The sequence below is a fragment of the Miscanthus floridulus genome, chromosome 6, assembly GCF_019320115.1.
Source record: "Miscanthus floridulus cultivar M001 chromosome 6, ASM1932011v1, whole genome shotgun sequence".
Classification (NCBI taxonomy): domain Eukaryota; kingdom Viridiplantae; phylum Streptophyta; class Magnoliopsida; order Poales; family Poaceae; genus Miscanthus; species Miscanthus floridulus.
In genome coordinates, this window is record NC_089585.1 from 140586691 (window position 1) to 140658779 (window position 72089).

Genomic DNA, 72089 nt, shown 5'->3' on the forward strand with positions numbered 1-72089 from the left:
AACAAGGGGGAGCACAGGAAGGTGCCTAGCTAGATGAAGCGTGCAACGTCACCCTCCTTCGCTTGGCCAAGTATGAGCAAGCAATGCACCGGTACCACAGCCATCGTGTGCGGGGTCGGACCTTCAACGTCGGGGACCTAGTGCTCCGCTTTGTTCAGAGCAACAAGAACCGCCACAAGCTCTCTCCACCATGGGAGGGACCATATGTTGTCGTGGAGGTGCTCCAACTAGGTGCCTACAAGCTCAAGGCCATCGATGGTGGAGTCTTCATTAATGCCTAGAATAACGAGCATCTACATCGCTTTTACCCTTAATATACGTACACTTTATTTTATCAGTTTCACTATCTAACTCCCTGATCTTTAGTGACACCCGACCCCAACAACGGCGGGGGGTCGGGCCTCACTCGGGGGCTAATAAGAGCATATCTATCTGGTAGACAGTCTCTATATCTGACCATTTCTCATGATTAAGACCCAAAAGCAAAGTTTGTGGAAACAAACGCTAAGTAAAATTGGTCAGACTACGAGAAACCTATGCCTCGGTGGCTACAACGTCTTTGCTCACCAGCGTAATGAGAGTTTTTTCACACCTTGGGCTTTTTGGCCTTAGCCACAGAAAGAGTCGGTATGTATTTAAAAGTTTATCCGTCTAGCAAACATTCTCTGTGCCCGACCCCCTATCACGTTAAGACCTAGGAGCTAGGGTTGTGGGAACAAGCTCTGAGTATAACTGGTCGGACTATGAGAAACCTATGCCCTAGAGGTTATGGCGCCTTTGCTCACCAGCATGATCAGAATTTGCTCACCCACACCCCAAGCTTTATGACCTTAACGACGGAAAGGGTCAGAATGCACTAGTCTTTTTATACAAAAAGGGGAGAAGGGCTAAAAAGCTATTTTGCTATAACAAAATTTAAGATCTTGTCCATTTATTACAAGTTCGTTGCCTGGCTTATCTGCCTAACTAAGTTTTTAGGCAGGATGTTCTCATCCCATATCTCCGTAGGTAAGTCTTGTCCTAGTGGGAAACACAAGTCGATTGGGCAGCTTGGCCGCTACCGAGAAACAGGTAGGGAGCAGCAGGATACCCCATGCAGGTGATGCTGACCCCATCACAAACGATGAACCTAGATTCCACTCGATCATATTCGGTAAGAGCTCCTAGAACACGTCACTCGTACCATCGAGGTAAATCCTGTGCCCAAGTCGATTGAACGGCTCAAAGACGCTGCCGAGAGATGGGTCATCCTTACTTTTTGCACATTAATTTCACTACCAAGCCCCCAACCCCAGCAATGGCAAGGGGTCAGGTCTCGCTAGGGGGCTAGCAGAGTGTCTATTTGGTATATATTCTTGATGCCAGACCCTTTTATCGCGCTGGAACCTAGAGGCAAGGTGTGCAGAACCAAACTCTAAGTAAAACTAGTTGGATCGCTAGAAACCTATGCCCCAGCGGCTACGGCGTTTCTGCTCACCGGCATGATTGGAGTTTTTGTCCGTACACCCTGAGCTTTAGCCTCCGCCATCCCTGGAAGGATTTGGAGGGACCCCCGCTGGAAAGTCCATCGAGGAGAGGCCGGCAGGTCACCCAGGTCGGTCGGATGGCTCAGGCCGATGCCAAGGGATGGGTATGGAGAAGTAGGATGCCCCATGTAGGTTACGCTAGCTCCATCACAAATGTTGGACCCAAACCCCGCATGGACATATCCGGTAAGAGCTCCCCGAACCCGTCACTCGAGCCATCGAGGTAACTTTACTGACCCCCACTTTTCTTTTCCATTGCATGATCATTCATTCATCCATTCTCATGCATGCATTCATACATTCATTCATTCATCCATCCATCCATATATTCAAGCATTGTATATGCAATTACTGCATCAGAACGCTTTGTGTCGCATCACGAAGCGGTAGTTGTCTCATTCGATATGAGCGACGATCGACCGAGGTTCGAAGGCTAAACCATGAAGGGCTCGAGGCCGCCTCGCGTCAAATAGAGCCAGGGGAGAAAAAACGTAGATGAGACCCAGTAGCCTTGCCTGACCCTGCTCAGAAGCAGACATGGACATCTAGACCTTTCTCATTTGATCCTAACCTCGAGCCAAGCCCACAGAATCTCCATCGAGGAGAGGCCAGCGGGCCACCTGAGTCGCTCTCCCGAGTGACACGGGCATCTACTGGGAGGCAGGTTAAGGAGCAGTGGAAGGCCACATGAGGGCTATGTCAACCCCATCAGCGGATGACGGACCCGGATTCCACTCGGAGATGCCCATTAGCGAGCTCGCCGAGTGCGACACTCGAGCCATCGAGGCAAGTGTCATTAGCTTAGCTCCTCCAGTTGCAAAAAATTGAGAATGGGGTGACGCATGAAACACAGCCGACCCCGACCGAGCCCCATGGGGCTCGGGGGCTTGAGCCACCCGACTCGAACTCAGGAATCCACCTAACTAGGGTTTGAAGGCCGGCCCACGAAGGGCCCGAGGCCGCCTCGCGTCGAACAGAGCCAGGGGAGAAAACATAGATGATCCCCAGCGGCCTTTGCTCGACCCACTTAGAAGTGGATAGGGTCATCTCATCCATCTCATTCGATCCTAACCTCGAGTCGATCCCATAGAATCCCCATCGGGGGGAGGCCAACGGGCCACCTGAGTTGCTCTCCAGAGCGACTTGGGCATCTACCGAGAGGCTGATTCTGGAGTAGTGGAATGCCACATGGGGGCTATGCCGACCCCATCTTGAACAACGGACTCGAATTCCACTCGAACATGCCCGTTAGCGAGCTCCCCGAGTGCATCACTCGAGCCACTGAGGCAAGTGACGTTAGCTCAACCCCCTTGGTTGCAAAAACCATGGATGGGGCAACGATTACAAAGATGAGCCGACCCTCGACCACACCCCTGCTATGCGTAGGGGCTTGAGGAAAGTTGGACTTGCAAGGAGACATAATGTGCAGTCGTAGAATGATGGCTTAGATCCTAGGGAGGGGGTACGTGGAAAACAAGAGACGTTTTCTCCTACTGGTTTAGCTATCCTCTCCTCGATCTTCAATGAAACCCGACCCCAGCAACAGCAAGGGATCGGGTCTCACTCAGGAGCTGATAAGGGCATATATACACCCTTTCTAAAATGGTTGCTGCACCCGACCCCTTCCTCACGCTAAAAAACCTAGTGGCAAGGTCTGTGGAAATAAACGACTGAGTAAGGTAGGTTAGACCATGAGAAACCTACGCCCCAGCGGCTATGACACTCTTGCTTACCAGCATGATTAGAGTTTCCCTCCTACACCTCGAGCCCTATGGTCTTAACAAATGGAAGGGTCAGATCACATGAGCCCCTTTTCACACATAAAAAGAGAGGAAAAACAAATTCGATCAAACGAAACAAAATGATAAGTTTGTTCGGAAAGTACAGAGGGGTCGGAGCTTGTCCACTTGTTACATGAATGATTACACAACCTATCTGGCTAACTAACACCTTCAGGGGAGAACTATGCTCTCTATTCTATCTGCTAGGTCCTGTGAAAGGGGAGCCACTGCCGTCTCCATCTCCTCTAGCTCATGGGCTTCATAGTGAGGCCTGAAGCCATGGCTCATTATCTCCAGGTCGATGCTCTCCCCGTAATGAGAATGAGCAATCATGAAGGATCGATTAACCCCAGCATGAAGGGCATTGCTCTCGAGCTAGCGCACCCGAGCTGTGATCTTAACGGCACGGGCCGTGAGCAAACTGGCCCCCTCCGATCGCACCACCTCAAGGTCATCGTAGACCACTCCGAGGGCAGCGCTCAGGATATCGAGCTCGTCGCTCTCTACCTAAAGATTCCTCCTCGCCTCGACAAGGTCCACGACTATCCCGACAAAAATGCTCTCAGCCTCTAGCTTCTAGGCTGTCGTGTTTTAGAGCTTGGCCTAGAGGGAGTCGACCTTCTGCTATGCATCATCGTGCTCTTTCCAGGCCTGGTCATGCTCATAGAGGGCCTAGTCGTGCTCCTCACAAGCCGCACCATGCTCCGAGTGGAGCCTCTTCATGGTTTAGAGCAGCTCATCGCACTCCTTGCGCAGTCGTGCGACCGTCGTGGCATCTAGACTTGCCGTCTTCTCTAGGGCTGTGAGCTTCTCCTCGGCCCCTAGCTTCAGCTCCCATTCCTTCTCAACCTTGGCTAGAAGGTCAAGGATCTACTGGTGGGTCTCAACGTCCTTCTGGAGCAGCTCGACCTACTGCTTCTTGGCCTTGGTGGCCTCCTCGTTGTCCCTCTGCAATCTCATCGACAGGGCCTCGAATGCCCTCTCAGCCTCCTCAGCATGATGACGGGCCTCAGCCACTGGCGATCGAAGACTATCTGCCTCCTCAGCAAGGGGAGTCAGCTTAGCCCCCTCTACTGGGCGACAACAAGCAGATCGGTCACCTTCCCACGTAGGTGTGTCTCCTCAACGAGGCGGTCCCAGGTTTCCTTTTCCTCACGAAGGGACCGAGACTTCCCCCGGCTATGAGCGATAAGGGACAAAAAGGAGATGATGGTTAGAATACAAAAAATATCTAGAGAAAGAAAAGGGCAAGAAGCAGGATCAAGCGAATACCCGGCCAGAAGGAACGACAACGTCACGCAAGGCACCTCGGCGTGGTCTAGGTCTTCAAGCACGGACATGATCCACACGTCGAGGCTCTACCGCTCCATGCTCTCTGTGGCGTTATCGAGAGTGAAGAGCATCGATGTCGGATCCTCTGGACTCACCCACCAGAGAAAGGGCTCACCCCGCATAGGCGAGTCACCACCCACCGATGTTAGGGCTAGGGATGGCTCCTCGCCAGCACCGATCACCACCGACCCTCCTCGCCGTGATGTCCCTGCTGAGACACTACCTCTAGGGCTAGAAGGAGTTAGTGGTACGGACGCTGACTCCTCTCCTAGCACCACGACCACAAAGGACCCCTCGGCCGCATCCCCCTCTGTCTAGCCCTAGCCAGACATCATCAACTGGGCTTCCGATGGCGCGGGTCGCACCGGTTGTGACCCACCTATCACAGCCACCGCCGCCTCCACCTACGTCGGCGGGGTCCTAATCGGTTGTGTTGCGCCCGCCATAGTCGACATCGTGAGCACGGTCGGCAGCCCCGTCCGCCCCATCATCGACAGCGGTATCACCGCCATCGCCGGCTGTTCCACGACCTCCAAAGGCGTCCCTTGAGCCCCCACATCTACTGGTCTCGCTGAGGGCATGGGCACCACCATGGGCGGCACCTGACCAACTGGTGACGCAATCACACTAATGCCGCTCCCTCCCGAAATGGGCATGATGCCAGCCGATGGCTGTCGCCTCGCTTGAGGGGCGATGCTCTTCTTTGGCACCAGCACCAAAGGATAATGCTGCCTCCCGACGCTGCAAGAGACAAAAAGCATAAGTCATGATGAAATCTGACAAAAATCAGGAAAAACAAAGGAGCTGATGACTCACCTCAGCGCCATCGGGCGACAGATACGTTTGGGGGCCAAACCCCTTGACCTCTGCTCTGCCTCATTGGGGTGAGGCCGTTTTGAGCCTGCCCTCTACTCCTAGGTAGAGGGGCATGCTCCCCTTGGATCTTGGGGCACGACGGCGGAGCCACCCACCTCCGGTGGCACCTTGGGAGCGGTGGTTGAGCCGCCCGCCCCTATTGGCTCCTGGTGCAGGCTGATGGTATGGCCCATCTCTGCTGACTCCTCGGACGTGCCCATCCCCTCCATGGAATGGGAAGGGTCCTGACTCCTACAAGGATGAACCAATACCTGTTAGCACATCCTCGTTCTCTAGGTCATCCCACTCGATGTCATCGACTATCTCGTCGTCATCTCCATCATCATCATCGTCGCTGTCGATGTCCTCCCCATGCTCCTACGCCTATAGCTTCTGCTTCTTCTTCTTCCTCTTGTCCTCCTTCGCCTTCCTCAGCCGCTTACCCTCGGCGTGATTCATCACCCTCACGGACGAATCCCTCAGCAACGACGACGGGTGATCCATGAAGATGAGGTCCCTCGGCTGGTCTCATCCCTCTCAAAGTTAGTATCTAGAGGTTGGGAAATCAATTGAAGAGGAGGTATGAGGAGGGGAAACTTACGAAGATGACATGACCAGGTTCCAGATGCATCGGAGGATGTCCTGGCACCGGGTAGATGAAATCAAGGTGGGCGCCCATGTCATCCCATGAAGGCTCCATCGCCTCCTTAATGCGTTGTGTGACCTCGGAGTGGGGAGCACTCCCTCGGCAAGCGTCGTCCCATCGAATGACGCCTCGGGTGCCATCGCATACAGCAGGAGCGTGCGCATCATCCACGACACCACCCTCCTTGTGTGGTAGGCCCCGATGACTCCCGACCCCTTCAGGTCGCTCTCCTTTAGGATGTGGATGGCGGCGATGTGGTCCTGGATCTTCTTCTTGTCCTTCTTCGGGACACCCCACTTCCTCCATGACTCTAGGCCTCTTCGATCAGGCGCCCGGCGAACTCTAGTAGAGGGGCAGCGGCATCATTCTTGAGGTAGAACCACTACGAATGCCACCCCTTGTTGGACGTTGATAGCCGCATAGACGGGTACTCGCCGACCCAATTGTTCCAGAGTTGGATGTCGGCGCACCCCATCAGCATGTGCAGCTCTAGCCTACCGCTCTTCTCCCTCTTCTTCTGGAGGGTGACGGCGAAGAAGTACCTCCACAGATCGAAGTGGGGTCTGATCCCTAGGAATCCCTCGCACAGGGTGACGAATGCCGCCATATGCTAGATCCCATTGGGATTGAGGTGCTGCAGCTCGATCTTGTAGTAGTGCAGCAGCCCCCGAAGAAATCTATGGGCGGGGGTCGTGAACCCATGCTCATGGAAGTTGGCAAACGACACCACATAGCCGTTGGGCGGCGATGGTAGATCCTCCTCATCAGGCAGCATCCACTCCTCAGCCGAGGTCCACGCATGGAGAAGACCGCGATGGATGAGACCTTCCATGCGCTGGAAGGTGATGTCGGAGCAGCACCATGGATCCATTACAGGTGGTGCTGCGGAGGTCATGGCTGCGGAGGCAAGGATGCAAGGTATAGAACCCGAGGGGAGAACCCTTTGGTTTTATAGGGGTGATGGGTGCGAGGAAACCAACCGCCCGCCTAGATCTTTCGCGCCTACCACGATCAGCCACAACGTCTCACCATGGGAAGTGTGCACACAATCTCTGCCCGTCCCTTTAGAAAACTCACCGGACGTTTTGCCTCACCGGACATGCCATGACTCATCGCAAGTATGAGGAATATGGATCAAAGAACACATCCACGGCCCGCCTGGGCCCAGGAGTTTGAAGGTTGGCGCATCAATGGGTTTGGCAACTGCTCTGGGCACCCTTAGAATAAGGGATGGAAAGGGATGGGCAAGCAAGTGGCCAGTACCAATGCACACGAGAGCCTTAGGCTTCCTAGCCCATGATCGAGTCTTAGGCGGGTACGGTCCATGGTTTTTTCCTAAAGAAAGGTAGAGAGCCCTCGGGACCGATCGAACGGACTCAAGAACTATATGGATCGACCGCTGAGAATCTAATGTCGGTCATCGAGCAGGCCCTAGCTGGATCCCCACGAATGGGATGCCGGGACCGCACTCGAACTAGCCAGCTAACAACTCGCCGAGCACCACGGCTACGAAAACCATAGGCGGGTGACAATCACAAAGGTGAGCCAACCTTTGACCGGACCCCTCTACGTGCAGGGGCTCGAGGAAAGTTGGACTCGCAAGGTGACCAAACACATGGTCATAGAACGACGAACCCCCACGGGGGTTGAAAATTAGGAAAGACCTTTTCCGACCCACCAAATCTCATGGCCATACCCGCGAGGGGTCTGACCTCAATGAGAGGGAATCACGAGTGTGGGAAAAGAAGGAGTATTCTACTCCTCCGTTGGCTTAGGGGCTACTATCAGGGACCAATACTAGGATACCCAAAGAGGAGGAGCTAATAACCATCAACGTTGATTCATCCGAGCGGTCAAGAGCACGACTATAACTCTTGCCGACCCCTAGGTATGCAAGCTTCACCTCACCCAGCCTCTAAGGGCTGGCTCCATCTTGCCCAACCTCTAAGAGTAGGGCTCCGCCTTGCCTGACCTCCAAGGGATGGCTTTGCCTCGCCCGGCCTCTAAGGTTCCCGCTCCGCCTCACCTGACCCTTGGGTCCACGCTCCGCCTCGCTTGGCCCTTGGGTCCGTGCTCTGCCTTGCTCGACCCTCGGATCTACGCTCCACCTCGCTCGACCCTCGGGTCCACGCTCTACCTCGCCTGACCCTCGGGTCTATGCTCTGCCTCGTCCGCCCCTTAGGTCTGTGCTTCTCCTCGCCTGACCCCTAAGGGCAGACTCTGCCTCGCCCAACCTCTAGAAGCGGGCTCCACCTCACCCGACACTAAGGTCATGGGCTCTACCTCGCCCAACCTCTAAGGGCTGGCTCCGCCTCACCCAAGCCTGGGGTCTGGGCTCTGACATGCTCGAGCCTTGGGTTTGCGCTCCACCTCTCCTAGCCTCTAGGGAGGAACTCCACCTTGCCCGACCCTAAGGCCGTAGGCTTCGTCTCACCCCCCAAAGACCTATACCACCGCCAACCACTTCAGGTCCAAGTGTATGGGCCTAGGTCAAAGCTCTGGCGTCAGGGAAGAGACTGACATGCCTCGATGTAGCCCGTGACCCATGATAGGCCATACCTAGGGGTTCATGTCAGGAACAGTGGTGTTGCTCTGCCTAACCCCCATATGAACACTGACAGACGCGTCAGTTCATCATGATGTCCGCTAAGATGGAGTGGAGGGCCATGACTGGCACACAACGCCTACACATGGCACCAGTGATAGGCAGTACTGCGACGAGAAGCTATCCCTGTTGACGTCTACAGGGTCGGTGGGACCTTTATAGAGGAGAAGAATGGCCCGGTGATCCTAAAGTATTTCTTCATCTTGTTCTCTTCTCTTCCTCCATGGTAACACATGCTTTCCCTTGGCCTATAAAAGGGAAAGCAGGGCATCCCACAAGAGACATCGGAATTCATCACAACACACCACAAGAGACTTGGGACCTGTCCCTCTCTCGACTGTTTGTAACCTGTCGGGTTCATAAACTCAGGGACCCTCGCGGAACGGCTTCCTAACAAAGGCTTAGCCCAAGCAGACAATGCGCAACTCATGAGCCAGCCCAAGTATCTAAACAAATAGGCCAGAAGAGCGATCCAATCACCAATCGAAAGGTCTGGCCGAGGAGGAGCGATGCCCATTTTCTGACTCTGGCCCGCCTCTCCGACTGGAGGGCTCACTTCGGTCTCTAGCCCACCTCCGAATGGCCTCTTCGACAGGAAGGCCTAGCCAAAACACTACTTCTAACTCCAACCCCACGTCTCCGACTGGGGTGCGCAAAAACGCTGCTCACTGCTCATCTCCAACTGGCGCGATTAGAACCAACTAGGATCAACCGACCGGGGATGCCAGTTTGGAAGGATCCAAGGAACAAATGGGGAAAGCAAGGCAGGGCGCACAAGTCAAACCACGGTACCAGGGACCGTACCCTATACACCTGCAGAAATGGTATTCTGCAACCTCCATGACATAAACAGTATTGTAGGCGCTGACATTTTCCTCTACAGTATTATGGGCGCCTACAACTCCCATACAGTAAGGCCCCAACTTGCCTCTAGGCATCGACAGTGTTATGGGCGCTAGCTTTTATCGTACCAGATGAACATGGTAAAAACCCCTTGCACGCCTGAGGTATCAACAGTATGGCAGACACCGACGTCTGCCATGCCCGAAGAAGACAACACCACCTCCCACGTGCATCTGACATTCCATAGTATTGTGAGCGCCTACCATCGTACTATACTCACTGGCATGGGCAGCAAGGCTCAGAAGTATACGTACTCTCTTCCCTCACTTGTAAGGCCATCCCCTTCACCTATAAAAGGGGATGTGATCTCTCCCAACATTCAAGTCATTCCAGATTCATTAGATCGATCAAGTTCACTAGTTCACAACCATAGAACCACCAGGTTCGAACGTCAAGCACACGCTTGAACACTTAGTTCATAGCAGAGCTCCTATCACTCTCAGCCCTTCTGACCAGGGTCTGAGGGGACCTCGTGTACCCCCCCATCTTTCTCCTTCTCGTTTGTAACCACACTACAAACTTCAAGCACCTGGGTCAGGAATAAAGTCACCAACCGACTCAAACTAGATATAGGGCACGTTGTCTGAACCAGTATAAACCCTGTGTCATTGAGTGCTAGGCCACCTCTGATCACAACGTACGGCAAAACTATAAATATTTATTTGTTGGTCACTTTCTACACCGACAGTTGGCGTCGTTCGTGGGGAAGACGTTGTACATTCAACACTTTTTGGTCATCTGATGGCCCACTTTTCTGCCACCTTTGCCATGGCAGACTCAAGCAAAATGATTCGCTTTGGCTCACTGGAATTTCCCGCACTCCCACCTATTGGGATGTGGGTTCCACCCATCTTCGAGCCATCCTAGGCCTTCCTCTTTAGAAGCCTAGACTTTGTCGTCGATCGGTTTGGCATACTACACCTCCGCCAGGAGGCACTCGTTCTGGCGCCCGTCGGAGAGGCGCCCTCCATCGGCTTCAGGACGCACAACATCGACGACGTAGCATTTGCGCTTCATTCCGAGCAAACTCTCTGCTCAATCCCTGCTATGAGTAATATGCATATTGTAATTTAGTCTCTATTTACTATCTCCCGCCGATTATTCGGAGGGACCGTATTGACTGCATCACAGACACCGTACGATTGGTTCCCCTATGGCATCGCGTCCCCATAGACATGTGCGCTCGGGGGCTCTAAGGGATGCTGCCACCTTTCCCCCTCACATTTGAATTCATGGGAATGGCGAGCTATGCTCCTACCACTTTCCATGAACTTTTGGATGACGAGGGTGAGAGCGACGATTCCAGCCAATGTCTGTCCCGGGAGTGTGCTATGGCGGATGTTCTAGGATAGCCATTTTTTGTTGCGGAGTTTGCGCAAACTCACACCCCTCTGGACCCGCGTGCAGGGGCCCTTGTGTTTGCGTAAGGGCACGCCGAGGAACCACGACAACGACGGCAGAACTAGCCATCGCCTGCGCCAGCAAGCTCGGTGCACCACATTGCGCCCCGTGCGCATAACACTGCAGGCGGCGCCCGGGGTAGCTCCCGTCAGGTGCAACACGACATCATGAACAAGGAGAATGATCTCCTGTAGTTCGCTCAGGCTAGCCAGAACATCGCTTTCGTAGCAATGCTTCTGCACGGCGTTCCTGAGCCCGTCGACCCCTAGGAGCGGGCGGTCTACCGGAATCTCTGGGTTCTAGTAGAATCCACCGTCATTCAACAGGTGGAAAGCTCTACATCGCAACTCCGACATGTGCCCTGTCTCCCCACCGAGGGAGCGAGGACGTGCCAGACGGATCACTCCATCCGCTCGCCGCTATAGCCGCCAGGTGCAACTACGCCTTGGTCCAACCTGGCGCCTGCCCCGCATCGACCGTCGATACACGAGTGGCCTGGTCCGCACCAGGATGCCCGTAGTGTCATGAGCAGCCGGCATCGGGCCCGGCATGATGATAAAGTCCGCCGAGTGGCGGTGAGAGCAGGCGACACAGATCCTAGCCAAACCATCGAGGGGAACGGTGAAACACACCCCAGGCACGATCGCTGGCCGAACGGCCAGAGTCCCAGCCCTGAGGGCCCAGGGCCATGGGCCTTGGACCGGCATATCTAGAGAGCGCCGTTCCCACAGCGCTTCTGACCGTCCACCAACATCACCAAGTACGCCAGTGAAAGCTCTAGTTTGGTTTTGGTGAATTGATGAAACCCTAAGTGATAACCTAGTTTATCAAGTGATCATGAGATAGGTGGCACATTCCAAAGTGGTGAAGCAAATGAAGATCATGACATGATGATGGTGATGCTATGGTGATGATCAAGTGCTTGGACTTGAAAAGAAGAAAGAGAAAAACAAAAGACTTAAGGCAAAGGTATAAATGGTAGGAGCCATTTTGTTTTGGTGATCTAGACACGTAGCGAGTGTGATCACATTCAGGTTCAATAGCCATACTATTAAGAGGGGTGAAACTCATATCGAAATGCGGTTATCAAAGTGCCAATAGATGCTCTAACTCATTGCATATGCATTTGGGATCTAGTGGAGTGCTAACATCCTTGAAAATGTTTGTGAAAATATGCTAACACGTGTGCAAAAGGTGACACACTTGGTGGTTGGCACATTGGAGCAAGGGTTAGGAACTTCAACGGTGGAGTGTCCGCTCGTAGAGTGCGGATAGTCCGATGGTGCCATCGGCGCCATAGATAGAAAAGATGGAGGTCACTGTAAGTGACCGGACGCTGGTCTCGGTTGGACCGGTGTGTCCGGTCAGTAGCAGCTGAAGAAGCACAGTGTTGGTCTTTGACCGGACGCTGGCACTGAAACGACCAGATGCTGGCTGGCTGTGTCCAGTCACACTGACATGGTCATGCATAGAGGAGTCACCGAGTGACTGGACGCTAGCTGAGTCTGGTCAAGCTTGACTGGACGTGTTCAGTCAAAGAAATTCATTTCTAGAACCTTACTGGAAATGACCGGACGCTGGAGGCTCTATGTCCGGTCACTTATGCCGTAGCGTCCGGTCGATTGTTGATCATTGAGATCGGGCAAACAGTATTCAAATAGAGGGGACACGTGGTGTATATCACGTGACCGAACGCTGAGGGCTAGCGTTCGGTTGATATGACCAGAGCGTCCGGTCACCCCGTGTTGTTCCCAGTGAAGGGGTACAATGGCTCTATTTCATGGGGGCTTCTATTTAAGCCCCATGACTAGCTCAAGCTCACTCTCTTGGCCATTTGCATTGACATAGCAACCTTGTGAGCTTAGCCAAAGCCCTCCCACTCATCTCCATCATTGATTCATCATCTTTATGAGATTGGGAGAGAATCCAAGTGCATTGCTTGAGTATTTGCATCTAGAGACACTTAGTGTTTGTGTTTTTGCTGCAGGATTCGCTTGTTACTCTTGGTGGTTGCCACCACCTAGACGACTTGGAGCAGTGAGGATCGTCGAGCGGAGGGTGGTGATTGTCTCTGGCTCCAACGTGGTGATTGTGAGGGGTTCTTGACCTTTCCCCGGCGGAGAGCCAAAAGGTACTCTAGTGGATTGCTCGTCGCTTGTGTGATCCTCATCTTGTGTTGGTTGTGTGACACCCTATTAAGGGTTTGGCGTGTGATGCCAATTAGCGCATGAACCTCTAAGTGAGTGAATCGCCACAACGAGGAGTAGCTTGTCGGCAAGCAAGTGAACCTCGGTAAAAATCATTGTGCTCATCATTTGATTCCGAGGTGATTGGTCTTCATTGTTATTTATTCTTGTGATTGATTGGTTCACTCCTCGACATGGCGGTATAACTATCTTGCTCACTCTCTACATTACCACAAACTAATTGTCAAGCTCTTTAGTGTAACTAGTTGTGAGAGCTTGTTAGTTTGGTTAGTGTAGCTCTTTAGTTAGCCTTTGAGAGCACACTAACTTAGTATAGTGACATAGCTATTGTGTGGATAGAAACTATATAAACTAGAATTGTGGTAGGTGGCTTGCATTTTTAGTAGGCTAGTGCAACACTTGTTTCGCCTCATAATTGTCTAACCGGTTTGTTAAGTGTTGTTGTAGAATTTTTGATAGGCTATTCACCCCGCCCCCTCTAGCCATTAGGACCTTTCAGCCAGGGAGACAAACCCTGGTATTTGACTCAAAGATTTTTGGCTCACCTGCCAAACCAAAGGGGTGGATGATGACTATTTCATCATTTAGTATCTCCCCATCTATGTGGGGGAACATGTTCGGGCATGGCTTGAATTCCTCCCGACGACAACATCCGCGACTGGGCGGACCCCTAGAGGGTCTTCGTAGGAAATTTCTAGGGGACGTATGTCCATCTTAGAAACTCCTGGGACCTCAAAAGTAGCCAGCAGGAGCCCAGCGAGTCCCTGTGGGATTACATCCGCAGGTTCTCCCAATGATCAACATGCTTGGATGCCTAAAGCTCCGTACCACCTGCGACCTGCTCGATGTCGCCACTAACCACGCCTCCAGTGAGGAGGTGGTTAGAGCAGTCTTTAATGGGGGCTAGGACAAAGGCAAGGCCAAGCGCATGGACCAAGACGAGGGCCCCTCCACATAGAAGGGTAAGAAGAACAAAAAGGATCGACGCCGATCTGACAACACCGCGTTGGTCGCCACGGCTGATCGCACGGGCATGTAGCCCCAGCGGGGACTGCCTGACCACTTCAACAAGCTCATGGACAGTCCACGCACCAACCACGCCTACCCCATCAAACACCTCTATAAGGATTGCGAGCTCCTCAAATGTTTCCTACGATAGGCTAGTAGGCCGAAAGAAGGGGACGACAAAGAGGTGGCAACCAAGAAAGGAGGCGCGGCGAGCAAGGACGGAGACGGTTTCCCCAATGCTGACGAATTCATCATGATCTTTGGCAGATCCGATGCCATCTGGTCCAAGCGCCAGCATAAAGTACGCTAGAGGGAGGCATGTGCCGTCGAAACGGTCGTCCCCTCCTTCCTCGGCTGGTCGGAATCTCCGATCACCTTCAATTAGAGGGACCATCCCTCCCACGTTGCGAGACCGGGACGCTACCCGCTCATCATTGACCCCAGCATCCATAAGAAGCGCCTCACCAAGGTGCTAATGGACGGAGGCAGTGGCCTCAACATCCTCTATGTCGGCACCCTCGACGCCATGCGCATCCCCCGGTCGGAGCTCCACCAGGTGAGATCTCCCTTCCATGGGGTGATCCCGAGAGCACGGGCATAACCGTTCGGGCAGATCGACCTACCCATCACATTCGGCAACTGGGCCAACTTCCGCTCAGAGGTCCTCACCTTCGAAGTGGTGGATTTTCTAGGGTCCTACCACACCATCTTGGGGCGGCCATGCTACGCAAAATTCATGGCAATCCCCAACTACACCCACCTCAAGCTGAAGATGCTAGGACTGAATGACGTCATCACCATGAGCAGCACCTTTTTGCATGCCTTCACGTGCGACCGCGAGCACTACGAGCTCACCACTGCGGTCATCAACTCATCTGAGCTCCGACGGCTCAAGGAATCATCGATCCCGGTAGTCCTAGACTGCAAAAAACCAACCTCCTCGACGGCCTTCCATCCGCTCGAGGAAACCAAGGTGGTGGGAATTGACCCCACTGACCCAACCAAGATAGTTCAGATCAGGACCTAGCTCCCAGCCAAATTGGAATGCGAGCTCGTTGACTTCCTATGCGATAATCGCGATGTCTTCGCATGGCAGCCTTCTGACATGCTGGGCATACCATAGGAGGTCACCGAGCATGCACTGCACCTCATCTCGGGCACGAAGCCCGTTAAGCAGTGCCTGCATCGCTTCGATGATGAGAGGCACATGGTAATAGGTGAAGAGATTGCTAAACTCCTGGCAGCCAGATTCATCAGAGAGGTTTTCCACTCCGACTGGCTTGCCAATCCCATTCTTGTTAAAAAGAAGACCAGGAAGTGGAGACTGTGCATTGATTATACTGGCCTCAACAAAGTGTGCCCAAAGGATCACTTTCCTCTGCCATGCATAGACCAAATAGTCGATTCCACCTTGGGTTGTGAGACCATCTCCTTTCTAGATGCCTACTCGGGCTATCACCAGACCACGATGGAAGAGTTTGATCAGCTTGCAACCTCATTCATCACTCTATATGGTTCATACTGCTACGTAACCATGCCATTTGGCTTGAAGAACGCTGGCGCCACCTACCAAAGGTGCATGCTACAATGCTTCGCCGTCCAAATCGACCTGCTCGATCAGCCTGATCAAGATGAGCGGCGAAGACCAACGATCACCGTCTATGTTGATGACATAGTGGTCAAAACAACCCATACTTGCGACCTGATCACAAACTTGGCCGTAATGTTCGCGAACCTCTGAAGGTTCAACATCAGGCTGAATCCCAAAAAATATGTTTTTGTGGTTCTAAAGGAGAAGCCATTAGGATACATTGTGTCTGAGCATGGCATCGAGGCCAACCCTAAAAAAATCACGGTCATCTCCAACATGGGCCCCATACGCAATGTCAAGGGCATGCAAAGGCTCACCGGTTGTCTGGCTGCCCTAAGTCAGTTCATCTCTTGGCTCGGCGAATGGGGGATCTCACTCTACAAGCTCCTCAAAAAGACGGACACTTTCGTCTAGACTGAGGAAGCTTAGCAGGCCCTAGAGAGCCTCAAAGCGTCCCTAACCTTAGCCCCGATCCTCATCGCTCCCGATCAGGGAGAATCCCTTCTCCTCTACATCGTGGCTAGCAACCATGTGGTAAGCGCCATGCTGGTCGTCGAAAGCAAGGAGCCAGGACATCAACTTAAGGTCCAACGGCCCGTTTACTTCATCGGTGAAGTACTCACTAACCCCAAGTTCTGGTAACCCTAGGTGCAGAAACTCCTATACGCCGTGTTGATGGCTACCTGAAAGCTCCTGCACTACTTCACTAACCACAAAGTCATGTCGTCACTTCATACCCGCTCGGGGACATCATCCGCAACCACGACGTCACGGGACGGATCTCTAAGTGGGCACTCGAACTCATGGGCCACGACATGAGGTAATCCCTCATACTGCCATTAAATCTTAGGCTATCGTGGATTTTGTCACCGAATGGATAGAAGTGCAGCTACCGACCCCGGAAGTCATCCATGAGTTCTGGACAATGTATTTCGATAGGCCCATAATGGCGCTTGGCTCAAGGGCTGGAGTGGTTCTGATCTCCCAAGACAGGAGTAGGCGCCACTATGCCATCCGCCTCCACTTTTTAGCCTCAAACAACGCCATGGAGTACGAGGACCAAATCAATGGACTACGCATCGCCATCGAGCTTGGTGCTATGCGACTCTACATTCGCGGTGACTCGGAGCTAGTCGTTGATCAGGTCATGAAGGAGTCCTCCTGCAAAAGCCCCCTCAAGGCAGCATACTGCCAAGAGGTGTGCAAGCTCAACGACAAATTCTAGGGGATCGAGCTACATCACGTCCCCCAAAAGGACAACGATGTCACCGATTTTCTTACAAAATTGGCCGCCAAGCGGGATCCATCCCCAAACGGGGTCTTTATCAATGATGTCCATGAGCCGTCCGCCCGCATCCTAGAAGGTTTGGTCTAGACACACCCCGATGCCTAGCCGGCGCCCGGGGGCTTGGACCACAATGCCAAGCCAGTGCTCAGGGGCTCCGATCCCAATACCTCCATGACGACGTCACCCGCCAACGATGCCGTATTAGCACTCGATCAAACCGACTGGCGAGCACCACTAATCGCATACCTCCACGAGAAGGTTCTCCCACCCAAAAGGACTGAAGCCCGATGGAGTGCTCGACGCGCCAAGACCTTTGTCGTGCTCAGTGATGAGCTCTACAAACGGAGTTCATGGGTGCTCATGAAGTGCATCCCCACCAACCAGGGGAAGCTGCTCCTCCTCGAGGTCCATGCTGGGATTTGTAGACACCACATGGGCCTAAGGTTTTTACTGGCCCACTAAGCTATGGGATACAGAGGAGGTCGTCCACAGGTGTGAAGGGTGCCAGTTCTACGCTCGACAAACCCATTTACCAGCACAGGAGCTCCAAACCATCCCCATCACCTGGTCATTCGCGGTCTAGGGCCTCGACATGGTGGGACCCCTAAAAAAGGGCCCAGGCGGCTTCACTCACCTACTCGTAGCGGTCAACAAGTTCACCAAGTGGATAGAGGCCAAGCCCATCACCAACATCCGCTTGGAAGAGGCAGTCAAATTCTTCCTCAACATCATCTACCGGTTTGGCGTTCCTAACTGTATCATCACTAACCACGAGACTAACTTCACCGAAAAGAGTTCCTAGACTTCAGTGATGGATATGACATCAGGATTGACTGGGCCTCGGTCAGACATCCATTAACTAATGGTCAGGTCGAGCGTGCCAATGGCATGGTCCTCCAAGGACTTAAGTCACGCATCATCGACCGACTCAACAAGTACGCCGGGCGAATGGGTTGCAGAGGTCCCAGTAATCCTCTAGAGCCTAAGAATGACCCAAACTGATCCACAGGGTTCACACCCTTCTTCTTGGCCTACAGAGCTGAGGCAGTACTACCCTCCGACCTCGACCACGACGCCCCAAGAGTGAAGGCTTTCGACCACGATCGAGCCATGGAGGCTCAGCAAGACACAGTCGACTTGCTCGAAGAGGCCCATGAGACGACCGTCATCCATTCCACTCGCTACCAATAAACCCTGCGTAGGTACCACGAAAGGAAGATCAGGGGGAGGATACTTGAAGTCAGCGATCTCGTACTCCAGAGGACCCAATCAACGAAGGAAAAACACAAACTCTCTCCACCATGGGAAGGACCCTATATGGTGACCGAAGTAATCCGACCGGGCACCTACCGACTGGAGGACAACAACGGCAACGTTCTCACCAACCCTTGGAACAATGAACAGCTACGTTGTTTTCCCCCTAAATTTGGTCTTACTGCTTTTTAGTCAACACTTGCCCCTATAAAGCAGCCCAGCCTGAACACTTTCAGCCCAGGTCGCTTGGGGGCTCTATGAGGGTATAATACTTTATACTGCCTCTCTTTTTTACTCTCTTTTTTACTGTCACATGGTAAACAACTTTGTCCTCGAACGGAAGCACATTCCATTCCTTTGATTGCCCTACGTAACTCTATTCTTACTTCCAACCGAACGCACCTCGCCATGACCTACGGTTAGAAACAGCCAAGCCCCGTGGGCCATGCCCAGGCTCTCAATAGTGACAGCCTATAGAACTAACGGGCAGGTGCGAAGAAGAAAAGATAAAAACAAAAGTTATGCTAGGATAAAAAACAAGGAATGAATAGTGTGGTTCCATCACAAGAACAGAACTGATGGATTCATAGAAACAAAAACTATTCACGCGGTGGCTCACCCACAACTATTACATTTTTCTAACTACTTCTAATCCAAAAACTACTACGGCCCCTCGATGACATCACCTAATGCCAAAGGAGAAACTATGGTACACGCCACCAGACATGACCACTGCCTGGTTCTGTTCCCTCGACTTCGACGAGCACAACTGGTACCACAAGGGACCCGCCCGGTTCTGTTCCCTCAACGTCGGCGAGCGTAATGGGTACCTCATGGGCGTCGCACCCATAGATTCTCAGCAGAGGAACATGGAGCTCCTTACCTTCTCATGCAGTCGAGGTAGCTCCTGGGTAGGTGAAAGCTCTAGTTTGATTTTGGTTAATTGATGAAACCCTAAGTGCTAACCTAGTTTATCAAGTGATTATAAGATATGTAGCACTACTCCAAGTGATGAAGCAATGGCAAAGATCATGACGATGGTGATGGCATGGTGATGATCAAATGCTTAAACTTGGAAAAGAAGAAAGAGAAAAACAAAAGGCTCAAGGCAAAGGTACAAATGATAGGAGCCATTTTGTTTTTGTGATCAAGACACTTAGTGAGTGTGATCACATTTAGGATCGATAGCCGTACTATTGAGAGGGGTGAAACTCACACCGGAATACGATTATCAAAGTGCCACTAGATGCTCTAACTCATTGCATATGCATTTAGGATCTAGTGGAATGCTAACATCCTTGAAAATGTTTGTGAAAATATGCTAACACATATGCACAAGGTGATACACTTGGTGGTTGGCACATTTGATCAAGGGTGGTGAAGTTTGGGAGCAAGAGTAAGGAACTCCACCGATGGAGTGTCCGCCTGTAGAGTGCGGACAGTCCGACAGTGCCACCGGCGCCCTAGACAGAAAAATTGGAGGTCACTATAAGTAACCGGACGCTGGCCTTGGTTGGACCGGAGCGTCCGGTCAGTGGCAGCAGAGGCGCGTGTTTTGGTCTTCGACCAGATGCTGGCACTAAAAGCGACCGGACGCTGGCAGGATGCGTCCGGTCAGTGCTGACGTACACTGACGTAGGGCGTATAGAAGAGAAGTTGAGTGACCGGACGCTGGGTGAGTCCAGTCGAGCATGACCGGACGCGTCCGGTCGTGAAATCTCACGTTTGGAACCTTACTGGAAATGACCGGACGCTGAGATCCAGCGTCCGGTCACTTTGTAACTGACGCGTCCGGTCATATCATGACCATTGTGATCAGACAACTCCTATTGAATGCAGGATGACACGTGGCTTACATTGGTTGACCGGACGCTGGGTCTAGAGTCCGGTCAATCTGACCGAAGCGTCCGGTCAGCCCGCAGTGTGCCCAGTGAAGGGATATAACAGCTCTATTTCATGGGGCTTCTATTTAAGCCCCATGGCCGGCTCAAGCTCATTCTCTTGCACATTTTCATTGACATAGCAACCTTGTGAGCTTAGCCAAAGTCCTCCTACTCATCTCCATCATTGATTCATCATCTTTGTGAGATTGGGAGAGAATCCAAGTGCATTGCTTGAGTGATTGCATCTAGAGGCACTTGGTATTCGTGTTGCGCTGCGGATTTCGCTTGTTACTCTTGGTGGTTGCCACCACCTAGACGGCTCGGTGCAGCGGTGGAGGATCGGCATGAGTTGGTGATTGTTCGTGGCCGTCTCCGGTGATTGTGAGGGGAGTTGTACCTTCCCCGGCGGAGCGCCGAAAGGTAACTCTAGTAAATTGCTTGTGTCATTGAGTTACCTCACTTGTGGATTTGTTCTTCCGGCGTCCTATTGTGTGGACGAGGTTTGTGAAACACCTCTTAGCCACCAAACCACCAAGTGTTGGTCGACACAACGGGGATGTAGCGTGTTGGCAAGCATGTGAACCTCGAGAGAAAATCGGTTGTCTCTTGTCATTTGCATTCTCCTGGTGATTGGCTTAATCTTCATATTATGATTGGTTCATCCCCTATACGGCGGTATAATCACCCTACTCACCTATTTACATTCTTGCAAATTAGTTGATACAAGCTCTTTAGTGTAATTAGAATTGAGAGCTTGCTTTATTATTGTCATTCATCTAGTTGAGCTCTTTAGAGTAGCAAGATTGAGAGCTCTTAGTGAGTAGTTACATAGCAAGGTTGGGTGCCTAAGTAATCATTGCAACTAGAATTATTGGATAGGTGGCTTGCAACCCTTGTAGAGCTAGAGCAAGTTTGCATTACGCTATTTGCCATACTAATCAAATTGCTCTAGTTGATTTGTAGATTTTTGAATAGGCTATTCACCCTCCCCTCTAGCCATATTAGGACCTTTCAAGTGGTATCGGAGCCGTGGTCACTGTTTGATTGAAGGCTTAACAACCTCGGTGTCAAATTATGGCTCAAGTTGTGTTCAACCATGTGGGGGGCAAACCACCGTTCTTTGATGGCACATGCTATGATTATTGGAAGAGAAAGTTGAGGATGTATCTTGGTTCAATCAATGATCAAGTATGGGAAGTGACCGAGAATGACTATGCTATCATTGATCCTGATGATCCCACCAACCAAGATAAGATCAACAAGCAATGCAATACAATGGCTCTCAACACTATATACAATGCCATTGATTCCAAGGTGTTTGAGCAAATCAAGGATTGTGAAAGAGCAAATGAGGTGTGGAAGAGATTGGAGGAAACATATGAAGGCACACCGGCGGTGAAGAGTGCCAAGTTGTATATCCTCAAGGACAAATTGACAAGCTTCAAGATGAAGGAAGATGAGAGCATTCCGGAGATGTTCTATCGATTGCAAGTAATTGTCAATGACTTGAAGGCTTTGGAAGAGAAGATTGTCGATACGGGACCCACAGGATACCCCGCAAAGGACAGAGAAGATCTAGTCTAACTAGGATTCTTCCCCTGTAATCTTAGTAGTATAACTATTAAGCAATCCTACTAGGATATCTCATTATAAACCGACTAGGACTCTGGCCTCCTGACTATATAAAGGAGGGCAGGGCTCCTAAGACCGACGGACGACGATTGTATAACACAACACTTGACAATCAATCCAACGCAAAGGCCAAGGCCGACTAGACGTAAGGTTATTACTCGATCTACGATCGAGGGCCTGAACCAGGATAAATCGACTGTGTCTTGCGTTAACCATCGAGTTCGGCACACGCCGAAGCCCGAACATACTGCCCCGGGTACCCCCGTGGCAGGCTATCGGTGGTAAAACATCGACAGCTGGCGCGCCAGGTAGGGGCCTTCGGCGACTTTGCATCCGAGAACTCGATGGACCTCGACAACATAATCTTCCCGACGGGATCAACTTTCATCTTCGGCTCATGGATCTACGAGGCAGACAACAACGGCAGGCTTCAAAGTCATCCCCTCGAAGATCCAGACCATCTTAAAGAAGTTCCTATTTCAACAACTGCAACGGATCAGCTCACCGGAAGATTCGCGCAGCTCACAGTATCCGATTCAAATCAGATTTCACGGCCACTCATATCCGACTCGAATTCAAACATCAAGGCAAAGTTTTATCCGAGTGCTTTCAAGAAACCGAGTTCTTTTTCGGCAAGATTCCAGAGCACATCCCAAAACAACTCGGATTACCCTCAGAGTTCTTCCAAGAAGTCGAGTTCTTTTCCATTTGGGCTCGACAACATGGCAAAATCCTATCAAGGACAGTTCAAAAGATCTTTCAATCCAAGATGCGGGATACCACTGACAGGAGCTCAGGAAGGCCTCGTACTAACAATAACATCCCAAGACTGCATCATCCACTGGCCGGGTTCTATTCCTGAAGACAGCAGTACCCAACTAGTCGGCACGACGACGACAGCAATTCTACCCTACCAAGAAGGAGACTCGATTTACGACACCGAGGCACCCGCTAAAGTTATTAGCAACTCCGACAGCATAAAAACTAACGCCAATAACAGAACGACTCATGCGCGAAAAGTACTCATGGTTCGACGACCGCGATCACCATTAAATCCCCCAGAAGCACCTGATGTCAGATCATCAGATGAATCAGAATCCAACATATCACCTTTTGCCCAAGGCTACGACGGAGAAACAGATAGTCAGAAACAAGCTAGAGAAAGAAAAAACAAGTTAAAGCAAGGGCGTCAACACCGTGCTAGACAGCGCAGGGAAGCTTGGATAAGATACGAGTCAGAATTGGCTGAGTACGACAAAAGAAAATCGCAACGAGAAATCGAGGGGAGACGCACGGCGAATACACCTTACAATAAGATTCGAGAAGCATTAGAAGAACTCGAAAAGACTTCACACCCCAGTGAGAAGTATGAACAGCTCCAGGACTTGCTCCGATCGACGATCCCGAAAACGCATGAAGAGAGAGCTCGATCAAGACTACCCGCAAGATCAATAACCCACAGGCAAGAAGATCAAAATCAAAGGAAATCCGCTTTCGAAAGACTTGGGCCGAGTGGAAGCCATGACGAAGGAAGTAGGAAGGAACATAATCAGGGCCACCGATTTGAGCGACCAAGGAAGACTAGGAGTAAGGTACCTACCCAGACAATCTCGCAAGATCATTCCCGTCAGAACGACAGCTGGCCAGAAGAAGGTGCCGAATCCGAATTCAAAGAAACTAAGACACACGACAGATTCCCCTGTTTCGCGAACAGGCTTGCATTGGTACGATTACCTCACAAATTCAAACCGTCTAACCACTCCAAGTATGACGGCAAAACTGAACCAAGGCAATGGCTCAGAATATATTCACAATTAATTGAACTAGCCGGAGGAGATGACGATATCAAAACCCTGTTCTTTCCCATGGCACTGGAAGCCATGCCTCTCCAATGGTTCGACAAACTGAACCCAGGATCTATCAGAAATTGGGAGGATTTGCAAAAAGCTTTTTGTGAGAATTTTGCAGGAATCATTACGCATCCAATCACCCATGCAGAATTAAAAGGACTCAGGCAAAAGGGAGGTGAAAGTCTCAGAAATTATTATCGACGATTCGGCGAACTACGAGCTCAAGTGCATGACATAACCGAACGAGAAGTAATTGAAGCTTTCTCTCACGGAATCATGGCTAGGTGGCAATTCCAAGACTTCTGCAAAGAAAATCCGAGAAACAATGAAGAATTCAGACGAACAGTGGAAAAAATGATTACCGCAGAAGAAAAAACATGAGAAAGGTTCCCGGACAGAAACAACCAGGACAACTCGGACAAGCAAAATCATCGAAATAGCAGACACCAAGAAAGAAAACGTAGACCAGACAATACTGTGGCAATGGCCGACAAATCAAAGAAGTTTACCAAACCCAGAAGATATGATGACATTGAAAACATACGTTGCCCATTGCACCCTAGCGGGAGGCACACCATCGGAAATTGCTATGCTTTCAAAGATCGATACACAAGAAAAGATAGAAAGGAAGACACCAAAGATGACAATCAGAAAAGAGAAGAAGACGACCACGAGGACAAAGGATTCCAAAAACCTAGAGGAACGGTAGCAGTGATTTTCTCAGGGGCTCCGGATTGTAGAAGCAAACATCAGGAAAAACTAGCACTGCGGACCATTATGACAGCAGAACCGGCTACACCAAGATACCTCAATTGGTCACAGTATCCTATCCAATTCACCAGGGAAGACCAATGGACTAGCGTGGGAAACGCAGGTCATTATCCATTGGTTCTGGATCTGACTATAGCTGGCATGACCGTCACCAAGGTACTAATCGATGGAGGAGCTGGGCTTAACATCATCTTTTCAGAAACTCTAAGAAAAATGGGACTACAACTCGCCGGGATGATTACACCAACAAGCACACCTTTTTACGGAATAGTACCCGGCAAAGCAGCCATGCCACTCGGACAAATTACTTTACCTGTTACCTTTGGAACTCCTTCAAACTACCGAACAGAGTTTATCAAATTCGAAGTCGCCGACTTCGATTCATCATATCATGCAATCCTGGGACGTCCAGCACTGGCCAAATTCATGGCAATACCACATTATTCGTACTTACTGCTTAAGATGCCAGGACCCCACGGTATCCTTTCTCTTCGAAGCGATTTAAAACGCGCCTTTGACTGCGACGTTCAGGCGATTCAAATTGCAGCCAAAGCACAAGCTGACAATGGGAGAAAAGAAATAGCCACAATCGCGGCAGAAACAAGCCAAGAAGAATTAGAAATACCAGCTAAAAAACCCAGTATCATCGCACCACCAAAGGAAGCCGATGTCAAGCAAATCGACTTAGGCACGGGCGACACCTCCAAGACAGCAACTATCAGTGCTCACCTCTCGGAAAAATAGGAACTCGCGCTCACCAACTTTCTTCGGGACAACAAAGATATCTTCGCTTGGAAGCCAGCCGACATGCCAGGAGTCCCAAGAGAGTTGGCTGAGCACAGAATTGATGTTAACAAAAGCTCCAAACCTGTAAAACAACGGCTACGACGATTCTCACCCGACAAGAAGGCAGCAATTAAAAAGGAAATAACAAAACTGATGGCAGCCGGATTCATCAAGGAGATCCTACATCCAGACTGGCTAGCAAACCCGGTCCTTGTACAGAAGAAAAACACGGACGAGTGGCGCATGTGCGTCGATTACACAGATCTCAACAAACATTGCCCAAAAGATCCGTTCGGACTACCACGCATTGACCAGATAGTTGACTCGACAGCAGGATCTGCGTTATTATCTTTTCTCGATTGCTACTCAGGGTATCACCAGATCGCACTAAAAGAAGAAGACCAGAGCAAAACATCTTTCATCACCCCGTTTGGTGCCTACTGCTACAAGACCATGTCGTTTGGACTAAAAAACGCTGGCGCCACGTACCAAAGAGCTATCCAGACTTGCCTTGGGAATCAAATTGGTAAAAATGTGGAAGCATACGTGGACGACGTGGTGGTGAAAACAAAAGACCCAGATACCCTAATTGAAGATTTACAGCAAACGTTCGAAAATTTGAAGAAATGGAGATGGAAATTGAATCCAAATAAATGCGTATTTGGAGTTCCCTCAGGGCAACTACTCGGATTTTTGGTCAGTCAGCGCGGGATTGAAGCTAGCACCAAGCAAATTCGAGCCATAACAGAAATGGGCCAACCTAGAAGTGTCAAAGATGTGCAGAAGATAACAGGATGCATGGCGGCCCTCAACCGTTTCATATCAAGACTCGGCGAAAAGGGGTTGCCTTTCTTTAAACTACTAAAGAAGACAGACAAGTTCGAGTGGACAATAGAAGCCGACGAAGCTTTCAAAAAACTTAAAGAATACCTCACTTCATCGCCTATCCTGACACCTCCAAAGAAAGATGAAGATATGATGCTATATATCGCGGCAACTCCCACAGTAATCAGCACAGCAATAGTCATAGAAAGAGAAGAACAAGGGCGTGCGTATAAAGTACAACGTCCAGTATACTACATCAGCGAAGTACTGTCAGAATCCAAAATCCGGTACCCACATGTACAAAAACTACTCTACGCTTTACTCATTACCTCTCGGAAGCTTCGCCATTATTTCGAAAGCCACAAGATTACTGTAGTGATAGATTTTCCACTCGGAGACATCCTACACAACAAAGATGCCACAGGGCGCATATCCAAGTGGGCAGTAGAAATTGGAGCTCTGGACATCAATTTCACCCCACGGAAAGCAATCAAATCTCAAGCCCTCGCCGATTTCGTAGCCGAATGGACAGAGATTCAACAGCCCTTATCAGATACAATCCTCGACCATTGGAAGATGTACTTTGATGGATCACTCAAGCTAGGCGGGGCCGGAGCGGGCGTTCTCCTCATTTCTCCACAAGGAAAACAACTCAAGTACGTCCTTCAGATATTATGGCAAGCTACAAATAACGAAGCAGAATATGAAGCCCTCATCCACGGGCTACGAGTCGCGATTACCCTCGGAATAAAAAGATTACTCGTATACGGCGACTCAGCAGTGGTCATCAACCAAGTCAACAAAGATTGGGACTGCACCAAAGAAAACATGGGTGCTTATTGTGCCGAAATACGGAAACTTGAAAAACACTTCCAAGGATTAGAAATTTTACACGTTCTACGCGATTCCAACATTGCAGCAGATGTCCTTGCCAAGCTCGGATCAGACAGAGCAAAGGTTCCACCCGGCGTATTCATAGAAGAGCTATCAGTTCCCTCTATCAAACAACCCAGTGAAACAACACATGAGATTCAGGCTAAAGGCGTTCAGATCTTGATAATCAACACTTCATGGACTCAAGTTTTCATCGACTATATCAAAGAAAACAAATTACCAGCAGATAAGGCAGAAGCCACCCAAGTCATTCGCAGAAGCAAAAACTACGTTCTAGTAGGAGATAAACTTTACAGAAGAGCAGCATCATCAGGAGTACTCCTAAAATGTGTTTCGTTTCAAGAAGGTAAAGAGATCCTAGACGAAATACACTCAGGTTGCTGTGGAAATCATGCCGCTTCAAGGACACTAGTTGGCAAAACATTTCGCACCGGATTCTACTGGCCAACCGCTTTGAAAGACGCAGAAGAGCTTGTTAGAAAATGCAAAGGTTGCCAAATGTTTGCAAGACAAGCCCATGTACCAGCTCACAATCTTATCTGCATCCCACCCGCTTGGCCTTTTTCCTGCTGGGGGCTAGATCAAGTAGGACCCCTGAAAAAAGCAAAAGGCGGCTTCGAGTACATCTTTGTGGCAATCGACAAGTTTACCAAATGGATTGAATACAAACCACTCGCGAAATACAGCGCGACAAAAGCAGTCGAGTTCATCCAAGACATTATGCACCGCTTCGGCATGCCAAATCGAATCATCACAGACCTAGGCTCACCCTTCACAGCTACAGAATTCAAAAGCTGGGCTCAAGACTGTGGTTTCAGTATAGACTATGCGTCCGTTGCACATCCAGAAGCCAACGGACAAGTAGAAAGAGCTAATGGACTCATTCTAGCCGGATTAAAACCAAGGTTATACGAAGAACTAGTGGACTATGGGTCCAAATGGATTGAAGAACTACCGAAAGTAGTATGGGGACTACGAACTCAAATAAGCAGAGCAACAGGCCACTCACCTTTCTTCCTAGTTTACGGGTCAGAGGCCGTACTACCCGCCGACTTGATCTGGACATCCCCAAAAATAGAACAATATGATGAAGGAGAAGCAGAACACACAAGAAGATTAGAACTCGACAGCTCAGAAGAAATCAGAATAAACGCTACCCTCCAATCAGCTAGATACCTACAAGGTTTAAGACGGCACTACAACAAGAGTACCCAACCTCGATCACTACAAGTTGGAGACTTAGTGCTAAGAAGGATACAAAAGACTGATGGACGACATAAGCTACTCAGTCCTTGGGAAGGCCCGTTCATTGTCACAAAAGTCACCGGACCCGGCACATACAAGTTAATGACCGAAGATGGAAAAGAAGTCAGCAATACATGGCACATCAGCCAGCTAAGAAGATTCCATGCATAAAAACAACTCAGGAAAAAACAGACATGCAAGCCACAAGAGACCTACGTTCACAATCAACGAAAGACAATACTCTTCAAAAACATATGTATTAGTTTATACTCATGATAAATAAAGATGATATTCATCCACAGCATGTCTTATCATGACTTCCAACGAGTTGTTTTCACGAAACAAAAAGCAAAATGGCTGAAAACATGCCTGAGCATCCCGGCCGAGAGCAAAATAGCTGAAAAGACGCTTGAGCTCGCCGATGAGGGTAGCTAAAAGCTAACACCCGAAACAAAAAGCAAAATGGCTGAAAACATGCCTGAGCATTCCGGCCGAGAGCAAAATAGCGGAAAAGATGCTTGAGCCCGCCGATGAGGGTAGCTAAAAGCTAACACCCGAAACAAAAAGCAAAATGGCTGAAAACATGCCTGAGCATTCCGGCCGAGAGCAAAATAGCAGAAAAGATGCTTGAGCCCGCCGATGAGGGTAGCTAAAAGCTAACACCCGAAACAAAAAGCAAAATGGCTGAAAATATGCCTGAGCATTCCGGCCGAGAGCAAAATAGCAGAAAAGATGCTTGAGCCCGCCGATGAGGGTAGCTAAAAGCTAACACCCGAAACAAAAAGCAAAATGGCTGAAAATATGCCTGAGCATTCCGGCCGAGAGCAAAATAGCAGAAAAGATGCTTGAGCCCGCCGATGAGGGTAGCTAAAAGCTAACACCCGAGACAAAAAGCAAATTGGCCAAGTCGACCGAAGTCTAACTTTAAAAGACCCTCCAGCACTTCGTTCCGAAAAGCAAGAGGCTCGGGGGCTACAACCAGATGGATGTACTTCTTCTTCAAAAGAGCACAAGCACCACTCAAGAAAGCACTCGGATGCCGAAGTTTATCAAAGCTGCATTCTATACCGAGTCGTTTTACATAGTGCGGGCGAAAGGTTGCTAACGTGAAGATCATCACACGGACAAAGCACTCGACGAATCACAAAAGGAACGATAAAAGAAAAGTACCCGACAAATCAAGGGGACCCGTAAGAATAACACATAGAGCCGTTTTGCGGAGCAGAGACAGGAACAGAACAAGGCACTCAACAAGTCAAATAACTTCAACCGCACCCAAGCAAAGAATACATCAACAAGAATAAAGAATCTTCATTTAAAAAGGAGTGTAATATTACAAGGGGATGCTCAAGCGAGTCAGGCATTGTCATCAGAGAGGGAAAGATCAATATTTAGACCATCTACAATCCTACTGGCTAGATCTTCGACCTCAGGCTCCATCTTTTCAACGGCGTCAAGATATTCTTGGCTTTCAGCTTCTTCCGCTATCTTGGAGAGAGGCGCCTCCGGAGCAAGGACCCGGACCTGGGCCAGCACATTTTTGGTACATACTTGGGCGCACCTCTTTGCGAACTCTTGGAAACGAGTCGGAATCCGAGGAATGAACTGCGCCCAAGATTGCCCGTCATCCGCCGAAGTCCGGAGGACGTCGGCTACCGAACGAAAAGATTTCCACAAGGCATTCCAATTTTCGGTAGTCGTCGCCAGCTTCCCAGATAGGCCTTCAATGGTTTTTTGGGCCTGCACAAGATCTCTGTCAGCTCCACGCCTAATCAGCCTAGCAAGGGCAAGTTCTTCCTCAGCGTGAGTATTTACCTCCTCAGCTCTATTATGACTAGAACGGACAAGGGCCTTCATTTCATCAATACTCTCCGAGAGCTTCTGTTTCTCAACTCGGAGAGCTAGAACAGAACACCAAAGAACAAGTCAGCAGAAAAAGAAGTCAAAATACAAGAAGGAACAGACAGAACCCGCGGCACCTTTGTTTTCTTTCTTCGCAGACTCCACCGCAGCATCTCTCTGTTTCTCCGTCTCCACAACCCGGGCGCGAAGGGCTTTTTCCTCCTTTTGGTGCAACTGACGCTCCGTCTCCAACTCAGCCCGGAGAAGGCCAAGATCGGCTTTCAGAGCGTCCACCTCCGAAGACAACTTCCTCTCATTTTTAGATGAGAAAAAGAAGCCAGAATGACCACGAGAAAAAGACTGAGCAGAAAGAGGCAAAGAGAAACGGGGCGTAAGGATAGAAGAAAAACAAGCATGCAAAAGAAAAGTGGCAGTAAAATTTACCTGGAGCTTTTCACCAAAAGAAGTCGCGAGGGTCGACAAGCTCCCCCAGGCTGCGGTCAGCTCCGATAACCGATGAGTGGCATCGAATTGTTGCACCACGTCATCGGACAGAGAAGGGCCGCCGGAGGCAAAAGAAGGGGAAAGAGAAGCCGGCCGGGGCGAAGCAGGAGCGATCAGTGCAACCTCCAGGGAAGCCGGAGCCAAATCCCCAGAAGAACTCGGCGCGACGGCCACGGTTACCTCCGGAGCGACCAAGCCCGCAACTCCGCCAGGTAGCTCTGAGGCCCCCGCCGCAACTTCATCAACAGAATGTTGTGAGTCTCGAGGCTCAGAACTCGTTGGCACGGCGGGAAGCAGAGAAGAAGTCGATGGAGAAATTAAAGAAGACGAAGCACTGAAAAAGTGATAAAAGGAAGCACCAATAAGAACCAGAGGAAGGAAGATAAAAGCCAAAAAGATGAAGCAAGAATCTACTCACCTGACTACTTTTTTCCTTGCGAAGCCAAGAGAAGGCCTCGCAGGGGGAACCACGACGGCGAAGACATCTCCGTCACCCAGCGACGGGAGCGGGACAGCCGACAACGGAGCCATGGAAGAAGCCGGAGCTGGAGCCGTGGAAGAACTCCGCACCGGAGGAGCAGTACAGCTCGGGGCAGAAGAAGCCAAAGAACTCGACCCCGGAGCTTCGGAAGAAGTCGGCGCAAGAGCATCGGAAGAACTCACACCCGACCTCCGATTACTTCAAAAAAGTTCAAAACTAAGATTAAAAACAAAGAGGAGAAATTCAATGCGACAAGAATATGAAAAACAACTCACCGCCGCGTGATAAGGGGAACTTCATCATCCTCTTCTTCCTCAGCCAGCGAAACCAGAGCACCCGCTGAAAAAGAGACGAAAAGTACTCGGCTCAAGAGAGAAACATGAAAATAAAAGAACAAAGAGTACTAAATGTGCTCACCTAAGAGCATGCTAGCAACAACTGGAGTACCTGAAGGAGTACTTGGTTTGTGAGGCTTCTTGGAGACAGGCAAGCCAGATGAAGACCCGTCCATTCGCCCCCTCTTCGGGACGCTGCGAGGGCCGCGAGGGACTAGACGAGGAACATACTCTTCATATACATCATCAGATCTGAAAGATACCCCAGGAAGGGCTGTAAAAGTTTGAGACTTACTAATTACAGAAGTACCGGCTAAATGATCCCCAGCCTCCGCCACAGCAGGGAGAACATCAAGGCGGATCGGATCAACAAAGTTCCGACCGAGCACCTACAAAGAAAAGACAAAACACCAAGACGAAGAAAAACTAAGCGAGAACGAACGCAGAAAGAGTACATAAAGAACTCAAATAAAAAGAAAAAGGAGGATAGACAACTCACAGCTGGGGGCGGGTTGTTGGCCGAGTACTCAGGGACGGCAGGAGGAATGACGCTCACTCCTTTCAGCATCTTCTGGAGACGCTCGAGTACTTCCTCACCGGTCAACTCAAGAGCTGGAACCATGCGCGAAGAATCCTCGGCCCCAGAATACTCAAAGCCGAGATGTCCCCGCTCTTTCAAGGGCTGAACCCGACGGCGAAGAAAACTTGAGACAATACCAAAGCCGGTCAATCCTTGCTGTTTCAGCGTACTAATCCTATCAAGGAGAGGTTGGATCGCCTGAATCTCAGCAGGAGACTCAAGCTTTTTGTCCCACCGGTCGTTCGCCACAGGACCAGATCCGGAGTGGACAACAAGAGAAGGGATCAAATTGGCAGCGTAAAACCACTCGGCGCGCCAATCCTTGACAGAATCGACCAGGTCATAATCAAAAAACTTGATTTTAACACCCTGGCGAAACTGAATCCCGCAACCGCCAAGGACACTGGTTTCCTCGCGGCGGGGTTGAGGTTTCAGGCGAAAGAAAAAACAAAAAAGAGATAGAGAAGGAGGAATCCCAAGGAAGGCTTCACAAAGATGGACAAAAACAGAAAGATGGAGAACGGCATTGGGGGTTAGATGGTTCAAACTAACCCCGAAATACCCAAGAAACTGATGAAGGAAGACAGAAGCAGGGAGACAGAGACCAGCGCGGACAAAAGAGACAAAAAGGACAATCTCACCAGGACCCAGGGCCGGAACCCGATGCTCGCCCGGAACTCTCCATTCAGCGATGACTTTGTTCTGGATCAAGCCATCACTAACGAGCTCGCGCAGCTGGTCTTCGCTGGTTGTTGGAGCCGGCCAAACCTTCTGAGCCGCCCTCATGGCCACGAACTCCTGGTTTTCGATCAAAGAAAGCGACGACTCCTCGTCCACAAAAGTCGCCTGAGTTTTGCTTGCGGTCTTCTTCTTTCCCATGAATTGGCGGAAGCAACAAAGGCGCTAAGGAGGATCAAGCTAGGACGATGGAGCTCGGGCGATAACGACAATGACGGCGGCGGTTTTCTGAGAACTAGGGTTTAAAGGAAAGAGCTGGGTGACAAGGGAAAGAAGATAAAAGGTCTTTAAATAGATTTCTCAGTGATACAAACGGCCCATAAGGCCCGTTAAAGCACATCGTGGGAAAACAACGGTCCATTTACCGACGCAGCTAAAACGACGGAGGGCACGAATCCACACAACGGTACGAACCAACGGGTAGATTTCAGACTTATCCGCGCAGCAACACAGCAGGGTTATCAGATGACCACAGGAACAACTCGTTGAACCAAGAAGAAAGAAAGGGCTACCTCACGAGTAACAAAAGAACCCGGTTATGTAAGAAGGAACTCGGTTGTCTCATGAATGACAGGGATCACAACAGAAGAATCAAAGACAACTCAGAAGACAAGATTCGTTACATTACAAGCGACTTCAAAAATAGAAGATTACAAACCCTACAAGACCCAACGAACTCGGCACCACGAAAAGCAAAGTAGCAAAGAGGAACACGGACACGACTAGGCTCTGGAACAACTACGTGTCCCAAATTGCTACTCGGAAGGACAGACCGCCATCAGCTACACTGTTTTCTTCAAAGGACGAACGCAGTGCATCCAAGGCGGAAATCGGCAGCACGACAGGGCAACATGGAGCAGAGAAGGCCGGCGGGCATCTGTCTACCCAAGACCGATGTGATGCTAGATATGGTGTTGATCTGCACCGGACGGTCTCAAGACAGGCGATGAAGATCAACCCAGAACTGCCGGATGAAGGAACGAAGCCCACATCACAAGACTTCCTCCAACTACCACCACGTACATCCTGGCACAATGCTGTCGCGGGATTAGCCTACCTCTAATCCCTATCACAAGACTTCCTCCAGCTACGACAAGACACACAGGAACTACAAAATACGCCCGGGGGCTGCTCTACTTCACAAACTACCATGTTCACAACCAAGAAGTTTTCAACAGAATGTCCAATGGATGAAAACAAGCACACCGGGACGGTATTTATAGGCCAAAGGATCGGCGCACATGGACCAGGAGCACCAACGAAATAAGACCAACAAAGGACACAGTGAAAAGACAGGACTCAGTAATGGACGACTCAGGCGAGAAGAAGCAGTACTCGAAGACGGGCATATTCGGAAGAATATACTAGCATAGTACAACCCGTGAACAAAAGGCATCGACAGCTCAACCACCACCATACAACTACATCTGACAACAGCAGACTATCAAAGAATACGCCAAGACCTTGCATCCGAGTTCTTCCTGAACAAAATAACACGGATATAAGCTAGGGAGCTCGGCCTTCATTTCAACTACTCCCGGGGGCTCGGAACCAAAGACAAAGGACCAAGAGTACAAGAAACTCAAGACTACAACGACGACGACACATCAAGACTCTTCATCCGACTTGTTTTCTAAAGAGAAGAACTCGGAGAAAGCACGGGGCTGTGGGATACATAGCCCCAGAATTTTTTGAAGACAAGAATCTGGACCCTCCAACTTTTGCAAGCAAAAGCAAGAGGCTCGGGGGCTACACTCAGTGAGTGCAATTTTTTTATGAAAAATTGCACCCACCCAAAAAGAACCCGGACATAAGCTCGGAGGCTGCATTCCACAAAAACTACTCAGATGATGACATAATCCAAGTCTCGAGGACTACTTCAGAACACAAATTTTCAAACAACATAAAGGATCAAGACCCTCCAACTTTTTGTTCCAAATAGCAAGAGGCTCGGGGGCTACACTCAGTGAGTGCACTTTTTCTTCGAAAAAGCGCACGTCACCAAAAGACTTCCTCAACGCAGACCACTTCAAGACTTTATGACAAAAAGAACCCAGAACGAGCCATATTCGAGTTCTTTTTGATAAAACTTCAACGAACAATTCAAGACAAGATCCTCCAGCTCCTTGTTCCAAATAGCAAGAGGCTCGGGGGCTACAACCAGATGGATGTACTTTTTCTTCACAAAGCACTCACCACTCGAAGATCCCAAGAAGCGCTACAAGGTTTCACTCCAGAAAGCACTCGGATAACATTTTGTTCCTACCCAACAAGACTTGAAGGAGCAAAGCGAGACTTTCAGAGCTCAACCATGAAGTGCTCGGGGGCTTGTCGATACGGGACCCACAGGATACCCCGCAAAGGACAGAGAAGATCTAGTCTAACTAGGATTCTTCCCCTGTAATCTTAGTAGTATAACTATTAAGCAATCCTACTAGGATATCTCATTATAAACCGACTAGGACTCTGGCCTCCTGACTATATAAAGGAGGGCAGGGCTCCTAAGACCGACGGACGACGATTGTATAACACAACACTTGACAATCAATCCAACGCAAAGGCCAAGGCCGACTGGACGTAAGGTTATTACTCGATCTACGATCGAGGGCCTGAACCAGGATAAATCGACTGTGTCTTGCGTTAACCATCGAGTTCGGCACACGCCGAAGCCCGAACATACTGCCCCGGGTACCCCCTACATATGTGCTAAGAGTGCACTTTTACCACCGATAGGGGGAGCAATTGCACTCTTAGCTTCAAAGGTCCATCTCTTATACCTTAGCATCATTTGGTAGAAATTGACTCGTATATATCCTATCTAATCATATGTGCAAAGCTTCAATCCAAACTCTTAGCACATATGTAGGGGGAGCAATTGCTATCATATGGAGTTCATGAAACTTGCCCATATCCTTTACACATGGTAAATATGCTTGGGCAAGCAACATGGATTCAAATGAACTTTAATTCATATCTTTGTATAATGGTTGTCATCAATTACTAAAAAGGGGGAGATTGAAAGCTCTAGTTTGGTTTTGGTTAATTGATGAAACCCTAAGCGCTAACCTAGTTTATCAAGTGATTTTAAGATAGGTAGCACTACTCCAAGTGATGAAGCAATGGCAAAGATCATGACGATGGTGATGGCATGGTGATGATCAAATGCTTAAAGTTGGAAAAGAAGAAAGAGAAAAACAAAAGGCTCAAGGCAAAGGTACAAATGATAGGAGCCATTTTGTTTTTATGATCAAGACACTTAGTGAGTGTGATCACATTTAGGATCGATAGCCGTACTATTAAGAGGGGTGAAACTCGCATTGGAATACGGTTATCAAAGTGCCACTAGATGCTCTAACTCATTGCATATGCATTTAGGATCTAGTGGAATGCTAACACCCTTGAAAATGTTTGTGAAAAATATGCTAACATATGTGCACAAGGTGATACACTTGGTGGTTGGCACATTTGATCAAGGGTGGTGAAGTTTGGGAGCAAGAGTAAGGAACTCCACCAGCGGAGTGTCCGCCCGTAGAGTGCGGACTGTCCGACAGTGCCACCGACGCCCTAGACAGAAAAATTGGACGTCACTGTAAGTGACCGGATGCTGGCCTTGGTTGGACCGGAGCGTCCGGTCAGTGGCAACAGAGGGCGCGTGTTTTGGTCTTTGACCGAACACTGGTGCTAAAAGCGACCGAACGCTGGCAGGATACGTCCAGTCAGTGCTAACGTACGCTGACGTAGGGCGTACAAAAGAGAAGTTGAGTGACCGGACGCTAGGTGAGTCCGGTCGAGCATGACCGAACGTGTCCGGTCGTGAAATCTCACGTTTGGAACCTTACTAGAAACGACCAGACGCTGAGATCCAGCGTCCGGTCACTTTGTAACTGACGCGTCCAGTCATATCATGACTGTTGAGATCAGACGACTCTTGTTGAACGCAGGATGACACGTGGCTTACATCGGTTGACCGGACGCTGGGTCTAGAGTCCGGTCAGTCTGACCGGAGTGTCCGGTCAGCCCGCAGTGTGCCTAGTGAAGGGGTACAACGGCTCTATTTCGTGGGGGCTTCTATTTAAGCCCCATGGCCAGCTCAAGCTCACTCTCTTGCACATTTTCGTTGACATAGCAACCTTGTGAGCTTAGCCAAAGTCCTTATACTCATCTCCATCATTGATTCATCATCTTTGTGAGATTGGGAGAGAATCCAAGTACATTGCTTGAGTGATTGCATCTAGAGGCACTTGGTATTCGTGTTGCGCTGCGGATTTCGCTTGTTACTCTTGGTGGTTGCCACCACCTAGACGGCTCGGTGCAGCGGTGGAGGATCGGCACGAGTTGGTGATTGTTCGTGGCCGTCTCCGGTGATTGTGAGGGGAGTTGTACCTTCCATGGCGGAGCGCCGAAAGGTAACTCTAGTAAATTGCTCGTGTCATTGAGTTACCTCACTTGTGGGTTGGTTCTTGCGGCGTCCTATCGTGTGGACGAGGTTTGTGAAACACCTCTTAGCCGCCGAACCACCAAGGTTGGTCGACACAACGGGGATGTAGCGTGTTGGCAAGCACGTGAACCTCGGGAGAAAATCGGTTGTCTCTTGTCATTTGCATTCTCCCGGTGATTGGCTTAATCTTCATCCTGTGATTGGTTCATCCCCTACACGGCGGTATAATCACCCTACTCACCTATTTACATTCTTGCAAACTAGTTGATACAAGCTCTTTAGTGTAATTAGAATTGAGAGCTTGCTTTATTATTGTCATTCATCTAGTTGAGCTCTTTAGAGTAGCAAGATTGATAACTCTTAGTGAGTAGTTACATAGCAAGGTTGGGTGCCTAAGTAATCATTGCAACTAGAATTGTTGGATATGTGGCTTGCAATCCTTGTAGAGCTAGAGCAAGTTTGCATTACGCTATTTACCATACTAATCAAATTGCTCTAGTTGATTTGTAGATTTTTGAATAGGCTATTCACCCCCTCTAGCCATATTAGGACCTTTCAGTAGGGACGCCGCTACCAAGGTATGACCGCCATGGCTGGAAGAGATCTCATCAAACTTTATGAACTGACCAACTTGAGCAGCTGTAGGCGCGGAACCCTCCACCGGCATGATCCTGAGCAACTTCCCCTCTGACAAGGCTCACCCGGTGAAGATCCACCGGAGAAAGTCCGCACATGGCTCCATTCCAAAGAAGGCCTCACAGATGAATCCAGCACCGCCCCTGGCAGCCTCCAGCTCTACATCACGCTCTAGATTCATGAAAGGATCTATAAGTCCTCCCCCTTGCTCACCCCCTCTCTCACTTAAGAACCGCCATGGCATACAGGCACTCTCAGTGAGGAGGAAGATGGAGGAGAGACAATAGTTGGAGAATAGGCAAAGGACTGCGACAAAGAGCCTTCTCCCTCCCCCTATTTAAGGAAGAAACACGATAGCCGAAGAGGGGTAAAAGATCAGAGCTAAAAACTCTCTACCTTCCCCCATTCAATGCGGATAGGAAACGATGGGACACACCCTGAGCGATGGGACGCACGCTGACCGACGGAACAACACCTAGTGAGATGAGACATGGCCTGGGTATGGCCCACCACTATCGCACGACCAGGCACGAAAACCAAAGCGTCACCACACGCAGGCAGCTCTCCACATCCCTAGGCGGGACTTGGAAAAACTCAAAACAGGATCTCCGCCAGGAGAGACCATCGGGGTTCCTAAGTCGATCGAACGGCTCAAAAAAAACACTGAGAGACAGGTAGGATCATGAAGGGATGCCCCATATAGGCCATGCCGACTCTGTCATGAACGAAGAGCACGGGTCCCGATCGGACATTTCTGATTGAAGCTCTCCAAACCTCGTCACTCGAGTCATCAAGGTAACACTACCGACCCCCTCTATTTCTTTATAATCATTTCATACGCCTATGCCCCCTAGATGATTCAGGCCCTGAATCACTCGGGGGCTCAGGAACTAAGCATCGCACATGCAGCGAAATGCATCACAACGCTCCGTGTTGCATCATGAAGCGGCAGTTGCCTCATTCAACATGAGCAATGACCGACCAGGGTTCGAAGGCCGTCCCACGAAGAGCTCGAGGCCACCCCACATCAAACAAAGCTAGGAGAGAAAAGCACAGATGAGCCCCGTGCGGCCATCGACCTGTCTGGTAGATAGGGTCATCTCAACCTTTTCGTTTGATCCTAAGCCTCTACCGAGCCCACAGAATCTCCATCGAGGGGAGGCCATTAGGCCACCCGGATCGGTCTTCGGAACGACCTAGGCATCTACCGGATTGCAGGTAAAGGAGTAGTGGAATGTTAGAAGAGGGCTATGCCAACCCCGACACGAACGACGGACCTAGAATCTACTTGATCATACCGGATAGCGAACTCACCAAGCGCGTCACTCGAGCCCGAGCGATCAGGACAAGGGACAAAACTCAGCCCCCCGGTTGTGAGAAACAGAGGATAGGCTAACACACACAACTCAAACCGAACCCTACCAAAAGCCCAATGGGGCTCGTGGGCTCAAGACACCAAATGCCCGGGTCTACGACCCCAAATTCGCCCTATCCGGCTACGCTTCGACTGCACATCAAACGCCTAGGTCTATGACCCCAAACTCGCCCCATCTGGCTACGCTTCGACTGCACACCAAACGCTTGGGTCTACGACCCCGAACTCGCTCCATCCAGCTAAGCTTTGACTGCACACCAAATGCCTGGGTCTGTGACCCCGAACTCGCCCCATTCAGCTACGCTTCGACTGCACACCAAACACCTGGGTTTACGACCCTAAACTCGCCCCATCAGGATCCATGAGCCCCGGCTCGCTCGATCCTTAAAACTAACTAACTAACTACCTCAGCTACGCGGGCTGCATCGAGGCTCGGATCTACGACTCTGACTCGCCCAATCCTACGGCGCGCACTGACGCCAGGACCCGTGAGCTCCACCTTGTCCAATCCCTAAGACTAACTGCCTCGCCCGATCCCATGGAGCGCACCGACGCTAGGATCCACGAGCTCCGTATCACCCAATCCCTGAAAAACTAACCGCCTCAAGCTACGCAACGACGCCTTGGTTGGCGACTTCATCTCGACTAAAAAACACGTACATGCCCACTAACAAACACCCCCAGACGATTCTGCCCGAATCGCCCGGGGGCTCGGGGGCTACACCCGTGGGTGTGCTCGTGCGCACCCGCTGACGAAACAAAAACCTCCCCTGTTGGCAACACGAAACCCCCCCAGATGATTCTGCCTGAATCGCCCGGGGGCTTGGGGGCTACACCCACGGGTACGCTCACGCGCACCCACCGTCAAAGACAAAAAAATCCCCCAGATGATTCTGCCCGAATCGCCCAGTGGCTCAGGGGCTCCTATCAGGTTCATAAACCTAGGGCCCCCCATGGACTAGCTTCCCAATAAAGGTTTAGCCCAAGCAGACAACGCGCAACTCATGGTCCGGCCTAAGTATCTAAACAAACAGGCCAGAAGGGCGATCCAATCATCGACCAGAAGGTCTGGCCGAGGAGAAGCAACACCCGTTTTTCGACTATGGCCTGCCTCTCCGACCGAAGGGCTCACTTAGGTCTCCAGCCCGCCTCCGAACGGCATCTTCGATCGAAAGGCCCAGCCAAAACACTACTTCCGACTCCGACCCCATGTCTTCGACCAGGGTACGCAAAAACCCTGCTCACTACTCATCTCCAACTGGAGCGATCAGAACCGACATGGACCAACCGACCAGGGACGCCCACTCAGAAGGTACTAGGGAATGAACAGGGAAAGCAAGGCAGGGCGTAGAAGTCAAACCACGGTACCAGGGACCGTACCCTGTACACCTGCAGAAATAGTATTCTACAACCTCCCTGACACAAACCGTGTTGTAGGCACCGACATTTTCCTCTACAGTATTATGGGCGCCTACAACTCCCATACAGTATGGCCCCCCATATGCCTGTAGGCATCGACAGTGTTATGGGCATTGGTTTTTACCGTACCGGACGAACATGGTAAAAACCCCTTGCATGCTTCAGGTATCAACAGTATCGTAGGCACCGACGTCTGCCATGCACGATGAAGACAACACCACCTCCCACGTGCATCTGACATTCAACAGCATTATGGGTGCCTACCATCGTCCTGTACCCGCCGACGTGGGCAGCAAGACTCAGAAGTCTACGTACTCTCTCTCCCTCACTTGTAAGGCCATCTCCTTCATCTATAAAAGGAGATGCGCTCTCCCAACATTCAAGTCATTCTAGATTCATTAGATTGATTAAGTTCACTATTTCACAACCACAGAACCGCTAGGTTTGAACCTCAAGCACACGCTTGAACACTTACCTCATAGCAGAGCTCCTGTCGCTCTTGGCCCTTCCGACCGGGGTCTGACCGGACCTCTTGTACCCCCTATCTTTCTCCTCCTCGTTTGTAACCCCACTACAAACTTTGAGCACCTGGGCTCAGGAATAAAGTCACCAACCGACTCTAACTGGACATAGGGCATGTTGCCTAAACTAGTATAAACCCTGTGTCATTGAGTGCTAGGCCACCTCTAATCACAACGTACGGCAAAACTACAAATATTTACTTGTTGGTCACTTTCTGCACCGACATAACCCCTATTACGAACTTTTAGTGCGAGTAACACAAGCAGCAGCAACGAACTAGACGTAGGGACATTTTGTCCGATCTAATATAAACCTCGTGCTCTCTTAGAACACCATCCGGGCCAGACATGCCATATTAAAAATTTACTAGCCGGTGGCAACACAAAACACCGACACTATCTCGGGTGAAAGGGTAAATCATGACTCACAGTGAAAGTGTACAACCTCTGCAGAATGTAAAACTAGTATATCAGTCATGCTCACGGTCATGAGCGGCCTTGAACATTTACGGAATAGATGATAAACAATGATGATACTGATGATAAAGATGCTCACTATTGATTACTGTTTATGCATTCATTATTCATGGTTGCCTAATCATGTGTTTATGTGGGCTTTTGAATAAACTTGTTGCCACCCAATTGCTAAAAGATGACTCATTAAAAGCTAATCGTAGTTAAACCATTGTCAGCTTTTTGAGCCCCATGAACTCCATGTTATATTTGTTGAGTACGACATGTACTTACGCTTGCTCTACTTTTTAAATCTTTAGGAAAATCCTAGATGGGTACCAGATTGCTAGAGTTTAGAGGAATTAGGTTTGTGATCAACCAGTCAGTTGTTCCTATGGAAGTGGAGTCTTCACCTGAAGATCAGAGTTGTCTTTCCGCTGTCTATACTCTGAGGTTGTATTCTTTATACTAATACGCTATGCAATAAGCGTTGTCTTATGATATTACCCTTATTTGTAGCTATATATGAGATTTGACTTTCTAGACTCATATATGGTGTGTATCTGATTGTGTTCTTAAAACCGGGTGCTACAACTACCCTGTATTAGATTTTATAACCGTTCATTTGTTTACTATGTTTTTTGTTTTTCTAAATTTTATAGTGAAGCGTGTTTGTATTTTAACATAATTATATTATTTGATTTTCAATCATACATATATTAAGTAGGACATACAAACGAGGTTGCCTTGATGAATTTGTTTCATTTTTATGACCATCTCAAAGAGGCTCTTTATATCCTTCCTAATCTATAGTACTTTAGTGAAAAAATACCCTCTGATAGCCTTTTCAATTGGGTCTCTAATTATAGACATCATTTGTTTTGTATTTCAATGGAAATTTTAGAATCATATGCGAAGAGTGTTTCATATCAGTGCGTTGTTTGTGGAATCAATTAAACATGTATGTTGCAGGAGCTAGTAATTCATGTGACAAAAACAAAAACACAAGCTAAAAGCTAGGAGCCAGTGACCACTATGTACTTTTTGGTGATAGCACATTAACCAAACCTTACACCATTAAATTTAATACAAAAGTTATTACTAATTGTACCACTAGGCAGATCAAATCTTTCCCATAAAAATACAGATAAGAATATAGATAACTCTATGTTGGTAGCACATCACCACTAGAAGTCAGTCCAATAAAATCCAACAAGATATAATTGCACTGCAAGTACACTGCAGTTTCATAATAGATTAAAGCTTGCATCTTTCACTGGCCACACTGAAACAGGAAATATAGACAGTAGTGTACTCAAATGTGGGTTTACCTTTGAAACAGAATCGCACTTCTCCACCAGTTAGTCACTGGGACATCTGCAATTAATGAGGCAAGAATCATCTCGGAATACAGGTTTAGTTTAGATGATCTAATGCTACAAGAGAAGAACACTGAGACAACAAGCAAACATACCTGTGAAATGTCGAATAGCTGGATTTTTTGTCATCATAAATAACTGTCGATTCATCTCAGATTGAAATATCGAACAGTTGGATTTTTTTGTCATCATAAATAACTATCGATTCTTCTATGCTATCCACAACAGCAATGCACTTTTCTACAGAATAGTCATCTTCTTTTTTCTTCTTCTCATCTAGTTTTTCCTAATTTTTCTCCATCTGGATCTTTCTCAAGTCTATGAATTCACTGAGTTTAGCTATCATTTGACTTTGCTTGTATTTTTTTCCACTAGCACTTGCTCCCTCCTGTCGATGTTTTACCACCGGCAACCCGTCACGGGAGTACCCGGGACGGTGATTTGTTCAGAGGGGTATCGGCGTTTGCAGGAACTCGATGGTAAACGCAGAGAGACAACGATTTATACTGGTTCGGCACGCCGGAAAATCACGGCGCCCTACGTCCAGTCTGGGGTGGATAGTATATTGCGCCCTGCGCTATATGTTGTGTTGCGAGGTATGTTGCGGTTATGTGTGTAGCTCATGTATGTGTTAGCTAGGTCTGCCGATCTAGGGACCCCTGCCCTCCTTTATATAGTCCAGGAGAGGCGGGAGTTCTAGTCGGTTACAAAGTAGAGATCCTAGTAGGATTACGTGTACTAGTCCTAGTAGGATTACATGAGGAGAATCCTATTTGGATTAAGTCTTCTTCTCTCTTCACCGTGGGGAACCTTATGGGTCCCGCATCGACAAGCCCCCGAGCATTTCATGATTGAGCTTCAAGGGCCGGGTTGTTGTAGACTTGTTCTGGGTTCTTTCTTGAAGCGAGACCTTGAGATGGTCTTCTTTGTCTTTTCTTCGGCTGATGTGCTGTCGATGTTTTACCACCGGCAACCCGTCACGGGAGTACCCGGGACAGTGATTTGTTCGGAGGGGTATCGGCGTTTGCAGGAACTCGATGGTAAACGCAGGGAGACAACGATTTATACTGGTTCGGCACGCCGGAAAATCACGGCGCCCTACGTCCAGTCTGGGGTGGATAGTATATTGCGCCCTGCGCTATATGTTGTGTTGCGAGGTATGTTGCGGTTATGTGTGTAGCTCATGTATGTGTTAGCTAGGTCTGCCGATCTAGGGACCCCTGCCCTCCTTTATATAGTCCAGGAGAGGCGGGAGTCCTAGTCGGTTACAAAGTAGAAATCCTAGTAGGATTACGTGTACTAGTCCTAGTAGGATTACATGAGGAGAATCCTATTTGGATTAAGTCTTCTTCTCTCTTCACCGTGGGGAACCTTATGGGTCCCGCATCGACAAGCCCCCGAGCATTTCATGATTGAGCTTCAAGGGCCGGGTTGTTGTAGACTTGTTCTGGGTTCTTTCTTGAAGCGAGACCTTGAGATGGTCTTCTTTGTCTTTTCTTCGGCTGATGTGCACTTTTGCACAAAAGTGCACTCAGTGAGTGTAGCCCCCGAGCCTCTTGCTTGTTGGGTCAAGAAGCCAGAGGGTCCCTTTAGTCTTCTTGGTTGCTCCGAGTTCTTTTTCGGTGGGATCAAATTGGCAGCGTAAAACCACTCGGCGCGCCAATCCTTGACAGAATCGACCAGGTTATAATCAAAAAACTTGATTTTAAGACCCTGGCGAAACTGAATCCCGCAACCGCCAAGGACACTGGTTTCCTCGCGGCGGGGTTGAGGTTTCAGGCGAAAGAAAAAACGAAAAAGAGATAGAGAAGGAGGAATCCCAAGGAAGGCTTCACAAAGATGGACAAAAACAGAAAGATGGAGAACGGCATTAGGGGTTAGATGGTTCAAACTAACCCCGAAATACCCAAGAAACTGATGAAGGAAGACAGAAGCAGGGAGACAGAGACCAGCGCGGACAAAAGAGACAAAAAGGACAATCTCACCAGGACCCAGGGCTGGAACCCGATGCTCGCCCGGAACTCTCCATTCAGCGATGATTTTGTTCTGGATCAAGCCATCACTAACGAGCTCGCGCAGCTGGTCTTCGCTGGTTGTTGGAGCCGGCCAAACCTTCTGAGCCGCCCTCATGGCCACGAACTCCTGGTTTTCGATCAAAGAAAGCGACGACTCCTCGTCCACAAAAGTCGCCTAAGATTTGCTTGCGGTCTTTTTCTTTCCCATGAATTGGCGGAAGCAACAAAAGTGCTAAGGAGGATTAAGCTAGAACGATGGAGCTCGAGCGATAACGACAATGACGGCGGCGGTTTTCTGAGAACTAGGGTTTAAAGGAAAGAGCTAGGTGACAAGGGAAAGAAGATAAAAGGTCTTTAAATAGATTTCTCAGTGATACAAACAGCCCATAAGGCCCGTTAAAGCACATCGTGGGAAAACAACGGTCCATTTACCGACGCAGCTAAAACGACGGAGGGCACGAATCCACACAACGGTATGAACCAACGGGCAGATTTCAGACTTATCCGTGCAGCAACACAGCAGGGTTATCAGATGACCACAGGAACAACTCGTTAAACCAAGAAGAAAGAAAGGGCTACCTCACGAGTAACAAAAGAAGACTTAATCCAAATAGGATTCTCCTCATGTAATCCTACTAGGACTAGTACACGTAATCCTACTAGGATCTCTACTTTGTAACCGACTAGGACTCCCGCCTCTCCTGGACTATATAAAGGAGGGCAGGGGTCCCTAGATCGACAGACCTAGCTAACACATACATGAGCTACACACATAACCGCAACATACCTCGCAACACAACATATAGCGCAGGGCGCAATATACTATCCACCCCAGACTGGACGTAGGGCGTCGTGATTTTCCGGCGTGCCGAACCAGTATAAATCGTTGTCTCCCTGCGTTTACCATCGAGTTCCTGCAAACGCCGATACCCCTCCGAACAAATCACCGTCCCGGGTACTCCCGTGACGGGTTGCCGGTGGTAAAACATCGACAGCTGGCGCGCCAGGTAGGGGTTCTCGGCGCTTTGCGTTTGAGAGTTCGGTGGACCTCAAGATCAAAGATTTGTTGTGGCTCTTGTTGGCCCTCATCGACAAGTCGCCGCAGCTCTCGTCGACCCTCAAGATCAACAACACGTTCTCGGCGACAGGACCTCAAGATCAATATTCGCGGCCCTCGTCGACGACTCACTGCGGCTCTCATCGGCCCTGATCATCGGGCGAGCCTGAAGGACCACATCATCAAAATCAATCCGCTGGCGCCGCGTGGTTGCTGAATTTTACAAATTGATTCAGCAATTCGCCGTGCGTCAAATCCGAAGCAGAGTCGAAGATGGATCATCGCGCATCGAGTCCTAATTGGTTCGGGATCCATCATCATTGCACCGTCGTCCCTTATCCTGTTGAAGTACTCGGAATCCGAGTAGAAGCCGGGGCGAGGCACGCTACTCCAGCGATAGAGAAGAAATTATGGCACGAAGGCCAAGAATGTACGTGAGTATTACTGCAATGCCTGGCTACACCAATAGGTCCGCGAGAAATGGCAGCCCAACACGTTCCTCTGTCAGTACGGCTCCGTATTTACATGGCAGCATCTCACGACCGGATTCCAGTCAATTACTGTGACGCGATCGGACTCCGAAGACAAGTAGCAATCGGTGTTTTCATCCGCGAAAAGCTATCCTGACCACGTCAAAAAAAAAAATCAAAGCTGCCATCTTGCGCACGGGCCGAGGCAAAGCTCCAGGGCATCGGGCCGCTTACCATGCGCAGCTGCAAATTCAATTTGCTGTTAACCAGCTACATGCACTCCAAGATACTACCAGAAGACAATTCTGTCGAGTATGCACTGCACCACCAACACACCATCGACTACTTGACTACTCATCTGGACTACAAAACTAGTCGAGGGCGGGTTCCACGTGATCAACAACTAGTCGGAATCAACTCCGACTAGTCAGCTTCATCGACGACCGCCACGGCTTCATCGACAACCCGGCCATGAACCAAGCTAAGTAACGCTTTTAATTTTTAAAATACATTTCGGATATTATTCGTATGTCTCTGTGGCCATATCACCTTCCCTTAACGGCTGTTAATTTACTCGGATAGTAAGCCTTAATTCGTGAAGCTTGTTTTCTCGATTGGATGGTCACGTCAATGAACCTCTGAACCATACGGATGGTCACGTCAAAGAACCTCTGAACCATACGGGTGGTCACGTCAATGAACCTCTGAACCATACGCGAGATTCAAGTGCTTAAACGTAACAGGCTACTACCCAGAAAATTAACCGACCTAGCAAGGGAAGACACAAAAAATCATCATGCGAGCAAACATAGTGCTCTAGGTCTTCTCTTAACGGTCGCCGAATTCCTCAGGTAGAACACGCCTTAATCCGTGAAGCTTGTCTACTCACATGGACGGTCACGAACCGAGTGCCAGGCTCACATGGTCACGTCATGAACCTCTGAACCATACGCCAGAGATTCAAGTGCTTAAACGTAACAGGACACTACCTGAGGAATTTGCATGGCCTAGCAAGAGCAAGACGCAAAAAGTTTATATGCATTTCATAATGCAGGGGCCCGCCCCTGATTGATTATTCAAATATGGGACGTGCTCCCCACTTCATATCCGGAATGTCATTTACAACATATTTTTATGTTTAACATGCAGGGGAGCTACATCGGTACCATGAGATCAGGAAAACACGCTCCTGAGAGCTAGTCCAGAAACAACCCGGATTGATCAGAAAACAACCCGGATGAGGTACATACAAATTCAGAAAGAACCTGGACGAAGCGCAAACAACCCCGAAGAGGTGCTGCAAGTACCAAGACAAATTCAGAAAGAACCCGGATTGATCAGAAAACAACCCGGATGAGGTACATACAAGTTTAGAAAGAACCTGGACGAAGCGCAAACAACCCCGAAGAGGTGCTGCAAGTACTAAGACAAATTCAGAAAGAACCCGGATTGATCAGAAAACAACCCGGATGAGGTACATACAAGTTCAGAAAGGACCTGGACGAAGTGCAAACAACCTGGAAGAGGTACGGCAAGAACCAAGACAAGATCAGAAAGAACCCGGATGAATCAAAAACAACCTGGAAGAACATTTCAGAAAGAACCCGGATTGATCAGAAAACAACCCGGATGAGGTACATACAAGTTCAGAAAGGACCTGGACGAAGTGCAAACAACCTGGAAGAGGTGCGGCAAGAACCAAGACAAGATCAGAAAGAACCCGGATGAATCAAAAACAACCTGGAAGAACATTTTAGAAAGAACCCGGATTGATAAAAAAAAACAACCCGGATGAGGTACATACAAATTCAGAAAGAACCTGGACGAAGTGCAAACAACCTGGAAGAGGGACATCAAGAACCAGAGAAGTCTAGAAACGACCTCGTTAAATAAAAAACAACTCGGAAGAGCGTCACGGCTTAGTTAAACACTAAGTTCGGGGGCTCAACATTCGCTTCAACTACGCCCGGGGGCTCGAATTCAAGGATGAAAGACCAAGAATACAAGTACTCAAGACTACAACAACGACAACACATCAAGACCCTTCATCCGATTTCTATTCTAAAGAAAAGTACTCGGAGAAGGCTCGGGGGCTGCGGGATACATAACCCCAAAAATTTTTGAAGACAAGAATCTGGACCCTCCAACTTTTGCAAGCAAAAGCAAGAGGCTCGGGGGCTACACTCAGTGAGTGCAATTTTTACGAAAAATTGCACCCACCGAAAAAGAACTCGGAGCAACCAAGAAGACTAAAGGGACCCTCTGGCTTCTTGACCCAACAAGCAAGAGGCTCGGGGGCTACACTCACTGAGTGCACTTTTGTGCAAAAGTGCACATCAGCCGAAGAAAAGACAAAGAAGACCATCTCAAGGTCTCGCTTCAAGAAAGAACCCAGAACAAGTCTACAACAACCCGGCCCTTGAAGCTCAATCATGAAATGCTCGGGGGCTTGTCGATGCGGGACCCATAAGGTTCCCCACGGTGAAGAGAGAAGAAGACTTAATCCAAATAGGATTCTCCTCATGTAATCCTACTAGGACTAGTACACGTAATCCTACTAGGATCTCTACTTTGTAACCGACTAGGACTCCCGCCTCTCCTGGACTATATAAAGGAGGGCAGGGGTCCCTAGATCGGCAGACCTAGCTAACACATACATGAGCTACACACATAACCGCAACATACCTCGCAACACAACATATAGCGCAGGGCGCAATATACTATCCACCCCAGACTGGACGTAGGGCGCCGTGATTTTCCGGCGTGCCGAACCAGTATAAATCGTTGTCTCCCTGCGTTTACCATCGAGTTCCTGCAAACGCCGATACCCCTCCGAACAAATCACCGTCCCGGGTACTCCCGTGACGGGTTGCCGGTGGTAAAACATCGACAGCTGGCGCGCCAGGTAGGGGTTCTCGGCGCTTTGCGTTTGAGAGTTCGGTGGACCTCAAGATCAAAGATTTGTTGTGGCTCTTGTTGGCCCTCATCGACAAGTCGCCGCAGCTCTCATCGACCCTCAAGATCAACAACACGTTCTCGGCGACAGGACCTCAAGATCAATATTCGCGGCCCTCGTCGATGACTCACTGCGGCTCTCATCGGCCCTGATCATCGGGCGAGCCTGAAGGACCTTCCTCGCCAGCCTAGAACACTGCTTCATCGGGCGCTTCAGCTACAGACTACGGCCCCGGAGTTTCCAATCGAGTTCACGTCGATCACGTACTAAGGAGCCCCGATGCAGGATCAACCTCCAGGGCCCTACAAGCTAACGTTGTCTATTCCAGCACAACAATCAGATTCGAAAAGGTGTTTCATTGTCGTATGCCACAGAATATACGGCTCACGTCAAGGCTTGATCGTACATGCCAATAATCAGAGAAGGACTTACATGCATACACAAGACAGAACACGTTGTTCAACTGCATCAAGCCGGAGGCGAGCAGTATGCCTGCGTCAAACCGTCGCTGCACCACATCCGACTACTCGCATACATCGACATCCGGCCGCATCGACTCGTCGGCCACTGCATCGACACCTCCTCTAGATTGAGATAGGGTGGTGCAGATTGCACTTTTGGGTCCTCAATTTGAGAAAATGATTTGTACCAAAATTGATGCCAACAGAATCAGAGCCAACAGCCGTGTTCTATGTACTTTGCTCAGAGTGACTTCTTTCAATTGGAGGTCGTGCTGTCATGTTAGGTGGCTCGGTTGATGTAAAATTCAAATCTCTAGTGGCTATACTTCCTATTAATACACATCACAGATACACTCTTAGGTATTATTCAAAGTTATTCAGCACCATAGGCACATGTTCATTTAAGAAACAGAGCAAACAAATGGTAAGTCCATAATGATAGACAAAATTGTGGTTCCCTGAACTCAGACCACCAAATAAACATAGTTGTTCTTTTAGACTCCTGAGCTGAATAAAATAAAGAGCACACTTGTACAAAAATTCATGACAATTCTGAATACTCTTACTGCAGCATAGATGAGCTGAATAAAATAAAGAACACACTTGTACAAAAATTCAGATTTACGATACAGCTAGCTCATGAATACAGCACCACAAAAACTGTATTCATGAACAAACAAAGGAAAATTACCTGCATACAATGATGCTAGGTGTTCATAAAGAGGAAGTGGCTTGTTTTGGAACTTACTGACTTTGGGATACTTATATTAAATGCAACAAAGCAATATTTTGGTAAGCTTCTTAAAATAGTGAAAACACAGTACTATATAATTGACAGAAAGTCACTAACCTCAATTAGGTCTTCCCATTTCTTTGGTTCGGCAATTATCATGCTTAATGTCTAATTCCAACCAACACCACTCTCTTTGCTGGCATCTCTAACTGTCCTGTAGTTTCCTTTCAACTCCTTCTCCTTCTCTTGCATTTGTTGTTTTGAAAAATGAGCTAAAGTGAAGGTTTCATTGAACCGTTTAGCAATATTTCTCCAACCATCTGTTGTCCAGCCATTTTGTGCCCTATACATTGGGATATTGACATGGTTTTTCATTACATCCACCAGCCCTTTCTCATACGTGTAGCGCCATGCAGCACTTGTACCCTGGGACGTTGACATTGCTGAAAAATGGTGAAAGATAAATATAAGCTAAAATTATATAAATATAAATGTAAGGTAAAATGATGAACAATGCTCCAAATTACTATCTAATTATTATAGGCAGCCCACATCACTTGCGCGATTTGATCTCGTAATGTGTTACCATCACTCGATTCTATCTCGCTTGGATAACTATTATCCCCCTCCGGCATATCAACAAAAGTGGTTGGATTGATATATTGTGGTTGGTGATCTAGCCAATTATCTTGCCCATTGTGCGCTCTAATTATATTGTGAAATACCGCTACTGCTGCAGGAATCTTGATCTGAGTCTCAATTGGATAGTGTGTTCCCACTTTCAGAATTGGAAACCATTTTATCAACACCCCGAATGCCCTTTCAATATGATTCCGAAGTTGTGCATGTCGATGATTAAACAACTCCTTGTAGTTTGCATACTCATTTCTCTGCGATGATCCACGCCTTCTAAACTCGCCAAGGTGGTACCTAACTACTCGGTACGGTGCTATGAATGATGGAGTATTAGCATATCCGTCATCTACAAGGTAGAATTTTCCTGGCGGTACATGAAAACCCTTCGTAAGAGCAGAACGTAGGACTCCTGCATCAGATGTAGATCCTTCCCACCCACAAGAGATGAAAGTGAATTTGAGATCAAAGTCACAAAGCGAACATAACATTCTGGGACAATGTCCCTTTTCTGTTTCTAAAAGGAGGGGCCTTATCTTCATTGATAGTAATAGGGATATGTGTCCCATCAATGGCGCCAATGCAGTTCTACACGTAAAAAGGAACCTAAGATTGTTGGAATAGTTCTCTGAACTGCAATACAATTTTCAAGTAGATCGAAACGAGATTTGCAAGAACCTATTACTCAGTCAACTCCTAAAGTTCAGGATCTAGGCTGATCTTACTCCAGTTAATTAAATGGGGCAAATATGTAAGGTCTTGGCTAGGTTCGTCCAACTCCGTAAGTATAGTAAGCTAGTAACTAGGATTTATTTTTCATATGTGTTTGTCACCTTCGATACAGAATTTTACAGAAAAAAGAGAATACTGCTAATTCCAAAATGTAACAGGAAATGCGCCTCTCTTCCACAACAAATAGCTAATTGAGATGGATCTGGCATCTACTACATACTCCTAGTAGGATTAGAAAACTGCATGCGGTCTTCTATTTTAGCTCTCACTCAACTATTTAGAAACCTATCTAGATATCAAGATATATTTTGGGCAACTAAAGAATGTCATAATTTGTCTTTTAAAAAAATACTTACTAGGCCTTTGCAACTCACCAAACATAATCTAACAATTAACTGTTTTGCTTTGTGCAACATCAAAATACAAATACAATCCTAAACAGTACATTTTTTATACACTCAAGACTGGTGTATGAGTGAGTGCATTATGTCTTCTAGCAACTAGCAGCAGGTCTTTGCCAATGTTTTTCTTTTAACCATAATTCACAGATGTCATCAAAATATTACCAAATCCTCTGATTTGTTGACAAATATTACCAGATGTCGTCCAAATATTACCAAAATTGAATCATATAACCAAAGCTGCAAATTCATGGAATCACAGCTCAAATGAATAAGGGAGAGGAATCAGTAACAGAGACAAACAAAAGTACCTAAGCTGCTAAGCAAGGAAGTGGAACTTGCTGGGTCACTTCTTGTCTTCACCCTGAAAACAATCTGTCAACTAAGAATTGTAGATGAAGCAAACTAAGATGACAAGCAAATATCTAATTTTAACTATAGGTAAATCTGTTGGTATTACAACAATAAATAGAACAACATTCATTCACTGGTCAACCAGTACATTATAGCAAAAAATAGCAGATCATTGATTTTTCTAGGATAATTTAACAAATCCAGATCCAGCTCCACTTTGAGTCTAGCTAGCCTAGCCTCGTTTACTCGTTATTAACTGCAGATTGCACGTAGAAACGATGATCCAGAAATAGTATGCAATTTAAATGGTATTGCGCTTTGGATCTGGCTAGTGCATTCATCGTGCACACTTCAATACGAATTAGATCTAGGTGAGGAACTTGGACGAGTTCTTGGAGCTAACCTGGAGTAGATCTTTAAGCTCGGACGGTGGTGGTGGCAGTAGCGAGGCCGGTGACAGAGATAAGGAAGAAACCGACGGGGGCGGGCTCGGCGGCGGCGGGGGCGGGGGGGGGGGGGCGAGCTCAGTGGTGGTGGCGGCGATGGGGGCGAGCTCGGTGGCGGCGATGGGGGCGACGACGGCGGCGGCGGTGGCAGGAGGACGGCGGCAGCGGTGCTTCCTCTTCGTCGCCCTCGCTCGGGTCAGGGAAGAGCCGCCGGGACCCTGGGTGCGGGACAAGCCACCCCGTGGAAAGTACGGGGCTCGGGTCGCCCTCTCCCGGGTGATGGGCTTCCAAATGCAAGGGGGCTTCTCCCCGTGGCCGAAATCCGCACGGGGGCCTGGCCCAGGAAAAAGGCGGGGAAACCCGCGTGGATTGGGTCTCCCAAAGGAGGCCTAATGGGTTGATGTTTTCCTTTATATGATGACAAAAGTAGATGATAGTAGAATACTTCCTACGTCATATAAATAAAGACACCCTAGAGTTTCTAGGACACATTAGTGACGAGCAAAAATGACTTTGGTTCCCCTCACTGATAAACAACGGCAAACAGTGCTTCACAGTACCAAATCCAGCGCTAAACCGTACTAGAATGTCTTGGTTTATGAAACAAATTTTAATTCCTACCTCTTTGGGACGTAGGGACTAGTTATAAGGGTATTTTTGCCTTTTTATTTTCCTGCACATCGGCAGTGGTTGTTAATATATCAGCATGCCTACGCATAATCTAATTTTATTTCCTCTGATTAATATGGTAATTTCTAGACCACGAGAATTACCACGGAGACTCCTTCAGTTAACGTTGACCAAATCTTTAGTCGAGAAATCTACTGTGATACTATTCGGCGGCGAAATGCCGTAGGAGTACGTCTAAAAGGTGGTTCGTCGGGAACGAACAAGCAAACCACGCCACGAACACAGTAAACAAAGCCTCGCAAAAGAGTGGCAAAAACAAAAGAGCGTACAGTAAGAAGAAGAGGAAACAGAGGCGTGTGTTAGTGTAGCAATGCCGACACCCCCCATTTCTTTTTCTTTCCTTGTTTTTGAAACTGAACCCCATTTCTACTGCGCCTACTGTTCCGATAGTACGGGCACGCACTTTGTTAGGCTGTCTCCGCACAGCGTGAGCCCATACCCAAAATGCGTGCTTCACAGTGTTTTAGGGTGGAAAACACTTGGAACAAAGGAGGCAAACACATGACTCAATTTGCGTAGGAGACGACGCGCAACCCAAATAAGTGTCGTCTCTCTATCTCTCTGCGTCTCCATGCATGCGCCAGGCCTACCACCACGGGGAAGGGGACGACCCGAGCCCGAGGAGATCTGCTCGCCGCCGCGGTACGACCGGAGAAGACGCGGACGGTCTCGGATCCGCACGCGCCCCCACCACCGCCGAACGGGAGCCACGGCCACGGGAGGTCCCACCGTCGGTCGTGCATGCGGGGACGCCGTGGACGCCATCTCCATGGCTAGGCTGCGCTCGAAGCCGAAGGAGTAGGAGCGCTTGAGCAGGAAGTCCCTGGTGCCGGCGGCTGCGAGCTGCTGCTGGTCCGGGCTAGCTGACGTCATCTCCGCCTGCTGCTGCTCGCTGTTCCTTGTTTGGGTTGCTTTTGGGTCCGTGGTTGGAAAAGGGATGGTTGACTCCTTTTTTTCTACGTGACCCAAACCAATGCATCTCGTGTTCGTGTTTAGGTGAGGGCTGTTTTTAGACCGTCTCAGGTGCTGCACTCTGCATTCATCCGCGTCTGGGCTCTGGCCCTGTGGCTGGTGTTTATCCGGGCCGGCCGGCGCGGTCACGTGGCGCAGGCGGCGGTGAGAGTGCAGTGGAGTGGGCGGGCAAATGAGAGGCGGCCACAGCGCGCGCATCCGCCGGGCGGTCCAGAGTCGTCCAGGCCGTAGCAAACCACTTTGTTTCAACAGCCGCATGATGGATGATTGCCTCATTGCCTGCCTGGAAACTGCCTCTTTTCTTTCACCGCCGGTGGGGGTCCGGCCAGCCGGCCGGCTCTTACTTATTACCTGCTCCACCCGATGGATCGCCATCATGCCATGCGCTCCACAAAATGCACCCATCGTCGCCAAATCCAGTCTTCGTACTAAAACCGTCGGCAAGATATTGTGCACATTTTCACTTAGCGACACAAGACGCCCAATGAATGCGATGGTTACACACAAGACGAGTACTAGAAGATGCTATCGAGGACCGCCGGCCGGGTCCCGGTCCCGGTCCCGGTCCCGGCCCGAATTAAAAAGCCAAAGGAAACGTGCTGGTCTTAACTCAGGAACAGATGCGAGGAATAGGATACAAGGTGACCTACCTACCTAACCAAACCAAACCGGCCAAACGACAGACAGGCGGGTCTACTCCTATGGACTATGGATGACATGGCTGCCCGCGCCTCCAGCGTCCAGTCCAGCCTCCGATCAGGCTTTTGGAAGCACGCACGCACACCGAGCGGCGGCACTCATCTACTCGATCGTTCAGAACAATGAACATGCAAGTGAAAGCAAGCTAGCCGGGCCGGACCCTGGCCGCAAAGCGACGACGCGTCATCGGCGGCGCATGCATGCATGCACGCGCGCGCCCACGACACGCTGCCACACCTCCAAACCGATCGATGGAGGAGGACCATCCGGCCGCCGCGCGCGTGATCATATATGAAACGGCCGTTTGCCCCCGAGAAAAGCGGCCAAATGCCATCGGAAATGGCGACCAGGAGACGAGAAGAACGGGCGCGCCGGCCTTTAGTTATACGCTAGTAATAAAAGCAACGAAAGGCGACGCCATACTTTCAGTTTACTACTCCTATTTTAGACTACATGTTCTCCATTTCTCTAGGGACAAAAGGTCAAACCGGGCGGCTGTTTCTGTCATGCAGTGTTTCACACGCCTAAGCAAACTAGCTACTGTACGAGCAGCGTGACGCCGGCGCCACGGCGAGGAACCCGTCAAGTTGTCAAACTAGGAGGAGTGGCCGTCGCCGGGAGTCGTTGTCAAAGGCGGCGGGCCGGTACGGTCCGTCGAGTCCGACGACGACGGCCGAACGTGACACGCGGAGCGACCAGTGACTGTTCTGCGACACGGCATTTGCTTTGTTATGCTTGCGCATTTTCGGCCTTTGCAGAGAACTCACAACTCAGGCAGAGGCGGCCCGGTGCCCGGAGACGCATGCAGGCAGAGACGAAGACGAAGATCTTGGACGCCTGCCTCTGCCTCCATCAGCTTTTGTTTCCTGCTGCCAGGCAGCAAGCTAAACGCTGGAGTATGTAACCTACTTGGGCCTTGTTTAGATTGTAAGTTTTTTCACTCTCTCTCCATTATATTAAATCTTTGGACACATGTATGGAGTATTAAATGTAGATAAAAAAATAACTAATTACACAGTTTGATTGTAAATTACGAGACGAATCTTTTGAGCTTAGTTAGGCCATGATTGGATAATAATTGTCAAATACAAACGAAAGTGCTACAGTGCCAAATACTGATTTCTAACCGCAATCTAAACCAGGCCTGGTAGAACTTCTTCCACTGTTGCGCACTGTTTAGGGTTTTGTATGTTACTGTGGCTCCTAGCTAGTAGGAGTCGGATGGTGATGTCGGCAGTTGTATATATAAACATGTGCCCTGTTCGGTTAACTACTTTTTAGCCGGGTCTTATTTCAACTTATTCTTGCTCACAGAACACTTTTGAATCAGTACCAGCCGAACGGGACGATGCTCTGTGACGTTTCCATCGGAAGCTAGCTTTATCGTTGATTTGTCCGTTTTATTTGTTAGACGTCAAGGGCCACGCGGATAGTGACGGGACTGTGACTCGTTCTATTGGCATGCAATGCAACCACCATTAGCATAGAGGCCGGGGTGACCGAAATCTTTATTGTGGCATATTCATATACTCCTTGGGCTACATGTGTTATACAGGAACATAATGTTCATTAGCGGAGGCTAAGTGTGCCTTTTCGAACACAATAATGCCAAAGGAATAGTGCACGAATTTTAAATAGGTCAGTTTATTTTTCACAGAAAAACACATAAAACTAGAAAAAAAAAACTCTACATTCTAAAGAGGCCCTAGTCAAAGTACTTTGACGGTTAGTAATGACGTGAGGTGATGGGCAATCGTTGAAATGTTTTTTCATGTGAAGTTGTTTAGAGTCCAAAATATGTGCTCTAAGTTTATATATGTTCACCACGTTCGTTTCGCTGAAAAAATAAGCCGAAACATTGTTTCGGCTGATTTGTTGTGAGAGAAAAACATTGTTCCGGCTGAAAAAAAACAAGCTGAAAAAATACGGATTATAAGAGAAGCGAACAGGGACTTTAAGATTCAAAATTTAGAATTCTTAAATGATCTCAAATGTTCACATAGTTAATATACCAAAGTTGTAGTAGCCGACCTGAGCTACATGTTTGTTATTGATAGATTTTTTATGTGAAGTCATTTAGAGTCTCGAATGTTTGCTTTAAATTCACATATTTTGAGATTTAATTTTTGATTTTTTCAAACAACCTTGGATGGAGAGGCATCCTATACCAAAGTTGTAGTCCTTAACAAGATTAAAAACTTCGTAGCTAAAAGATTTTTCATTTGGGTTCATTTAGTAGCCAAAATATTCGGTATAAGATTGTCAAATGTTTATACAAAAAGATAGCATGTTACATATTGTCACAGATGAGTGTGTGGTGTAGCGTTGAACCTCATGTCACTAGTTTGATTCCTAGGAGTCACTGATTTTTTTGGTTTCAATGGTTTTCTAGAGATCATTAGTGGAGGCGGGCATGTTAAGGCACCCGCCTCCGTAAATAGCATTAACGGGGCACGACGCCCGTCTCCCTTGACCTGTTAATGTTTATTTGATTTTTTAGCACAATTAAGGCGTGGTATGTTGTGGCTAAAGGGTGGCGCACCGTTGTTTTTCCGACTCGGGAAGAATGCTATGAACAAGTCATGGGTTCCCAAGGGCTGTCCATAAGGAAAAACAAGACTAAAGAAGAGGCAATAGCTGCCCTTCCCAAAGGAGAGTTCAAGATGGTTGACAACATCAAGCTCAAGAACTATGTTGGTTACCCAGCAAAAGATATAATTATATTACTTCAAGTTCTTGTAATTCTTATGTTAGTTTGGAAATTGATGTAACCTAAGCACGGGGATGGGATGTGTCTAAACCTGGAATCTGTACAAGCAACCAAACAACCTAACTTGCATCTCCTTTTCAGTCAGACTGATTCTTGCATGTAACCAACCTACTATTCGTATCGGCCATACTCTTTGCACCCAATCCACCAGACACTACCTCCCTACATGGGCTCAGCCTATCCAGCAAGAACATGGTTCCTGGATGTGAGCCAGGGCGCCAGGCTCGACTGGACAACAAACCAAACATGCCCTATAGCTACTGCAGGCTCCACCCTTCCCTATCCTCCAAAGTAGAGTAAAATTTTGCAGTATAAAATTTGAAATCAACCAAATTTTGAGAAAATAAAAGCAGTGTCATTACCATCCTACCCTCAACAACGGAGAAAACAAGTTTTTCTGGCTCTGCTGCTCTGCCACTACTCACGGGGAAGGATTGTCTCCAAAGGAAAGATTGAGTACATGTTTGGAACAGAGAAATGTAAAACGTAGGAATCGGAGAAAACACAGGAATAGGAAAGGAATAGAGGTGTAAAACAGAGGATTGAAAAATACAGTATTTTTATAGGAATTGGTGTTTGGAACACAGGAATACTAATAACATAGAAATCTATTGGTTTGCAGTAAACATAGTTGTTTAGAGTAAATAAGAGCTAACTACTTATTAGCATGTGTAGTATCCTAAAAATGTGCTACATGGACGTACGATGCAATCACTTACTTTTGTCTAATCAATGGCTACTGTAAACTGTAGCACCCGTCATCATGAGCTTGATTAGCCCGTGAGCCGCACGTAAGCGCCGCAGGAAAAATTCCATCGGCTCAGTGTGAATGTTTTTTTCCTCAAAAAAGTAGAGGATCGCTCGCCGTTCCAAAGGAAACGTAACGGTTCGTTCCTTTCTTCCAAACGTGTCTACAGTAAAAAAACCATAGGAACTTATTCCTTCATTTTTCCTTTGCTTTTCCCGTGAACCAAACCGGCCCTGAGCAAAGATGGGGAGGGAATGCACACATTATTGGTGGCGGCGTACGTAGGTACGGGTTGGCAGGGTTCCAGCTCCAGCCTCCAGGAAGCGGAAGGCGAGGTGGCAGAGCCGGGACCGTTGGATGTTTTGTACGCTAGTGGCGTGGGCAATTATTGCAGCGCCCGCTGCTGCAACGGCCTGCGCTGCTTGCCCGGAGAAGAAACGAAAGATTGCGTTGCATTGGGTCCATGCACTCGGAGTGTTTACTACTGCATGCCCGCGCGCGACGTACTAGGAGGACGCAGTCGTCGTCGGTGGCTTGGCCCTGCATGTACAGTCGTGCTAGTGCATGCATTGTGCATGCTCGCTCGACGACATACAACAGACGACAAGGCCGCCGCTAGTCCCGGCCGTATACGTACGTACGTGTACCGTATACGCGCTACCGCTGTAAGGTCCCGAGCGGCGAGCCTGCTGTGAATGCAGGTGAAAGCCTGGCAAGGACTCCCTATAATATGTACAGTGCGCGTGTGTAGTGTAGGATCAGAGCACAGTCTTTTGGTCCGAGGACGAAGTTGGATGGGACACGACGATCCATGGATATTGTGATAGGGATATCTATGATGCATCTTTTGGATGGATGGATGGGACGAGCTATTTTTCTGTTTGGTTGGATGGACGAAGGTGGATGGGAGGAGAATAGTTGACTAATTATGTGTATTATTTAAAAATAATAACAACTAATTAGACAATAAGAAATATGCACCGGTACTAATTCTATCATGATAATCACCAATTTAAAATAAATATGTTAATTAGCACCACTAATAACCTAATTAGCACCGGAAACATGCACTAATCAACATATTAGCACCCATCAAAGCTAGCCCTACCATCGTAATTACTAAGTAATAATATAACATACTAATAATCCTTAATTTATTTACTAATAATAAAGATTAGAAGATATGGATAAATTGGTCTGTGAGATTTTTACAAATCAAAAAATCCAGTACCTTATGGTATATCGATATCCATGCATGGTCCCACTGCTACTGCTTACTGCTTGCTTACTGTACTGCAATCCTTGCCGTGTACGCGAGCGATGGTACATATTCGTCGGCCGCGCGCGGCCCGCAGGATTCGTGCATGTGCGCGGCGTTATTGCGTGGCTGAAGCCCCGGTCTGCCGCTGGGGGCCTCGGTCGTCGTCCGCGCCGCGTGCCGCCTTTCCGTTTGCGTCGTCCTCCTCGTCCTCGGCCACAAGGACGTTGCTGCCCTTCTTCCTTCTGCGGGACCCCGGGGGCCGGAGAATTATTGGTGGCGCGGGGCCCGCTCGTCCGTACGGACATGCCGACAGGCCGAGGTCTCCCTCCGTCTCTCCCCGTCACCAGTCACCACTATCACCAGCGCAGGCTCCGTGTATCTTGCCTGCCTTGGTCCCGCTGCGAGCCTGCTACCTTTGCCGTCGGTCTACTCCCTCCGTCGCTAAACGTAGGTAGGTCGTTTTCGCTTTTCGAGACCACCTTGGCTAAATATATATTAAAAAATATTATTATTTATAATATATAATTAGTATTGTTCGATAAACATTTAAATCTAGTTTTTTAATAAATTATATTTAGAGATAGAAATATTACTTATATTTTTTATAAATCGAGTTAAAATTATCGGCACGTAAATCGTGACGACGGACGCCTATGTCGTATGTGCTCCATGCCGCTCTACTCTACTGCATGCCGGCCGTACGGTAGCGCCGGCCGGCTCTCTGGTCTAGCTAACCAGCATCTGGCTATGGCTGTGTCCATCGTCCACGTACTAGGAGTACATGTCGTTCCACCCGATCAGCTGCGACGGCGACGTGCGTCTGCGTCCACATGGAAAGAAGAAAACCAAACAAATGTGCTTGGCTTTCCCATTCTCTTTCTCTGCCCTCCGTTGGGACTCGATCGAGGCGATGCCACCATCTTTTGGTCCTAGAGCACCGTGCCGCCGCCTCAGCCGCGCGTCCGCGTGGTGAGTGAGTGGTGACGTGGCCCTTTCCTTGGCCCGCCGGCTTCTCTCCTCCGATCCGGGCTTCTCCTTTCGCACCGTCTTCGTTCAACTCTCCCAAAATTAAAACTCGGCAACTTGGCATAGTTTATGGCATGGAACCGGCCGGACTGAAGTTGTTCACCGTCGGTTCTTGTAGTTTTCCTATATATATAAACACCAAGCTTGGACTGCGGAGGAGCGCTCGCTCGGTAGATCTCGGATCTCATTCCTGCCGTAGTGCGGCAGTTCGCCAATTCCAAGAGGCGCGCGCGGCATCTGGTGCAAAGCCAAAGCCGCCGAGAATGGCTCTGTTGCCTTGTGTTATGGGCTGTACTTTTTCAGCAAAACAACAGTATTTTTCTCTCCCAACAAATCAGCGAATATTATTTTTCAACGTTGTCAAACGGAAAGCTGAAAACACGGTATGAAAAATTAATTGGGTCACTGGGATGTACTAACGCTGAAGTACCAGATAACCTAATAATCAAACAGAGTGTGTAGATACCTGTCGCCACTCACCACCACGACTGCCGATCAATTGGCCCCGTTCGTTTCGCTGAAAAAATAAATCGAAATATTGTTTCGGCTGATTTGTTACGAGAGAAAAACACAGTTCCAACTAAAAAACAAGCTGAAAAATACGTATTATAAGAGAAGCGAACATGGCCATCCTATGACTACAACTGTATTCGAATATGGTTGCACGTTTCTTTTTGGGTACTGTTTTCATAGTTTCATTAGTTAAAACAAAATTTTAACTTCTCAAAAAATAGTAATGACCAGAATTGTCACTTTTAAGTTTTAACTATTCTCTCCAATCTACTCACGGAAAAGTTTTTATTTTAATACCTACATGCTTTAGGCATAATTACCACATTTAAAGAGTGTCATTTGGCAAAAACAATACCAACATTAATAAAGTCCTATAAGAGCAGTCCCAATGAAAGAAACTAGTAGTTTCTATAACATAGGATACCGCACCAAAAAAGTACTGCTTTCCAACCCATGGTTTCTATGAGTAATAACTATTTTCTCTTTCTCTCTCCCAACTCTATTTTTTCCTCCAATGGGAGTGCGACACGAGCTCCCTAGAAACTGGTGGTTTCTCCCCAATAGCGATTTCATGGTTTCTTGGTGCATTGGGTCAAGAGTAGACCTGGTTTCTTCATGAAGAAACCATTTCTATGATTTTTGCTCTCTTTCTTCATTAATTACGTTGTCATGTCAGCATTTTGCCTACGTGACAAGTCATTTAATGAGGATAGAAACCATCATCAATGCACCATTGGGACTGCCCTAACACATTTACCAAGTGAGGAACAGACACACAGTATGAACACATAGGGCGTGAATGGTTCCCTGGATACAGAGCAGCCTAGGCGTCGAGATGCATGAAGCGGATGATTGGTTGATTGTATTTAGCTGCACCGGCAACCAATTGCGCCTTTACTCTCAGCGTATCCAAATGAATGTGATCGAATATGTACACCAGAATATTAACATTTATGATACCGAATAGGTTTTGTTAAATGAACTATAAAATGTATTCTTATAGTACATTTATTCAGAGTTATAAATATTTATAGTATCTAAACAAATTTAGTCACGGTTAAGTAACTTTGGCTCAATTCATGTCTAGAATACAAATTCTCACTTAAGGGATGTATCCTTTTTTGAACGGATGTGTATTAACTGTATTTTATACACACTTATTTTTTTCTTTATCCAAAACACAAATTCTCACGATGACAAGGACATTCAAACATACCCTTCATTCGGGAGATCGAGTTGCTTTTTCTAAGGCGGCGGCGGCGGCGGCCACGTTTTTCTGGGTCGTGCCTTGTGATTGGGGCATATCATGTGTGGCGCCGGTAGTGTTCGGCCTGCAGGGCAAGCGATGATGCCCACCCAGGCCATCACCCAAGGCTTTCGTGCGTTGTTCCATGCTGACACTGGATTTGTCGTTTTGTGGAGCTGTGTCCGGCTCCAGCTTTTACTTCAACTTGCGCGCTGCAGTAGAGTTGTTGTACGAGCAATGAGGCCGCGTTTAGTTCCATCCAAAAGCCAAAAATTTTTACGCAGTCACATCGAATCTTGCGGCACGTGCATGGAGTACTAAATGTAGACGAAAAAAAACTAATTGCACAGTTGGGTGAGAAATCGCGAGACGAAACTTTCGAACCTAATTAGTCCATAATTAGACACTAATTGCCAAATACAAACGAAAGTGCTACAGTAGCCAAAACCCAAAAAGTTTTGGATCTAAACGCGCCCTGAGTCTTTTTACAAAATGAGCTTAAGCGAGCAAAGGCTTGTTGCTTGTTCTGAGTCGTGGGCCGTGCGCTGTGTTCGATGATGTACTACACGCTACTAATGCACATGCACGGTACTCCCATACAGCGTGTGTACGTACATACTACTCGGTACAAGCAGCAGAGACCTGATGGGGTCTTATGTTTGGAATACTCCGACCAGGAGTAATGCTGGCTCTTGTAGCGCAGCAGACTGCAGCACAGACCACGAACTTTTCTGCTCGGCTAATCCCATCGAAATCCCACTGATCATCATTGGTCCCTAACAATCTGGGCCGGAAGATCAGCGTCGTGTCGTGTCCGACTCGGATTACGATTATTAACTATCATTACTACGAGTAATAAAACAAAATTTAATAATGGTCCATTTCCATCGTAAGAAAGAAAACAGCAATGCATGGTCCAGAACTCCAGAACGGGTCGGCGGTTAATTAGACCGGCAAATTGCCGCGCCGCGGTGATCGGCGAGCCATCCAGCCCGGTCGGCGTACTCAACGTCGGGAAGCCTGTCCAAGTGTCGCCGATCGGGGTGGCGGGCGGGGAGAGCTGTTCGAGATGGGGGAAAGGCGGAAAGCGCAGCTCTGCCCAGGAACTGGAAGGCATCTCTTGCTCTCGAGGTCGTCAGGGCATCGGTTTCGTTTCGTGGCTGCATGTGACGACTTTGCCCGTTTCGACGAACGAGGCGCATTCATTCACCTTCGTCTTCTCCGCTGCTGCCATGCCATCCGTTGACAGCCGGTGTGGACGCGTAGAGTACAGTCTGCTCCTCCATGAGCCATCATGCATCCACGGTGCATGCCGACGAACGGACGAAAGGCAGCTACTCTGGGGCCGCATCCTCTAGATTGTGCTGGTGGGTGCATGCCAAGATTTGCAGGTGTTTAGAAATGAAATGATGGCACGGATCGACCGGGCAGAGATTATTTCTGTGCATGCCGCAAAGTGTCTACCAAGTGGTGGAGCCGTGAACCCGTGAGTGGTGACAAGACAAAAGGGAGGAAAGAAAGACGGCCTCAGCTGCGAGAAAGGGTGAACCCAACCGAACCGAGGGCCTTTTTCTTCCCATTCCGCTCCATACCTGCTGTGCTGTGCTCTATGGCTAGTGGCTCGCTACCGGACCACGACACCAGCTGAGCTCCGTGCCCGTCACACTGCTCTGCTGCTTACTGGCTGCGTAGAACGGCAGAAGTGTGTAGGATAGGACACGGACACTGCGAGAGGAAGTCGCTGGAGAGATGGATGGAGGAGGGGCAATTATTGGCGCTTCATGTGCGTCCATCCACATCCACTGAAGGCTGAAGCACTGAAGCTTCTTCTCCTTGTATGGGCATGGGGCATCAATCCATCATCGGATCCTTTGCTTCTGAGTGCACTGTAAGTAGTGCACCCGCTTGCAGTCTGCATGCACGAGTGCAGGCGGATGAGGTACACGCGAAAATTATGAGAGGCCATACATGCGCATCCGTGGGACAGGATCAGTCTCGAGCGAGAGTTGTTTCCTGCTTTAGTAAGTAGTAGGACTGTAGGAGCATTTCTTATGGGTTACCCGTTTCTTATCGCCCTGATCCTACTTCTAAACAAATAGGCCGGTGCGCGCTTGGTTCTTAGCCTCAGTTAGCCGAACCGAACTTCTGGTGGCCCTGAAGCTGCAGCGGACAAAACGTCTGCCATGCTTTTGCCGAGTGGAGGCGCAAAAATGAGCTACGAAGCTGCGGCGTGCCGAAGTTGCGGCATGAAGCAAACACCAGCACAACGTGCCGAAGCTGTGGTGGGATGAGTTCTGGCGTGGTGAGGCTAAGAATCAAACGCGGTGAGGCTAAGAATCAAACGCGCCCATATGTCAACGGTGCCTCGCTGTTAACCAATATGTCGCCTACCAATAAGTGCCGTTAAGTTATTTAACAAATTTAGAAAAATACAAGTGCTCGTGTCAAGTTGAAACCAAATGCCCAAGTTCCATGACAGTTCGCAAACGGCTGAGCTAGGCTCAACCCGCCACAGATAGTAGTAACTCGAGAAAGATGGTTAATAATTTTTTTGCTGGTTAGTTCATTTCTTTTTTTTTTTGTAACTTTGGGTAGTTTATTTCGAGTTGGGTACTGCCTGCGTTACAGACGTAACATAAATCAAGGTTTGATGAAATTGTATCTTTTTAGGTAGTTGTACTCCCTCCCTTTGTCGCCTGAATAAATCAGACCTTATAGTTATCTTAAGTCAATATTTTAAGTTTGATCATATTTGTAGCAAAAGAGCGCTTAGATTTATGACACCACATTAGCATAATTAAAAACACCGTAAACTATATCTTTATAATATACTCATTCAATGTCATAAACATTTGTATTTTTTATACACATTTAGTTAAACATAGATTTTTTTTTATTTAAGACAACTTTAAAAATTGATTTATTTAGAAACGAAAGGAACAGGATGTTGTAACTACCGTGGGTCCCCTAAATCCTGTCGAATCTGGCATTTTGCATACGTAAGCCTAGAGTGCTATTTTTTCCCCACGTGCTCCCTCCATCCCAAATAATACATGTATCAATTATTAAAAAGTCAAAACTTAAAACAATAGAAATTATTATCGATATACGTATCTTTAAATAACTTTATTATAAAAATATATTATATGTTTAATCCAATGACAATAAATATTCATCATGAATACTAATACATTTCTATATATAGTTGGAAGTGCTTGTTTTCGTATTGGAAGTGCTGAACTGCAACATGTACCGCCAACTGCCTTCAACCTGTCTAGCACGTCACTGGTACCAGGCCTCTCAATTCGCACGCGGAGTAGGACACTGCCATGGCCGCAGGTGTCGCGAGAAGTGGCGTTGGGAGCAGAAGCACGCTTGGGGCCCCAACCCAGGCACGAGGAAAGAAAGAAACTTTCGGCGCGTTCCAGAGGCCAGACGGCGACGGGGGAGGCGTGCAGGTGCAGCAGGGCCAACCGGGCACGGCAGCGTGGTTGATGCGGGTGCGCGCGCGTGGCACGCAGCCCCGCGGTTTCCGAGGAGCAGCGCATCGAGCCCCGCGCGGGCAGCCAGGGCCAGGCGAAGCGAAGCGGAAGTGGAAAGAGGGGGCCCTCTCTAGGCTACGGGCCGCTGGCTTTCTGCCATCGGGGACAGGCGGACAGCCACCCACGCCGCAGCCGGACAGCGACCACAATAACTAAACCCTGGCACGGCAGTGCCCACAGCCGCAGGCACACAGGCGGCAGAGGCAGGCCACGCCCCGAGCCCCGACGCCGTTTATTTAATGAAAGCTGCCCTGCCGTGCCGTGCCCAGTGGCCAGCCGCAGCCCACCTCGTCGCCTCCCCGAAGGCCGACACGTCCGCCGCCCGCGCCGGAGCCGCGTGCCCCCCACACCCCACTTGCGTGCCGTCTCACTCACGTGACGACCCGCGTCTCTCGCCGGAGTGCTGGAACGTCCGTCTCCGTCTCGATACTCCTTCCGTACAGGAAAAAAGAAAATGCGCCGTGACGAGGCGCCGGAGCCGCGTCCGCGTGAACGGTGGACAGCCCGTGGTGGATGTGGATGGGTTCACGGCCGCAGGCTCAGCCGCTCAGGGGGGTGTCAGCGGGCCCAGGCCTGTGGAATGCAGCCGAGCGGCCCGTCACGTGACCGCCGGCGTGGTCTCGCGCAACCCGGGCCGCCGGGGACCTTGCTAGTCTCACTGACGCCTGACGGACTGCCTCTGTGCGGACACACAGACAGGCTGGTATAGTGTACGAGCAGGCGGTGGTGTATTAGAAAACTGTAAAGCCCACCTTTCCGGGGCTGGCGGTTTTGACATGGGCTGTTTCTTGTATGGGCCGGGCTGGGAAATAAGAAAGGAAACCGGTCCATGGCCACCGCCTCGCGCTCTACCGACGCTGCTAGACCTTGCTGGGTTTTCTAAAAAAAAAAAAAAAAAAAAACTAGACCTTGCTGGAAAAGAAGATACTGAGATAGACGGGCATTCCGTTTAATTCTTCAAGTTTCGAGGAACATATATTCTCAATGAAAAAACACAAGCAGGAGCATTGCTGTATATACATCGTAGTATCGTGTAAGAGGGAAGCAAAGGAAGAATTACAAAGTCGCCCCGTTCGCGTGTCCTTAAATCCGACTTGATTCGTTTCTTTTTTCATTCGAAACAGTGTTTTTCTCTCACAAATTCCTCCAGATTCATCCAAATTCCTCCAGAATTCCTCCAAACGAATACATCAAAGAAATAACTCCAGCTTAGGAAACTACCAGGCAACTACAGGTGCTCCATAGGCTTGTGCGCAGGCTGATGATCCTCTCCTTGTCCAAAACTGTCGATACCAACTTTGTCTAAAAATTTTTAGGTGCTCTACAGAGTACAGAGGTTCCACTGCTCGGACTCGAGACCCCGCCCCCACCGTTGGATCCGCCCCTGCCAACATTAAGCAATCGCAGGAGCTCCGTAGACTTTGGCGTTAATAAAAAGTCAATTTTATTTTGTTACTCTTTCCACAAGGCCCAGGGATTTAAACCAAGGCAGGCCTGGTCTGCAGAATCAATACCAAGGCAGTGGTAGTATCCCTGCCCCAGCTAGAAGCCTACTTAGGCCTAGGACGTCTTATAGCCCATGGATTTAACCGAGCTGCAGCCCAAGATTTACACACCGAGGGCCCTTTGGAACGCATGAATTTCACAAAAATTCTACAGAAATTTCTTAGTAACCAGTTCATTTTTTACAAGAAAAACATAGGAATGGAAAAAAAAATCCCGCATTCAAAAGAGCACTGATGGTATCCCGCTGATAAAACCATAATTGAGATTATGTTTGATCAAAAAAAAAACTAGGAGTACATGCCATTTCTATGCGCAAAATTTATTCATATTGTCGGTGTTTCGGACCGGGGGTCCTCAACCAACCAGTGAATTTGTTCTGCGTGCTCCCGATTCCGGATGGTGATGCAAAGAGACACAATGTTTATACTGGTTCAGGCAATCGAGGCCCTACGTCCAGTCTGAGAGATCGATCTTGTATTCCTTGCACCGGAGTGCTCGTAGTAGGGGGTTACAAGCTAAAGAAGAGAGGAAGCTGGTCCCAGATCTCGGTAGGGTGTCGTGCGGGCCGCTTGAGACGTTGCTCTCAGGCGGCAGGGATGTGCGTGTGCGTGTGTGTGTGTTACAAGGTGTTCTTCCTCCCCCCCTAAAACAGCCCAAGTCCTCTCCTTTTATAGCATGAAGGAAGGACTAGGACGGTACATGAGCTAACTATACGGCGTCGTGTGAACAGAGGCGGCGTGTCCGGGCCCTGTAGCCTGTTCCTATGGCGGCGTAGTCGTCGGAGTGGTCCGTCCTTGGAGCACTGGGGCGGCGTGGCCGTCCCATCAGATCCTGTGCGTCGTGGGAGCCCCGGGACTGCCTCGGAGTGGGTGCGGCGGTGAACGTGCAAGCCACTGTGGACGGACTGTGCGCGAGGCCGAGACTTGGTCGGTGTCGAGGCTGCACCGTGGTGGAGGGGTCTCGGCAGGCACGAACCCCAAGATAGCCGAGACCTTGGTGTACAGTGCCGAGGCCTCGAGTGGGCGGCTGATCGTGGGTACAACGTTAGGACACAGTGGCCGATAATCCCCGCTGTACCCTGTCCCAGCCGGTATGGCGCTGATCGTGGACACAACGTTAGGACACAGTGGACGGTAATCCCCGCCGTGCCCTGTCCCGGCCGGTATGGCGCTGATGCGACCTCGGGTCGCGTCGGCCACTCTATGGCGTTGGGCTGTCGTCCGGCTGAGATTGCGGGAGTGGTTGAAGCATTAATGGGACATGACGCGTTGTCTGGATGGTCGGTCGAGGCGGGGGGTGACGGGCTGCGGGCGACCCGGCCTCGAGCGACACGGAGACTGAGGCCTCGCGCGAGACGGAGATCGGGCTCTTTGCCGAGGCCTTGCGCGAGACGCCTCGCGCGATACGGAGAATGTACCCCCTGCCGAGGCCTTCCCTGGAGAGCCTCGAGCAAGACGGAGACGGCGCTCCCTGCCGAGGCCTTCCCTGGAGAGCCTCGCGCGAGGCGGAGTTTGTTTCAGGATGCCGAGACCTCCTACTCGAGGCTCGAGGCGAGGTGGAGGAGGACCCAGTGGGCTCGGTCGTGGCAGGTGAGGGGCCCACGGCTTACCTTCTAGCTTTATTTTTTAGATGGGATTTTAGCGACCCATTTGATGTTTGCTTGGGGTACCCCGTTCTAAGGTACCCGACACCCGTTCTAAGGTACCTGACAGTAGCCCCCGAGGCTCGGGGGGAGTACGTGCACTCTCCCTGAGGGTTTGTCGAGGCTGGGTTTATGCCTGCTCCGTAGGAATTGGTTTGTTTTTTGAGGTTCCGGTGGGTGCACGCGAGCGCACCCGCCGGGTGTAGCCCCCGAGCCCCTGGAGGAGTGAAGTTACTCCTCCAGAGGCTTTCTCCATTTTCGCGTTTGAGCGATTAGTTCTTATTGCATTTGCCGAGCCCATAAGCGCAAGTTCAGGTTGCGGGGGTCTCGGCGAGGATGCAGAAAAAAACCCTCTAGCCTCCGCACAGAGCGAGAGGATCGTCAGGGCCCCCCTGACTTTGGGTATGACCCTCACGCTTCCTTTCGCTCGGAAGGAGGGGTGAAATGTGCCAGGCTACCCTCGATGGGTGTGAGCGTGGACACTTCTGGTGAGCTGTTATCGGGTAGTCCGAGTGGAGGCCCGAGCCCCGTTAGCTAGGGGACGGCTAGCGGTCCAGAGACGCACTCCAAAAGTACCAGAGGGTTTCTCTAGTGGGTGCCGAGGCTGTTCGCTGGGCCTCGATGCCTCCCTACGGTGGGATCCCATTCGGATACTTCCCTGCCGGTCTCGGACACGACTTAGGACGCCCAGAGCGATTGTTCGCTCGGGCCTGGGCCATTCGTAGGCTTGCCCCGAAGTCGTCCCTGACTCTGTTGCCCTAGGGCGGCTGTCGAAACCTCTTGGAGGCCCAGCCTTCGAACCCCTGGACCATAACAGGCTCGGTGCCCTTTATCGTGTTTTGTAATGAAACCTCTAGCATGGCTTTGGACCGTTTGTCTTGGTCTTTGGGTGCAAGAGGAGCCCCCGAGCCTCCGCCTGGAGCAAGAGGACGGTCGGGGGTCCCCTGACTTTTTCATCCGCCCCTCACATATCCTTTTCGTTCGGACGGAGGGTTTGTTTGCCGAGCCCATTCTGGTCTCGGCAAGGTTGCAGGAAGAGCCCCTAGCCTCTGCGCAGAGCGAGAGGGCCATCGGGAGTTTCCCTGACTTTTTATACGCCCCTCGCGCGTGAGGGTTTGTTTGCCGAGGCACCTTTTGGGCGCGGGCCCGAGTTGTGGGGTCTCGGCGTATTTGCAGGAAGAGCCCCCTAGCCTCTGCACAGGGTGAGAGGGCCGTCAGGAACTCCCATGACTTTTTGTGCGACCCTCGCGCTTCCTTTTCGCTCGGAAGGAGGGGTGGAATGTGCCTCACTACCCTCGATGGGCACGAGCGGTGGCACTTCCGGTGAGCTGTTATCGGGTAGTCCGAGTGGAGGCCCGTACCCCGTTCGCTAGGGGACGGCTAGCGGTCCAAAGACACACTCCAAGAGTACCAGAGGATGTCTCTAGTGGGTGCCGAGGCCGTTCGCTAGGCCTCGGTGGCTCGGTGCCTCCCTACGGTGGGATCCCATTCGGAGACTTTCCTCCGGTCTCGGACACAACTTTGGGCGTCCCAAGCATTTTGCTTGCTTGGGCCTCGGCCCCGTATGGACTCACCCGCGGTCGTCCCTGACTCTGTTATCCTGGGGCGGCTGTCGAAACCCTTTGGGGCCCAGCCTTCGAACCCCTGGATCGTAATAGGTTTAGAGCCCGGTTCCTTCATACGAAAGGAATAGGCCGCAGGGAATATCTTCCCTATTGGCTCGGTACGGGCGGCGCGCCTTTTGAGGCAGTTTCATGGGGAGTCGAAATGACACCTGCTGCCATAGTGGCCGAGCGTGGCGTGGTGGATGGGACGTAACTGTCCTCGCATTTAATGTGGGAGACGTGGGCGCGTGGGCCGGTGAAATCGGCTCGTGGTTAACCGCGCCGGATCGGGGGGGGGGGGGGGGAAACCTCCCCGATTTCATCGCCCGTTCGTTTCGCCTCCTCCCCGCATAAATACCCGAAGACTCTCGCCCCTCCTCGTCTTACCTTGCCTACATTAGCGCCGCCCCCGTCGAGCCGTCGCTAGAGCAGCGAGTGCCGAGAAGAAGAGGAGGAAGAGCGAGCCTAGGGAGAAAGCGAGAAAAAAGCGAGAGCGTGGGAGGGAGAGAAAAGACTCACCGCCGCACCTGATTCCTCCATCGCACCCATGGCCGGAGACATCGTTGTTGTCGAGGCGGACCCCTGGGATCCGTCGGACATCACTGAGGAGATGCTCCAGTCGCTTGTC

General features: G+C 49.3%; 1 protein-coding gene across 1 annotated transcript; it reads right to left on the bottom strand.

The window, feature by feature from the left end:
* Nucleotides 1–30897: 30897 nt before the first annotated feature.
* On the bottom strand, nt 30898–32067 carry LOC136461382 (uncharacterized). The gene is made up of 6 exons (XM_066460699.1): nt 31945–32067; nt 31741–31834; nt 31558–31659; nt 31386–31449; nt 31056–31308; nt 30898–30963 (listed from the first exon to the last, which is right to left on the bottom strand). Exons 1-6 carry the CDS (start codon nt 32065–32067, stop codon nt 30898–30900), a joined length of 702 nt encoding a protein of 233 aa, XP_066316796.1.
* Nucleotides 32068–72089: the final 40022 nt, after the last annotated feature.

Excerpts from the sequence above, each read along its gene's own strand:
- LOC136461382 (XM_066460699.1), bottom strand. The coding sequence starts at position 32,067 with ATGGTTCCAGCTCTTGAGTTGACCGGTGAGGAAGTACTCGAGCGTCTC. Across the intron at positions 31,835-31,944 it reads CCAACAACCCGCCCCCAGCT|GTGCTCGGTCGGAACTTTGT; the intron begins GTGAGTTGTCTA and ends TTTTCTTTGTAG. Across the intron at positions 31,309-31,385 it reads GTTCCCCTTATCACGCGGCG|TAATCGGAGGTCGGGTGTGA; the intron begins GTGAGTTGTTTT and ends ACTTTTTTGAAG.